Here is a 72,089-nt window from a genome sequence, read left to right as displayed (position 1 = left end):
TGAAACTGTTGACCGGAAGCCCAGAAGTCCCTTTACCATTCACTGAGGCATGCAGTCCATATATTAACATAAGAACATATTCTAAAAGGCCAATGCTCATCATTATCTTCCCCTACTCATGGTGAAGTGGTCTAAGAGATTGCTTTCATATATGCCTCTTGGTTCTTCTGAATGACACTAAGGTCATACAGCATAAGGGCAGCAAGGGGAAAAAGCAGGAGTTACACCTGACATGCGAGTGATATCTCTGTCAAAAGCATCAATACTCTATTAAAGAAGTGAGATCATATGGCATTATTATTATCAGTCATGCCGAAGGCTCATTAAAGCCGGGAATGCAAACAACAATTCAATTCCATCTTTGAATTAGCAATCCTAATGATTTCCTGTTGCACACATTTGTCTGCTACCTAATGCAGGGATGAAAACCACAGATAAAACATTTAGGGAACTTTTGTTTGTTTTGGGAAAGGCCAGGACAGCTGTATTCCCTCAGCACCTGCCAAGACAATATCCTCCTTGATTCCTTGTTGACTGCTTAACTAAAAGTAGCGAAATGAATGCCTTGAACCTATCGACTGCACAAGGAACAGGTCATTCTAGATATTTGGGTATCACAACAGATGATATGAATATTTACTTTCTCTGTTAAAAGAACAAGAACACCCACACTGTTCAGAGGCTAGTTTACTGATGTTAATATAGCCTAACGTTCTCCATTTATTCTTGCTGGTACGGTCTAGCCAGGGGCAGCACAATCACCTCCCCACTATGCTGTGCTACAGAACAGGCACAGTACAGCGCAGGCAAGATTGTGCCAGCCCCCTCAGCCATTCACTTCTAAAGGGGACAGCCTCTGTATACCTGTGCCCATTCCCTGGGCCATCCAGTTCTGGAGGTGAGAGGGTCTGTGTTCCTGCATCTAACCCTTGAGTCATCCAGTCTGAAAGATGATGGGCTCTACATTCCTGTGCCCATCCCCTGACCCACATAATAATTAGGAAGCCCATAATCAAATCCCGTGGGGAGCTTGCAGGGCCTGTAGGGACTTTGTACCCATGGAGCAGCAAAACAACGTTTTGGTTGGGGAGGGGACAAACAAACCAAGCTCCCCCCACCCACTCCCAGCTCCCCGGTTGGTGATGCCATGCGGAGCAAAACGTTGGTAAAGCCATGGCTCCAGCGGCCCACCCATTCCGCTGTCTGTGCTTGCGACCGCATTTTCAAAAGGAAACTCCCTATGGAAAATGTGAGGATGGTTGGCACTACGGGTAACTTCAGGACTTGCAGACTTGCAGCAGGTGCCAAGTCGACATTGTAAACCTTGCCTGTGGATGTCAGTTTGAAATCACTGCTTGTCTGACAGCTCCCATCCTTTGGCAGCATGAGTACTTTGACCCGCAGAAGGTGAGTATGGGGGGGTGGGGGGTGACAATTATCCGCTCCAGATTTTACCCAGGTAGCTGCTAAATTACCATGTAAAAACTTTTGAAAACTGTCCTCTAAAATCTGAGACAGATGCATTTTTTAAAATAATGTTCACAAAGGCCGCAGCTGCTTTGTTCTTTTGCAGCATACCAATGACATCTTGATGGCTCATTGTCAGATTAGTGACAGTGGAATACACTGCTTTGTGCCTCTGTAACCTCACTGATTGTATAATAAATCTCTCCCTGAATGTGTGTGTGTATGTGTGCATGTTAACAGGGAGCGGTGATGAGCTGCATTTGTTTCCCCAAACATCTCGTTGACCTTGATGCACTCGCTTGACTCCCTGACTGGATGATGCACTTGTCACCTCGGAAAGCAAGACACATGGCGGGGCAGTCGACAAGAGTGATGCCAGATTTTCAGGGCTGTTGAGAATTGCAATTGATGAACATATGGATTCATTGCCTTTGAAGTGTTTACCTCCAGTCCAGACTAGGCCTAGCAAAAATGAATGAAAGCTCAACAAGCCAACCCTTTTGGCCATTTGTGGCCTTTACCCAGTACAGGTCTACTCTGAGCAAAAAGGAACCGCCCGAATGACGTTCTCTGTATATAACATTGCAATGCTCAGTGAAATGGTAGCCTCTGTTGGTCAGAGAGCATCACACCTATTAACTGGGTAGGGGAGGTTTCTTTGAGTTCACCGAGTAGAAGCAGGAGTTGGCACCTCTGATCCTTAAGGGCCTCAAACAGGTCTGAAGAATACTCATTAAATATTTATCTTTGCGGACATTTGGCCTAACAGCCAGGTTAACTTGCATATTTTGACTTAACCTGCTTACAACCCTCCAAGTACTGCGTTGCCCACTTCCTGGATCCCCTTTCTCAGTGTTGTTGATTGAACTCCATACTCAGGCCTGGCATTTCAAGTTCCATCCCACCTGATAAGTGTGGCCCTTGTAGCTTTCCCACCAAAACCAGAATGAAGTGGAAGGCACAATGGAAAGCTATAACAGCAGCATGACGGCGATGCGAATCACACTACCTCCTAGGGGTAGGTCTGCTAATTGTCTAGGTCATTCCCTTTGAGACTGAATATAAACCAGGGATTGTCATACGCTATTGTTGGCCTGCACTGGAGAGGGGTGACGTTTCTTAGGGAGAGAGTAGAAAATTGCTCCTTGTTTTTGATTGAAGAGGAGCACTGACTGCTTTGGGTTTGAAAGGGGCACAGGAGGGGATACCTAAGCCCCTTTGCCGTTCGTCCCCAGAGGTGGAGGAAACAGCAGGCTGGTGGAGAGCAACAGGAACACTCTGGGAAAATGCAAACGTTAGTTCAGGCAACTTAATTTTGAATTAATCTTAACATCCTGTAACATGTTCCGCCGTGGAAAGGTCATTCCCAGTCAGCCCCTTCCTGTCACCCAGTTAATGCGATCCCTTCCTCGGCGCTGATGGTTGTAAGACTTTCTGTGGCTTGTTGCAGCTGGTTGTAGATAGAAAGACCCAACAAGCTGACAGACTGAGCGTCCTGAACCTTCACCCCCCCTGCCACAGAACATGGTTTAGTTAATTGGATGGTCTGCACCCCAGGACCCGACTGTAAATTAGCCTGTGTGTACTGTAGCTCAGGGCCTTACATCTCGGGATCAAAACACTTTTGCATAAAAAGAACATGGGGAAACGCTGGTGATGGATCTGAAGACAATTAATGAAATGCAGCTCAGCATGAGGGAGTGGGAGGAAGACAGAGCAGGTGTGGTGGAGTTTAAAATTTAAGTAAATTAATGCCTTAGTGCGTCTGGTGCTTCTTAGATTCATATCAGGCATGTTCCCAGCCATAGCTAGCATTTCCAGGAGCCTTTTTTGCTTTATTTGAGGTGGGGTATTCCTGATAGAAAAGGAAGCTCTGGAAAGAGGGGATCATGAAGCTGGAAGGGAATGGACGAAGGAGTAATATAAGACAGCATGTGTTTCCGGTGGATGGAGCAGCAGCCTCCATGTGCGAGGGGGGGGTGGGTGTGATTTGGGAGAGGCACAGTGGTGGGAACATCAGGGTTAAGGTGGAGATTACAGCGTCTGTGGTACTGCAGTAGGAAGGGACAATGGGCAGACCAGATGGGTCTGGAGGTCTCTGTGTTTCTATTTATATCGATACATGGGTCCCATCCTGTAGCTGTGAGGTTGGAATATGTCTAATGGCATTTTGGTGCAGTTGGTGCAACTCAGGTATGGGGAGAGTCATCATTACTCCTAACCACTCCTTCAACAATGCCTTCTGTGTATCACCCTTCCCATTCACTCCGTCTCCTTGGGGCCAGGCGCTGCTCTCTCATCTGTCAGAACTATGTTAATCATGTCTGTGCATTTCCTGTAGGTACTGTATATATTGTCAATGTTATTTATAGTAACAGCATATATACTATGAAAGCCAACTTATATCTAGTCTTTCCCTGAAAGCAGCGAGGAAGCCAGCCCCCTAATCCCTCTTCAGTCACTGATTGGTTGGGGATATTGGCAGACTTCATACAGAAAGGCACTGTTTCTCATGGGTCTCACTGGCACCCCTCTGCTAGGGGCACAGCCCCCGCTGCTCTGACTCGACCCCGGCCCATTGCACCGCTGCTGCCACTCTTAACTCTCCCAGAACCATGCCCCAGCAGCCCCATCTCCTGCCGTGGCCTGTTTTCCTGTCGCTTTTCCATCTCGCTTGCCCACGAAAGTGCCTCGATATGGGTTCTGTTGCTGCTGTCTCTCACCAGTGCAGGTAGCCTCTCATGACACAGCAGTTAACACCAGTGCCACCCCCCTCCCTTTTGTATCCTCCCAAATTACAACAACCGATAACTCACCCCCATGGCACAATCTGCTGCTGCCGCAGGACATGGGAAACCCAGCACAGCTGAGACAAGCCAAAGGGACCTCCCTATGATGTACTGTGCTCCAGCAGAACAACACTGATGTTTTTTACATTCTCCAATTCCCATAAAACAGACCCACGACTGCATTTTCTTGCCCGTGTAAACCAGCACATGGCTCTACACATTCACGTTCTCTCTCACCCATTAACACAAACAGGGCTGTATCTAGGGATGGGCAAGGGGGGCAGCTGCCCAGGCTGCAAAGCCTGTTGGAGGTGGAAAAGTTGATGAAATACAAGTGTGAACCAGCAGAGAATGAAAACCCAGAATAATAATTGCTCTCCTCCTACCATCCTCCTGAGTGAGGGGGAAGGAGGTGGGCCTGGATTTGCCAATAGACCTGTACCCACAATGGCAAATATCCAGGGCTGGTGGGCCAGCTGAAGATCTGCTGCCTCTCAACTGAGCTGGATCTCACTCCGCAGAGAACAGCCTTCTGCTTCCTGCTCCAGCTCCTCCCCTTCCTTCCCGGGCACTGTGCAGGGAACAGGAGGCAGGAGTAGAGGGCACCGCTTCACTCCCTAATCCCGCCCCCTCCGCTCCTGTTCTGATCTGGGGATGAGAGGTCGATCATAGGAATGGGGAGAGGATGGGGGGCTGAAAGGGGCGTGTTTGCAAGGGAAGAGAGGTGGATCAGCTGGAGAACGAAACATGTTGACAGCTAAAACACCATCATTCAAGCCCCATTTTGTTGTAAATTAGTTGCGTATATCTGTTTTAATATTTTGTAAATTATGTGTGTGTGAGGGAAAGAGAATGCAGCTGTGCATGTGCGACTTTTATTGAGAGCTACCCGTCATTTAAAACTCTGTGTGTGACAGAGACACTGTGACTCTGTGTGTCTGTGTATGTGACAGAGTGAGCTTCCCACAACCCAAAGCTACTTCTCTTTGCAAAGGGCATAATTATTATGACTCTCCACAGGAGATCCCTTCTCTATCCCTTAGTTCCCTCATGTATTCTACCATCAACCATCTTGTGCTAGAAAATCCTGACATTTCTGACTGTTAGTAAAAAAAAAAAAAAAAGTCAGTTTATTTATTACTAATCAATATTATTTATTAGTTCATAATAATAATTATAGGAAGTAATCATACATGTTGCTGTATCACCATATTTTCTATTCTCATATTTGCTATAATGCTTTGGGTTTTTTTGGGGGGGGGAGAGTCTGGGGAAGGGCATTGTTTTCTAGAAAAACTTGCATGGCTTTGCTTTTGTGGAAACTTAAGATTACAAAACCCGTTCAACTCATCCGTTTTCCAATGACTGCAGCTTTCCCTTTAAGGAACAACAGGTGGGTTTTTCTTTTGTTTTTTTTTACTCTCACTCTTGTCAATGGCAGGGACAATGGGAGCGTGATCATCTTTCATGGATTTTTACAGCCATGGCCCTGCTCGGCCCAATTGTACAACTGTCCAAGAAGCTGCTCCACTATTATGCATGATGCACTGCACTTGTAGACATCTCAGTGTAACAGCCTTCCTTGCACAAGCTTCCCTGGCTTTGGTGCTACCCTTCCTAGGGTAGAATGCTCTGCTAAAAGCTGCGGCACTCTGTGTGAGTGGGGGGATGGGGGAAGATCTCGGTACTGGAATAGCAGGAGGTGCTATTGGGTAGGAGTGAGATGCATTTTGCGGAGCTGTGTGTATGTGGGGTGGGGGTGTCTGAGTACTGGAATAGCAGAGGATGCTGCAGGGCAGGAGTAAGATACGTTTGCAGAGCCTGTGTATGTGGGGGGTGGCCACTTGCAGAGGGTTCAGCCAGACAGGAATGAGGTACTTCCCTGTGGTGCTCTGTGTGTGTGAGGTGGGGGAAGATCCCAGTGCTGGAACAGCAGGAGGTACTATAGGGTAGGAGTGAGATGCATTTTGCAGAGCTGTGTGTGTGTGTGTGTGTGGATGGGGGTATCTGAGTACTGGAACAGCAGAGGATGCAGCAGGGCAGGAATGAGGTATGTTTGTGTGTGGGGGGTGGGGGAAGATCTCGGTACTGGAACGGCAGGAGATGCTGTGGGGTAGGAGTGAGATTCATTGGCAGAGATGTATGGGGGATGCCTTTACTTCCTGCCAGCTCTGTATCACCCCTTGGGCCTGTCTGTCTCTCACACTACCAAATGTTCCTCTGGGGAATAAACGATAAAGCATGCTGGCAGGGTCCATATTTCTTCCTTCTCCTGCCGTACTCAACACCAGGACACCTTCCCTCAGAGCATGCCGACAGTCAGCACGGTACCGGGCTTTATCTAGGGAGCAGCGTCCCCGCTGCTCTTCCTGCCGAGTGGGGGGAGATGCTTTCCATACGGCGATGAAGAGGAGGACGAGGGCTAAGTGCCGAAGGGAGCAGGCTGGGAGAGGGCTGCTGTGCAGAGCAAGGAAGCAGGGACCTTGACAGGTGCGAGAATGTCTCCAGACTAGCCAGGCTCTTTATTGGCACTGAAAGCGCTTACGTTTAAACAATTTGTTAGTCCGGGCGTGATTTGCGGCAGCACTGTGAAATAGGGTTGGTATTGATTCCTGGCCTTTTCTGTGACATATAGAGGTAATATTTTATAGCATGTCAGAGTAACGACAGGGAGCTCTCCGTCAACGGCAGATATTAAAAATGATCAGCTCTCATGATGAAGGAGATTAAATATGAAAGGTTGATGGGTGTATAAAAGCAAAATGGTGCTAATAAAATGCATCCCCAGTTTTGGTTCTCAGAGTCTGGCGGGGGAGTTATTAGAGTCAATTGTGCTGATCAGTGACACGCCACTGAGGCTTAAGGAACCAGAAAAATGTGAATGATATATATATATACAGTAGATATATATGTGTGTCTGCAAAGCTGGTGACAGTGACTTGGAGAGAGACTAAAGGGTTTCGGTGGTAGGGCCACACTCAGAGAGCAGCGGCGGAGGATGGCTAGGCTGTCCTATAAAGCAATGTTTCTATAACGCAGAACGCCGAGCCGGTCGGGCCCAGGTGCCACTCTGATTCAGCTCCCTGGGCATAAAAACCCCACTTCTCTGCATAATTCCTTCAGATTGCACCAGCAGGGAGCTCCGGCATCTCTCCGGGCTGTGTCAGAGTGGCGGCACTCTGGGAGCTGTTCTTTGATGGGACCTGGTGGTAGCACGCGGAGAGCAGCCAGGTGTAGAGGACCTAGAACGCAGCTGGGATCAATGGCAGCAGGTATGCAATGCAATGGTTTAAAAAAAAAAAAACAAAAACCACCTTTGAATTAGTGCAGTCACTTTAGGTCATTGTTATTTGCTAGTTTTAAAAATTAAATATGAAAACTCGCTTTTCTTGCCCCTTCCTGCTCTCATTTTCCCTTCTGGTTGTTTTTCATTTCTCCCTACTCTGTAGGAGGAGTAGGAGATTATTGCCCTGGCCCTCCCCAGATGGGAACTCACGCCAACTGGCTAAGAACAGTGACCCCCCCACAGCAGCCCCTTTCTGCTTCTCCCAGACCCCCTTCACTATGCAGCTTCCCCTTCCCACCAATGATTCTCTATCTTGTGAATTATCTGGCTAAATCCTGACTTTCGGATATTTCAGCTTCTTATTCAGCTAAATTGCAGCCGGATAGCTTGTTTGTCTAAAATGTAGCCAAATAATGTAGGGGAGTTCTGGGGGCATTCTGGGATGGAGGTAAGATATCGGGCTAACTCCAAGATTCAGAGGTAGCTGGATAACTTAATCCAGATAACGCTGACTGTGCTGAAGGACAGTCCCAGAGTCAGCTGGATAACTTTAAGATAGTCAAGTTATATTCAGTGTTGCAGCTGTGCCAAAATCCAGCTAACTTTACAGGTCGGCCAGTGGCTGAATGTTACCCCCATCTGACTACTAACCTATCCTTTTTTAGCGGATGGACCCTCACTATCACTCAAATTGCCACCATGGCTCTTAAACCTCCTATCACTGGGACGCTCCTAGTGCACTCTATGGGGAAAACTTAGCCAGTCCTACAAATACTCCCTCAGAAATTTATTTTATTTTATTTATTTATTTAAGATTTTTATATACCGGCATTCATGATACAATCACATCATGCTGGTTTTCATTTAAACAGGGGTGCACAATAAACAACAATAAATTGACCTAGTAGTGTTTGCCAAATTGCCGAATACATGGTTGATTTGTGGCTTCTCTTCCAATGGTGCTGTGAAGGAGGAAGCAGAGCAGGTGAGATGACTGACAGGGAGGGCAGGATTATGTCTGGTAATGGCCGAGGAAACGCATGTCCCTTTCTACTGAATCCTTTTATATTGATCCTTTTAATTTGGAATGCCCGATGTCTTTGGCTAGTTCTGAATGTCCCTTTCTGCTCTTGTCCCCCTCCATAGAGGTGTTGCCTTGATCTTCCTGGGACTTGAAAGCGTGTCTAACCTGCCTGTCTGGGTTTATGTATTCAGCTGAACTGTAGAATCTGTGTCCTGCCCTGGAAGTGCAGTCCATTGTGTCAGCGAGGCAACTGGTACAAGAGCAAAGCGCACGGCGTGTACAGAGCTCCTGTGATCGTGCCTCAGATCCCTAGCCCAACAGTTCTTCCCTCTCCTCCTTCCTCTGCCTCTCCGCCGCCTCCTCCTCTCTTTCCTGGCTTTCTCTTTCCCTCGTCTCTTGCTGTCTGCATCCCTCTCCATTTCTCTCTCCTTCACTTCTCTCAAGAGCACAAGCATTGCAAGGTGATTCAAAATATTAATATAGGGAAAACCTCTCCGAGTGTTGATTTCTATATCTCTATTCCCCCCCCCCCCCCGCCCTCTGCGTCCAACTCTCCTTATCCTCTGCTGGGTGCAGGGCTCCCCCAAACCACTCCTGCTTCTGGGGCTTTTCCATTTTGCTGGTAACAACAAAGGGGAAGAGACGAATGCCCCATTGCTAAGAGTGATACAGCCTGGATCCAGTGAGAATGAAAATGGAGAAGAAAAATGCTTGTCAAGAAAGGAAAATTAACTGAAGGGAATAAAACGTCCCCACCACGTAGCCCCAAATCTCTGCGCATACAGTGCCTTTAGGTGCAGGCTCTGGTTCACTCTTTCTGCCTTCCCCTTCCCACCATTCACCCTCTGCCTGTGTGCTCCCCCATTTTGCTCATTCCTGCAGAGCCAACAGCATGAGTCTCAGGGACTCAGTGTATGGCCAGCGCTGCCAGTTCCCATGTGAAACAGGAAACATGCTTGTGGATTCAGGAAGGAGACTGCAGGGATTAAGCACATAGTGCACATGAGTCTCCTTGGCCCTCCCCACTGAGACCACCCCATGAGTCTGACATTCATACCAGGGAACTTTTGAGTTCTTGCTGTGAGCATGGAGGGATCCTTGAGAGCTTGAACCCCTGTGCCGCGACTCGACCTGCACATTCCTGGGGCTGGCCATGGTCCATGCCACTGGCAGGCAAACGCATCCGAGTACAAGCTGGCTGAAATAGCAATACTCCTGGCTTGGAATCAGGAACAAGCTTCGCTTGGAAACAAGAAGAGTACTGACTTGGGAATAGGAAAACTCGGACGTCCAACATGCTCCAGGAACTGAGAGCCCATGCTTTTAAGTAGCCCTCCGGCTACTTAAAAGCCCTTTCAGTCTGCCGCTTGGAAGCAGTTTGAGTGTGAGATCAGACGGAGGCTGAGGACGCTGAAGATGACTCTGGGGACATGGACAAAATGCTGAAAACATGGACATGATGAAGGCTCATGACTTGGAACAAGATGAAAGCTCTGAGAGAGTCCAGTGCCGCTGTGTGTCATACACAACCCCAGGGTTGGCCGTGGACCGTGCCAATAGAAGCTCAGGCACAGGACTCAAAGACTTGGAACAAGACAGAAGCTGGAACAAGAACTCCGAAGACCAGGGACAGGACTTAAGGAGCTCAGAACTCAGACTTTAAAACCAAGGAAGGACTTCCAAGACTTCAACCGGCAACAGCAACTCTGACGACTCAAGACAGGATGAAGGCTTGGAACCAGGAACAAGGCAAGATCTTGGATACAGGAAGAAGACGAAGAGACCACAGGAACCAGGAGATCAGGACTATGAGACAGGAAACATGGAGGACCTTGAAAGCGCTAGTAGACCTTTACAAAGGCAATGAATGTTTAATGTTTAATGTTAATTTATTTATATACCGTCAATCTGTAATACAATCTTGGCGGTTTACAATAAAATCAAAGTTTTACAAATACATAAAAATCTATTTATACATAAAATTCAAAATCATATAATCATGCGGTACAAATAAAACCTCTATTCTAAAGTTCCAGAAACCTTCGATCTGTTTTCAGTTCGTTGATGTATTTTTTTTTTTATTTGTGACGGAAAATGCAGTGCTAAATAACCAGATTTTCAAGCCTTTTTTTTTAAAAGCTTGGTATTTGGTTCCATTCTCAACTCTACTGGCAATAGTGTTCCATAACCTTGTGCCTGCCACTGAGATGGATCTGTCCCTTACTTCACTCAAATGTGCACCCAGAACAGACGGAATCTGCAAAAGACCTTTGTTAGCTGAGCTTAGTGACCTATTAGGTGAGTACAAATGTAATGATGCATTCAACCATTTTACGTTATTATTATATGAGTTATGTATATTTGTCAGTGTTTTATATTGAGCTCTGAATACCAGTAAATGAATGTGTATGAATAAATATAGTTAATGTGCAGAACACATGGTGCCCAGGGCTCGAGGTACTGAAATACTTTCTCTTCCAGCGATTCTCCTACACAAAGTGCAAAGGTTAAGTTAGACTGCAGCACTGCTATTCTACAGTGGTAACAAAAGAACACCAGTTTCCTTGTTGCTCAGCACCTAAGGCGACTGGGTTTGGCAGTGGCCTGACTGTTGAAAGGAATAACTGAAAACATTAATGAAGCATAAAAATCTGTTTTGTTTTATATTAAAAACAAAAAAAAAACCCAGCAGCACACAATGAAGAACTGCTGAAGAGCCCTTTTATAAGGCTTTAGGAAGGACATCATCAGAAGGTGTCGCAAGGCTTTTCCTGCCACAGACCCTTTAAATTCTAAGCAGAGGCGCCCATGCACACCTCGGGAGGCAGCACACCACGACCCATGAATGTCGTCGGCCTTTCAGGCCCTACAAGAAGCAAGGCGGCCCAGCAGAGTTGGCGACGCCCAGGCAGCGAAGAAGAGATGGCAGCAGTGGCGGCTCACAGCCGCACGGCAGACTGAGAATGCCAGGATGGAGATGAACGGGGGGGGGGACCCAGGAGGGCAGGGGCAGGCTCTGGGCGTTTATTTCTCTCTGCGCGCCTCTCAGCATTGCTCCGGACGCAGCTGCAGCCACGGAACATTAAGTCGTTCATTGTTTACAGCGCTGCTGAGGTCCACGGGCCAAGCCTTGAGTGATATTTGGAGCTTTTTCAGATCAAAAGATAAAATTAGAGCGACTGAGGCACCCCCCCTCCCCTCCCCACCCCGTTTATGAGCGATGGTTCGATATGTAGAAGGCCAACGGTGCAAACAGGAGCGAGACTGCAGTAATAATGAGGTGAGACTTGCTGCAAGCTTAAATAATTGGATCTTCTGCTTCCCCCTCATTCAATTGCTGCCTCATGTGGGCAGCTCCCCTGCCCGGCATCCGTCTCTTTACGATTGGTTTTTCGGCTCCTACAACATGCCGCTTGCAGAGTTCCTGGTTATACATTATGCAGTGGACATTCTATACACAGCTCTCTGTCATTGTAATGCCTCACCTTGGTTCTACCTCTGTTGAACCCTATTGTAATTCTTCTCAGTGCACAGTACTTCATTATAACAGCGCCTCGTGATAGCCACTGAAATCAATAAGGCCAAGCTGCCAAGGTTTAATATACAGGAATAGGTGCTTACTGCTTTCGGTTAAAAACATGTATTAATTGATTTTTTTTTTCTACAAATGTACATATAGATGAGTCCCGTAAACATTTTATGTGTGGAGATGTGACTGGGAGAGATATGATGCATGTGTAAAATATTTTTTTTGGGTCTGGGAAATCAGCTGTCATTGCTGCAGATTTGATGGTTTTATTAAGGACGCTGCTGGATCTAGATTTTAATGTGTGTATTGCCAGGTCATTTATTACTAGGCTAAGGAAGCTCTGAAGTACCTCCTGGAGCCTTACAGGTGGTTTTGATTTGTAACACAGCCACATTTCCAAGAGACGTGGAGCGGGGGACAGTTAAAGAAAAGCACGTTATGAAAGCAGCTCAGAAACGGATATATTGAAGGCAGGGATTTCCACTGCCCGTGTTTAATCATTCATGAAGTCCCTGCTTCCTCCTGCCTTACACTAACAATCGCAAGCAGCTTGGGCAGTTCCAAGACCCTGTGGTTATACTGATTTAATAACGACACCAGCCGGGTCCCAGCAGGACCGGAGGATGCGCCGTGCACATGATATGGGGAGGCGATGGAGGAGCTCCAGACCAAGGACCCTTAAATTGCACGGATATAAGCCATGTTTGGAAGTTTCAGCATTTCTGCCTAGCAGGGAGCAGCCTCTGTGCTGGAGCTCAGAAAAAGAATTGCAGCCATCCTCTGTCCTAAGGTGGATAATTGCTGCAATATATTTAATCACTGTGCGCTCACTCAGGCTCACACACAGATACAAAACATGCTGTACCCATGAAGTTACATGTTAATGGCTACAGTATCTTGTCTCCGATGTTCGAAACTAGCAAGTAACAAGATTATAATCTATGGATGCTCACGACTGCGGTTACTTAATGTAACCTGAAATTATGTTAATTCAGAGATTAATTCTGATTTACAGAAAGACGCCTTCATTGCACCTGAATGACTGCTTAGTTCTGCCAAGGCAATTCCTTGATCATACCAGAGATTTTCTTCCATTGAAATAAATCTGCACTACCAAATTAAGGCCTTCACTGTAGCAGTGGTCTATAGGCCTTTTCTGCTGGTGTCTTGGCCCTGTGCCCATCTAGTGATTTTGAAATGCAGATGTGCACCTAGGATTGTGCAGTATCCCCCTCGAGCTGTATCTCCCTCTGGTGCCCACTTGTAAAAAAAAAAACAAACCCCAAACCTAGAATCCATCACAGCCTGGCTACCAGTGGCCCTCTACTTACTTTATTTATTTATTTAGTGGTTTTTATATGCCGATAACCGTTTGCACATCCTATCGGTTTACAAGGAACTTGATTTTGCATAAAGGATCATCCTGTAAGAAGATTTGTTGGTGTATATATTACCTTGTAGTATTTTTGGCATTGCTTTTGTCCCTTTCATGCCATTCCCTTTTCACAAAAGGCCAACATGTACACTGGAATTTAGTTCTCTCTGCACCCGAGTGCCTTCTCTTGGATGTCTCCCCAGAACAAAAGTTCTGTTTCACTCCAAGGCCTTTGAGAAACCTGGTCATGTGTGCCAGGTGGCAGAGAAATATCCTCCGTAGATTAGCTCTGTCTTTGGACGCGCTGAGCATCCGGGGAAAAGAGATGGCCTTGGTTGATCCATGGGAAGTGATCACTTGGGCTTTTCTTGATCTGCATTAATTCTGTTTGGAGTCAGCTGCATAAGCCAAGCGCTAAGTGGATGCTTCTTTCAAAGGCTGGTTTATATTTGAGCATAATGCCAGAGTTTTCTGGTCTTTGAGGAAATGTTCCCAGTTATCCTTTGCTGATTGACACACTGTTTGGATATGCAGGGTATTTAGTGGGGCTGGCCTCATAAGCATGGAAGTTAACCATTTCCCTATGTGACGGGGGCTTTGCCTGTCATTAATTTAATTTTACCCCCAGTATTTTGCAGCGATAGCCTGTGGGAGGGAGTTTTTGATGTTCGGGCTTCCTCCCTTTGCTGTAATCCCAACATTTTGCGGGAGGCTTGTGCGGGATATAAATATCCCCATGAGCATGCTCAGTTTTCAGAGGGAAGGAGAGACCCACAGAGGGTTAGGGGGCTGGAAAGAGGATGAACATCCCCACTGGATCTCCCGCTAGGAGGGAAGGCGATGCAGGAGATAAGAAGAGCGAGATTCCTCCCTGGATCTCAAGCAAGTGTTCTGGAGATACAGCAGAAGGGGAACAAGATTTTGGTAAGATTGATCTGTCCCGAGGGAAGGGCACCCCTCCCCCCCTCCCCCACCAGTATCCCAAAAGACTGCGTCAAAGATCTTTCTGCCCAAGCAACCAAGACTGCAAGGGTGAAGAGAAGTTTTGAGACTATTGAGAACTCAAGAGACTTGAGGATTGTTGAGAGTTTGCATTACAGTTGGAGTTTTGAAGTTTTTGAAACCCAGTTTAATATTTTTGTGATTGGGGAATTTTGTGCATCTGGCTTGTTTATGCTGGAGCCGCACGCTAGTTATCCTGCCTTGACTGGTGAAGATATAATTTTCACGGATGAAGGTGCACGAGGAGGTAGGAGAGAAGTGAGAGAATCCAGACACTACTGCTTTTCTCATCTTGATCTTTTTTATGCTGTTTTTGATTTTCTCAGTCTTGGCTTGGATACTTCTATTTAAGTTACAATAAACAATTTATTTTGAACATCAACCAAGGATTCTGGTTATTTTGGCTGTGCCAGGTGAATGGTTTGTATCCTGCTTTTTTCCCCTATTTTGTTGATTCTGACTTCCTTGCTCCTATTCTGGACAGTTTGGCACCTTCTGGAAATTGTATAGCTAAAGTGAGATTGACTCTGCCAGGGCCCTTGCCATTAGTTTCTCTCCCCCCCCCCCCATCCCAATCCGGACTCGGCCTGGACCCGTGGCATTCCTGGATGGTGTTCACAGCACAAGACAGGGGCCTGCTACATAAAAATGGCACCCAACATGGAGGCTGCTTAAACGAGGACATTTAGACAGTGATTTTGCCTATTTTGAGACATTGTCACCATTTTTAAAAACTTTGGGGACATTGGAACATTTTTCACCATTGAAGATAATGGAGCCAAGATGGCTGCCACCTTTGTCCGAACGGGATGGGCCGAAGCAGAGAACCCTTGTGCTGTTCCCCCCCAAGGAGGTGGTTCCCTGGGGATCCAGAGGGGGAGGAGTTGAAGCCCCCCTTGTGAAGACTGAGGATGCCAGCCAGCCTAAGACAGGGAGGTCCCTGTGTCTAACAGAGAAGATGATGGACTTCCCCCCTCAAGAGGGGCACCCCTCAGATACAGCCCTCTCCCCACATCATGACCTATAAAACCTATGATGTCCCCTGGACTCTGAAACTAATTTTGATCTGGGTCTTCCTCTTTGTTATTTTGATGCAACATTTATTTATTTATTTATTTATTTGTTTTTCTATATCTATGTTCAGCTAGTGTTATCACACCGGTTTACATAGTAACGAAGGAATCCATTAACAGAGCTTTGAAGCAGGGCTGGATTCAAAGAAAGGCAGAAAGGCAACACTCAGAATGCTCCCTGAGATTTCATGTCCCTCCTCTCTAGTAAGAGGGCTTCAGGCCACTTTTATAATAATAATGTGCTCTGTTTGTGAAAAATAGTAAAAGGGGAGATTCAGAGGTAGGAAGAAGGGCTGGGAATTCTCTGCAGACGAATATGGAATGTGAGGGGATTTCTAAATTCGGAGATACCTGTTACTCCTACAACGGACTTCCTTGCGCTTACAAGACAGCCTGCTGGTTTGCCCTTACGGATTAAAAAGAAAGAGGCGTGTACCTAAGATAGAAAAGAAGCCTGCCACAAACCGTTTTCAAGCACCCTCTGCAATCAGGTTTAGACACTAAGGGCTTGCAAGTATTGTGCTTTCTGCTTGCACTGCTGTCTGCCTCAGGACAAAGGGAAAAATCAGCAGACACAGGGTTAATGGGCAGATGCTGATGATGCAGTTCTGTTCCACAGACTACGTCTGACCCCAGCTGACTTTGTGAGCCAATGAGGTTGGCCCTTCCTGTTTTCTTTGCCTTAGCCCCTAGAGCTGCCTGAGTTATGGAGAGTTTGCCCCCACATTTTTTCAGAGCTGAGGAGACTGTTGGAGCATTGCCATCGCCATCTGGTGTCTCTGAGAGAAAGAGAGAATCAACCCCTGTCATCACTGGAAGGAGCTTGGGTGATCAAGGGATTTGGAAAGTGAATCTCAGCAATTCCAGGGAGGAGCAGGACAGCGTGGCAAGGAAGGCTGAGGGGAGGAAAAGTTCTCTGCTGGAGCTATTCCAGGTGCAAGACTGTTTGGGGACACAGCAGGTATCTGCGCTACCAAAGGCTGGACAGATTCTTACTTTTCAACAATAACTGTGAGTAGATTGTTTTTTTCCTACTGGACAATGGCGTATTGCAAATTAGGTAGAGAGGAGAGACATTTCTCAAACAGAGGACACCTGGTCAGGATCAATTTGCAAAAGCTTTTGATCTCTGGGGAAAGTGTTTTGCTTTTGGAATGGATTGTCTATTGAGTTTGGGGTAAATAATCACCAGGGAGCGTTAGCTGCACGCTGTATCTGGGGAAAATATTGTTAGCTCCGGGGCTTTTGTTTAAAAAGGACAACTTTTATCTTAGAAAAGAGCTCTTAAGTGGGCCGTAGGTGTCCCCCCATTCCCTCTTTCCCTGTGCTCTGATTGGAACTGTGGACTGAGCAAGAGATAAAACTCCTCCTTTCCTGTGTATTTCCTTATTTTTCTGTGCAGTAGCGTATGCTGATTATTTCTAAGGCGCCCGATTATTGAAATTGTTACTTTTTGCATGCGCACATTTTGTTTGAATTACCAATGCCTTCTTGCCAGTTTTTTTTCAAGTGTGATTTTTTTTCTCCTCCTATGCTTCATAAGTAAACTTGTTCAGAAAACTTTGTCTTTTTGGATTTGCTGCATGGAATTCCTTGAGGAGGGTCCTTGGCACAGTGTTGGGGCTGCCTAGAGATGTCATTTCACCCCCCCCATTTGTGATTGTGCACTATCACACTCTTTCCCCACTTTTGTTAGTGGGATTTGAGTATTATAGTTTCTTCTAGAATTACCTCCCTCCCTTGGGGCCTAGTAATCTAAATCCTTCAGGGGGAGTTGGATCACAGGAATATAGGTCAATGTTTTATCTAATGAGGGATTCTTATGCCAAACAAGGGAGACCTGGCAGACCTTCAGTAACAATTTGCAGTTGTGCAATGCATCTACAATATTTTCACTGTCATGTAATACAAAACTGCTAGTTATGCTTTAACCATAATGATATAAAACAAGTCACATAAGCAAATAAAAACAACTTGGTTATAAAAAAAAAATGCTAAAAATAAACTCCATTAAAGCTGCAGTGATGGGTTAAAATCATGTTTATTCATGCTGTTGTGCCACAGAATTGGAGCAAACACATCCTGAACTTTGTAGTTTGTTTTCTCTAAGCCGTAACTGAATATTCACAAGATTGATTTCAACAAGCAGTCTGAGCAGATCAGTTTAATTCCAGAGAGAGGATTATGGTCCTGCCTGTAATTTTGTTGGAATGCATTTTATCTTTTGTATTTGTATTATATTTATTGAAGTTTTTATAGTATTCAGCTTTCGTATTGATTTTTTTTTTCTATGCATTTTATGAATGTGTTTGTTGTAAGCTACCTAGAGCCTTGTTTTCAAGGATAGGCAATATATAAATTTAAAACAGATAAACAAGGAGTGATTTTTTACAGATAGTCGTGCTGTGTGGCTGATACCTGGGATAAAATGTTTAAAGCAGCTGATAAAGGGCCATCTTACCACCAGCACACAAGTATTAAGCCTTTTCCACCTCTTTTGGTTTCCTATGTAATCATTGGTCCTGCATAACACTTTTCAAAAAAAAAAAATTTTAATGCACATAAAAATATAATGAAAGACTTCCCTTAATCGTTCCAGTCCACCGCGCATCGATGCTGTTGGTAATTGAGTGCCCATCAATGCTGTTTACAGGAGCTGTGAGAGGAGATTTGGGAACATAAACAATGCACAGGATCTAGAAGCTCTGCTCTTCCCTCCCCCCCCTGCTCCAGGGTATCCTGGATAGTAACTTGAAAGAAACCATATGGGAAAATGTTAACATCAAATGCTGTGTTTTGAGATATGGGCCTTTGGGACTGTTCTCCGGGTCTGTCTGTGCAGGGGTTTCATAAGAAATGTAATCTATAAAGAAATAAGCTAAAGCTAAACGATATTTAGAGAATTCATCAGAAGTCCTAGCAAGGCCAAGGCGCGTCTGTAAAAGTTTGGATCTTACTAGTACCAATTTTGACTGAGCTAACTTATGTTTATGGATCCTGAGCAAGCCACGAAAATTCCAGGGGCTGCATTATGGAGAATGTCTATTGGATTTTTCGCTTCTATTAAAGGTCACAGGAAAATAAAAGTCTAAAAAGAATTCAATTACCTTGGCGTGTAATTTCTGTTTACAGTGCCTTTATTGTGTACGTAATTGAATCGGAGAAAAGTAATCCAGTTGTCTGAGAAATGGGCCGAGGTTTGACAGAAAGCCCTGAGAGAGCCCATCGGCTGTAAAGCGAAAAGGTGAGGCTCAAGGAACTCTGCCGCTGACTTGCACCTGCGTCCAGGGCTGGATTCAAGGAAGGGCCCCAAAAAAAAAAGTCAGATACGTTTGTATCTGCAAAGTCTGTGCCTCGCAGTACTTAAGAGCCAAGCAGGAGGGCTGGCAGAGCGGCTCAGGTGGCAAGTGGTGTGCCCTGCCTTGTGGAAGGTCGCCGTTTGATCCCCCGAATGAGGTCCTCTGCTCCCTGGGTTGGGTGGGGACTGCTGCACAGATCCTGGGGGTGGAGATAGAGCCGAGGGTGGGGAGTTAGTCCCTGGCCTTGATTTTTAGCACTAGGGCATCTACATCTGTGCAAAGACATTGCAGATGTAAATATTCAACTGAAAACTTAGGACCCTACCATTCGGGTGAAACTCCTTCTAAATGGAGGTGCTTAAGACTTAGACTCCTGACTGAAGTGCTGTTGATCGTTTTTGCTTTATTGAATGTTGCTCAGGGTCCCACAGCGAGCCGCAGAGGTGGAACTCGGAACACGTCCTGAGGTTCCACCGCTTTGCTCTTCACTGGTGGTTAGAACAGGGGTGGATCCTGCATTCTGAACTGGGGGCCTGGGACCAGCCCCAGCCTCAGGAAAGAGGGCTTTTCTGCGGCAGAGGGTAGAAAGATTTTTCTGCATCGGGTCAGAGTTCAAGGGTGAGGCTGTGCGGTGCTGGATTCGGGCCTCAGATTGAGGGGCTGCTAAATTCCCCTCCCCCCTCCCCCCAAAAAAAAGTGTGGGTTTTTTTTTTTTTTTTTTAATTTGGTAATGCTATGGGGCCTCTTAAACTTGACATAGCCTAGGGCCCTCAGCTTGTCATCATCTCGTCCTGTTGCCCCTCTCTGTAAACAATTCACTCGCCATGAAGCAGGTCTGCCCGGTCGCTCTTTGCTGCCTTTGCGGCACTCTGTTTCATTGGCTCTTATTACTAATCTGGTCCGCCACAAACATAACAGAGGACCTCTCTTTCCTCCAGCCCTCTGTTCAAAAATCAATGCCATGGAAATAGAAAATGTAATCAGGTTTTTTTTTTTTTTAAGATGTCCATATTAACCACTGTTATGAAATCACACATTAGGGGGATTAGACTGGGTCGCACAAGTGTTCCCTTGAAAGCAATTTTGAAAGATGTTCTGTAATTAACCCAGTCTGACTTGACCTCCTTTCCACCCCTTGGATATGGATTTAAATCTAACATTGCCTTAATTGAATTTCTGGAGTGCACAGGAGGCTACGGGTGCATTGCTAACACAAGCCATGATGGGGGTACGTGGCACATTTCTGCAGTTTTTAATTAATTGGAAAATATGTTGTGATGTGAATCAGCATCTAAGACAAACTACATTCAATAACTCTATGTAATCTCTGACCTGTATGAAAGAACAACAAAATTATTCCAAAATTCTTAATAACAGCTAGGATGGAAAATTGCTGTTCTTCCATTACTTACTAAAATGTTGTTTAATATTGCTGTACTATTGCCATAGTATTACTACATGGAATTACACCGCCCTAGAAATGTCAAATCCAGAGTGTTCCTATTGCAATACCACACTATGGTGTGCCAGACCTAGAGCATTGCTATAGAAATACCACACTACAGTGTGCGAAACCCAGAGTGTCGCTATAGAAATACCACACTCTAGTGTGCCAAACCCAGAGCACTACCAGAAGAATATTGCACAATAATGCATCAAATGCATGCCATGATTTTGGTTCCCGCTGCATTTTGCTGTATTAGACATTCCTCTGCAGTCTCCCTCCTTTGTACCGTGTGCATTATTTATTTTTTAATTTATCACCTGCTTTCCCCTGAAGCTCAAAGTGGGATACAATAATGAAGAACCAAAAGATACAATCTGTTGCGCTCGGGGGTGGACCCTTGTCCTGGGGCAGAGGTGGAACGCCTCCTGAAAGGGAACAGGAGGTAGCTGCCCCCAGGGGGCGGAGCACTGGAGGAGACAGAGGCTGGGAAGAGCTTCACCACTGGAAGCCTGAGGTCCCCCAGGAGGAGCCCGTAGGGACCTGGGCCGCTTGGACTTAGGTGGGCCTCGAAGGGTCTCCTAAGAGAGTGAAAGTCCGGCGTGCCCACGGAGACAGGGGGAACGTGATCGGGGTAACAGGTGGTTGCTAGCTGGGTCAGAGAGGACAAGAACAGAGCAAGAATCTGGAGACGAGGTCAGGCAGGCAAAGGTCAATGTCCAGAGGTCAGTCCGAGGAATGGTCAGTGAGGCAGAGGTCAGGTATCGGAGGTCAGATGAGGTCAAAGGCAGGCTGAGGTCTTGAGGCAGGCGGCAGGCAGGTCAGGAACAGGCTATGGTCAGTACCAGACCTGGATAGACAGACAGACAAACACAGGAACTAGGATGCAGGAACGAGTCAGGAACAGAACTGGAACAGAAGGATCCTGGAACGAGTCTAGGACAAGCAGGAACAAGTACAAGCGCGGAGGCAATCTCAGAACAAACCGACCCGATTGCCAAGGCAAGGAAGCAGAGACAGGAGCTTCCTTATAACAGGGAATCAGTCAGGGTGCGCCGCGGAGCTAGGACCCGCCCTTGCCCCTACATGAGTCCGGGGAGTCCGCGCGCATAGGGGCATGGCCGAGGATGCCGAACCTCGGCAAGAGGCCCGGTGCGCAGTAGAAGGCCCGGCGACTGCCGCCACGGGACGCCGGGGCCTGGCAGGACTGGCAACTACTGCGAGAGAGGTCGTCCCGGGACCTGCTGTGGGATCATGAAGGTGAGCAGGCCCGCGGGCGGGACGCGGAACACAATCAGTGTCAAAGAACAATAAAATACCTCTATTCTCAACCTCGGTGATGGTGAACTCCAGTCCTCGGGTGCCACAAACACAGGCCGGGTTTTCAGGCTAGCCGCAATGAATATGCATGAGAGAGATTTGCGTGCACTGCCTCCATTGTATGAAAATCTATTTCATGGATATCCTGAAAACCTGGCCTGTTTTGTGGCACCCGAGGACTGGAGTTCGCCATCACTGTCCTAGAACTTCCCCCTTTGCAATGGAAAATTCTACCACCAGCTCCCTTTATTTCCTCTACAGAACTCCTCCCTAGAAGCAATGGAGAGCTGCCCTGTATCCCTGGCTTCCTGCAGGCACAACATGGCAGAATTGCTTTACTTAGAAAATCGGAATTCTCAGAGCAGATTAGAGGAAGAGGCTGAGCCACATTCAAAGAGTGGACTGGGCCGTGCTCTCTCATATGGAAGCACTGGCATCAGATGATGCTAAGCAGAAGCCTCACAAGGGGTTTGGGTGCCTACTTTGATGCAAATCTGGGGGAGTTGCATAAATATTTTCATAAAACAGGAAGGGCTGCCATGCCTGAAGTTTATATGTTGATGAGTTTCTGGTTAAACCTAATGAAGTATTAAGTCCTTATTGATATTGGAGTAATTTTGTAATGGGTTTATTCCTAGGAAAAGTAGCCAATCATTTCTATTGCTCTTTGCAAGCAATTGTAATGCTGCGATTGATTTCGATTCAAAGTTGAGGCAATGAACCTGATTGCTAATTACTGAAGTGGACAACATGATTTTTGGTAAAAACACAATAAAGCCTGAACGTAAACCATTCTTTAAACTAAATGAAACAGGTTTTGAAGCAATGTTGACTCTGCATATTTCCTTGTGTCTCATCAGCACATCACAGAATGCAGTTCAGCTCCAAAGTTTTGCAAAAAACATTTTTCTAAATGAACCAAGAAGAATCTAGACTTGTTTACACCCGACTGTACCCATTGGGTTTTTCCTTAACATGGGGAAAAAATAAGGCTCCAGGTTCAGATGGCCCCACTAACATTGGCCATCGTAAACATTGAGGAGGACCACATGGTTTTGCATTGGAAACCTAGAAGTTTTCTGCTATTTCTCATCTCAGAAGGGATATCTTCATATTTTTAGTTATGAGCTTGGCTTATGGAGTTCCAAAAGCCATACTGGTCATTGCAAAAACTTTGTTTATTTATATAAGTGAGCTTTCAAGATCACAGATGCCCCTTCTTCAGATTATCAAAAGGCAGGGATATAGATGAGACTTCAAAAGCTCCTGCACAACGTTGGTCTAATATAGTCATACACTTTTCTATGTTGGTCCAATAAAGGGTATTGCAGCCCACAAAGAGCCCCAAATTTCCGTAATGAATTCATATCCTGATACTAACTACTATAGCATAGCAACTGTTAGCTAATAAAAATCTTTATCAAGGCCTTCTCGTTTTGTATCTTCCATACTGTGACTCTCCTCGGTCTCCATTGCTTTCCCCATCTTGCTCTTTCCACTCTATCTGGCCCAAGCAAGCTTGAGACATCCTGGTAATTCTCTTTCCTGCGGGGTAGGAAATGGGAGACCCGGTTGAGGCACAGATTTTATTGAATTTTAACAAAGAGCTTGCTTTGGTTTCCAGATGCCTAATTAGGTTTTCAGAGCTCTAAATTTGATCCAGCACAAATAGCTTGCAGAAGCCAAAACATGAAAAGGGGAGAGAGAATAAAAGAGAGCCTTTTTTTTTTCCCTTGCAAATCTCTCTTAATGGCTGAAGCAGGCCGAGAGGAAGTGTCTCATTGTCTGCCTCTGTCATTCTTTACCTTGACGAGCACTTAAAATGTCAAGACCCCTTTCAGCAGGCTGCGTGCAGGCAATCAAACCTTCTCATCCCTCAGTGCCGTTGGCTTGCCACATTTCATTCCTGATGACTTATTATGGTGAGGTATTAAAAATAGAGTGAGGGAGAGTGGCGATCCGATCTCTCGGGGTAATTTGGTGATGCTTGTGGCTGTCACAACACTTGTTGTCAGGAAGCGGCAGAGGCGAAGAGAAGTTTCAAAGTGGTGGATTTTCTCTACATGGGACCAGCTTAAAACTGGTAGAGAAAAAATGGATTTTAGCTAGAATATTTGCTCATAAGATGTATAATATCTCTCTGTATTTTATTTTTCAGCAAACATGCTAGCTAAAGCTCCTATACATGTACAATTCATTTCATGAAATGCATATTCATAGAGATGTCATCTATATATGTTTGTGTATGAGTGTGTGTGTGTGTATATACACATATATACACACATTAGATAATGCTGTTTTAGAATGGTTTGCTACACAAACACCATGAGAAATGTGGTGACTCGTGCTGCACTAGAATAATCCAGTATTTTGTTTTACAGCACAGACACAGAGAAATTCATGCATTAGTGTCTCACCTGCTTCATTGTAATTTAACACAAAAAAAAGTTTACAAGCAATTCTCTTCTCAGTAGCATATAACCAGGAGAAAAATGTAGTAAAGCCAAAACTATTGTGTACTCAGGCTCCCAGGAGGAAATCCATAACGGGACCATTAAAAACGGCAGTAGGCTGAGTGGAAAACAGTTGTATTACTTCAGAACCTTAGCCATTAAGTGAACTAGACAGTTACCAGAGCGCCATACCTTGGGGCGGGGGGAAAAATCACCAGTGAGAGCCTCTGGTGGAGCCCATCACACTTGAGGCCGTAGAGGAAAGAGAAAGGCCTGGCGGAGCCGCTGGTGGAGCCCATCCTGCCAGCAGCCAAAGAAGATTGGAAAATGCGCAGTGGGGCTGCCAGCAGAGCCCATCCTGCCGGTGGCCAAAAACAAGAGGGAGCGCCCCAGTGTGAGAGAGAGGAAGTGTATGTGAGAGAGCGGGTGCATGAGAGAATGTGTGTGTTTGAGAATATGGGTTTATGAGAGAGAGAAGAGAAAGTTTGTGTACTCCCCTTCTTCTTCTATCCACTAATCAACAACAAACTCAGGGAGACTGGAAATAAAAAATTCCAAGATATGGAGAGTAGGTAATTTCTTTTAATCCTTATTAGTGTTAATTATGGGGTATTATTTATTGTTTCTGCTGTTTTGAAATATTTTATTGATGTTTGTTTGCACATTTTTTTTAATTATGAATTTTTAATTATTGGCTATTCTATTTATCAACTGTTTTGAAAATTTCTTTTTATTAGTATGGTTTTACTGTTAGATGTTTTATATTTCTTAATTTTGTTTGATGTTTTCTGAGGAATGGTAATGCTTCTGTTTTCCCCTCATTGTACTGCATACAGAGTCTGGCTTGTTGCAGATTCCAGTTCGGATTTTGTCTGCACACTTCTATTTATACTTTGTTCTTTTTATTCTGTATTTGGTAGGGGTTTGTCTGTGTTCAGCACATGTGACCAAGGTGAGGTATTTGCTAGAATATAATTTCCTTGTGGGAATTTATAGCAGCCTGACTTCATCTATTTTCCTAATAGGATGTTGCAACCGTCGCTGCCCGACGTCTCCACTCCGCCCTCCTTACCTCTTTGGTGACTCCGTCCTGGGTTGATGGAAGTTTGGCTGCCGCGGCGTCATCTTGGCGACCTCCGGCGTTCCCGGAGCGGCTAGACACTGCCTTTCGCCATGTTCTCCTGAGGCCTAAGGGTGCACGCGCGGCGTGGCCCCGACTCAAGTACCAGCAGTGGCGCAAACCTCAGGGGCGTCCCCCTGAGATGATGTCATCATCTTCGGATATTTAAAGGTCTTTCATTTCGCTAACTAATCAAGTTAGCAAAGGGGTTCATACCTAGCTGCCTCCAGGTATCACTGCGGATGGGATTCGCTCTCCGCATACCTTGCTACTCTGCCTCCTCGGACTTTACCAGGGCTACCCGCTACACGGGGGCCTCGCTCTCTCTCTTGCTTTTCAGGTCTCAGTCTGGAACCGGTACTCGCTCCTCGAGGGCCCACGTTCCCGGACCTGCTACTGAATATAACTTCTGCCAGGAAGTCACCGCTGCCTACAACACCAGTGAGTTACCATCGCTCTCTCAGAGCTTTCCCTGGAACCAGGTACTCGCTCCTCGAGGGCCTACTTCATTCCAGCTCTTGGGCTATTCTAAGAGACTACAGTGTGAGTGTTACCATCAAGGTTCTGTTCCTGAAGGCTGCATACCCTCCTTACTCACTATCTCAGTTTCTCTACAGCTCAGCCTTCCTGGGATCACTGTTCCAGTGCCTGAGGGACTACAGCCCAGCCGGACTATTCCAGCTCACTACTGCCACCTCTGGTGGTTCTCAAAAACTGTTTAATATAAGAACATAAGAACATGCCATACTGAGTCAGACCAAGGGTCCATCTAGCCCAGCATCCTGTCTCCAACAGTGGCCAATCCAGGCCACAAGAACCTGGCAAGGTCCCAAAAACTAAGTCTATTCCATGTTACCGTTGCTAGTAATAGCGGTGGTTATTATCTAAGTCAACTTAATAGCAGGTAATGGACTTCTCCTCCAAGAACTTATCCAATCCTTTTTTAAACACAGCTATACTAACTGCACTAACCACATCTTCTGGCAACAAATTCCAGAGTTTAATTGTGCGTTGAGTGAAAAAGAACTTTCTCCGATTAGTTTTAAATGTGCCACGAGACGCAATCACATAGCGTGCCAAATGTTAACTGGTGTGCAATGTGAATAGATACCAGGAAATGCAATATTTTTTAAATTTCCCTAGCCGCATCTATATGTTTATCACAAGAGGCTAACACGCCATACATATTTTTTATTTACCACGATGATGCATCTAGGGGTAAGTTGTACCTGAGACAATAGAGGGTAAAGCGAATTGCCCAAGGTCACAAGGAATGCACCGGTCAGGCTCAGAGTTGGGAGACAGTGTGTGTCTGTCTCCCAACTCTGAGCCTGACCGGTGGTCCCTCTCGGGATCTTCCCCCGAGGGCGTGGTCATCTGCCACCGGCCCAAGGATCCACCCACAACCATCACAAATAATAACCTAGGAGTAGTATTGGTATTTTAGGGCCTGGTGTAATATTTTCAGTGTTGCCTTTTCATAGGTAGGGTTGTTACTGTTTGAGTGCTGGCAGTTAGTGCTGGCAGGTATATTATATTGTAATTCAGTTTACTGCTGGCTTTCAGGGGGCCAAGCCCGCACCCAACATGCATAACAGGCCTAATACCATATGGGTTCCAAATGTCTTTGCTTTTTTGCAGGGCTTTTTTTGTTGACACCACAGCAGTGCATGTAAATATAATACACATGTACGTGATATTTTGTTACCTCAGAAGACTGTACTTTTAATATCCCTTTTCATGTAAAATGTGTTGTTATAAATGCATAATTTGTAATTTTGGTGTGGGGAGGGCACAGGGCTGTAAGGTTCACTTAAGGCACCTAATATCCTTTCACTAGCCCTGCTTGTAACATTCAGAAATAGAAAAAAAAACAGAGTAATAAATGCAAGCTACCTTGTTTTGTCTGTGTTACTAAGTTACTATATTCAAATGTATAACTGGGAGAAAAAGAAAGGGAGGGAGCTGCCAAGACATCAGGAGAGATGGAAGAAAGAAGAGAGTGATTTGTAGGGGGGAGGGTGCATATAATGGATTAGTACTAAGGGTATTTGAGGGATGGGGTGATTATGAGAATGGGGAAAGAAAGAGAATGTGTTAAGGAAGTTCAAGAAGAAAAGAAAAGTGTATTGAAGGGAGACTACAAGGGGAAGACGTGAAAACATATGAAAGGAAGAAGTTAAGTTGTGAAAAAAAAGAGGGATGAGTTTCATAAACCCAGGGAGGGATGGCACAGCCTAAGCAGAACAGAAAGGTATTGATCTGTAAGAAAGAAAAAGAAAAAAAAAACAAAACAGGACAGAACAAGTGACCTTACACTCTATAATGAGAGGAGCTGTGGAGCTAAGTCCACACCACTGAACATTCATCCGGAGGATTCTTCTGGCTAGCTCTGCTCTTATGAGAAGTGTAAATTTGAACACGGAGGCTGCTTCTGGCTAATCAGGGGTGTCGGTTCACACTTTCAGAGCGAACTGTGAGGCTGAGCTCCTTGGGCTGCCTCGGGAGATGCTGGACTTGGCAGAAAGGCCCTTTAACATGTTGTGGATTGAAGAGGTGGTTTGGTCGATCTCTTCTGCAGAAAACATTCTTAAAGCAGAGAACGGAGATCCTGGAGCACATCAGTATGTGGACTAGGGGTGTGCAGAGGCAAAATTTCTGTTTCAGTTCGTTTATTCATTTCATAGGTCACCTGCATTTGTTTCATTAGTTTCAAACAAAAAAAAAAAGTTTTGTTTCTTTGCTTCATTCATTTTTTTCATTGCCTGTTGAAGTCAACATGGTAAGCATCGCAGCCTATTATGAGCTTCAAAATTTGGGGTTTTGTAATCAATTCTAATGAAAGTTGTGGGCAGACAACATTAGAAGGGGGAAGAGAACGCCAAGGCACCACGACTGTGCCAACGTGGCACCAAACATGGCTTGAATAGCCTAAGGCACCATAGAGGGTGCAAAGGGGTACATGCAGTGGCAGAATTTCTCCAAGGCACCATCAGAGAAACGAAGTAGCAGCAAGAGGGTCAAGAACATGCCAAGGCTTCAAACGAGGGCAACGATAGCAGTGGCATGACACCCCCCCAAAGGCAGCATAAGAAGGGCAAAGTGGGACCAAGAGTGGATGGACATCCTAAGGCACTATGAAGGGGGAACAAAGCAGCAAAGGTGGCAGAAATAGAACCAGGACCTAAGCAGCACTAAGAGTGGCCCGAAGACTCCAAGACCCCCATGAGAAGTGCAAAGCAGCCCCGCACAGTGACAGTGACGCCTCAAGGTGAACGATCTGGGTAAGAATGCAAGGCAGAGTGACAGAAAGGCTCCTAAGATATAAGGTCTGCATATGGCAGCAAGAATAGCAAGATTATTGAATTTGCTCGAGATTTGGGAGTCATAATTGATTATAATTTAACAATGAAAACGCACATCAACAATATGATCAAGGCAGGTTCTAATAAACGACGGCGGCTAAAATGTTTAAAATCTCTACTGGCCCAAGAGGATTTTCATACTACTACTGTTATTTAGCATTTCTATGGCGCTTCACGACATACGCAGCGCTGCGCAAACATACAAAAAGACAGTCCCTGCTCAGTAGAGCTTACAATCTAATTAGACAAACATACAGGACAAGAGACTTGGGGTATTTCATAAAGCAAGACAGTGTTTGAAAAGAAAGAAAAGAAAGTCAGTTAACAAGACTAAAAGCAGACAATCAGGCATTAGATTTAAAAGCGGTTTCAAAAAGGTTCTTTAGATGGGATTTAAACCTGGCAAGAGAGGGAGCATGACAACATTACAAATGTTACAATAGTCAAGATTAGAGAATATTAATTTTCTCTTATTAGGACTTCCACCTTCTACCTTGAGATCCTTGCAGATGCTGCAGAATGCCATGGCAAGAGAGCTTAAGGGAAACACAGAATTGATGGCAGAAAAGGACCAAAATGTTCCATCCACGAATGAGGTGATCAAATTTGCGGATGGCACGAAATTATGTAGGGTAGTTAAATTTCAAGTGGATTGTGATGAATTGCAGGAGTATCTTGCAAGACTGGAAGATTGGGCTTACAAATGGCAGGTGAAATTTAGTGTGGACAAGTGCAAAGTGATGCATATAGGGAAAATAACCCTTTCTTCTCTTACAGGATCAGCTGTGCTTCTGGTACTCGCTCCTCAAGGGCCTATGCAGCTCAGTGGTATCCTGCATCACGGACTGCTGGTCCCACCTTTACGAACTACCAGGAGGATTCCTGCACTACTCTTCAGTGAGTGCCTCTATGATCCAGCTCTCCATTTCCATTCACCAGGTTCCGGTTATCCCGCTCTGCGAAGCACTACCAACCTTATACATCTGGGTGAGACTTTCCATCTGAGGCTGTCTGAACGTATTGGCACCTTGCTGGACTTCAGTGCCATCTCTTCCTGCATTATTACCAGCAGTACAATAACGTTTCCATCTCCAGTGTCTGCTCTCTGTCTAATCTATTGCTGTGGTTCTTCATGGGGCCCCTTCCCGTGGGAGGAGTCATCTCCACAGCGACTAAGAATCCACACTATGTCTCAAACCCATCATACACATAGTGGCAGCAAGGCAGAATGGCATCAAAACCCCCAAGATGGTACATCAAGGTATGGAAGCAGGACCTCCAAGGTTTAGAGTGTGAAGACTCACAAACTGCACAACGGAATCTACATTTCCAAGGTGTACTGTGCAGGGAATTAAAAACAGCACAGAAATGTCAAAACCCCCAAAGTGTACAGTGTAGGGATTTACAAGCAGCACATAGGTGTCAAAACCCCCAAAGCATGAAATTAATTCTATCACAAACAGCACAAAGGTAAATAAACCCTCAAGGCATGGAGAACGGGAATTGCAAACAGCATAAAAGTATCTAAACCACCAAGGCATAAGGAGCAGGGCATCACAAAGAGCACAAAAGCTTACATAGACCTTGACAGCAAGACAGAAAACAATAAAAGAGTTGGGGTGGGAGGAGAAAATTGTATTTTTTTAAAAATCTTTTTTCACATTTCTTTTCTGGAGACAAAACATCTCAATATAACCAACAAACAAGCAGGGTAGGAGAACTAAGCTGAGATCCAAATAGCAAACATACAGGCACCAAAATTCCAATGCAAGGGCTGGTCATCAAGGGCAATCATTTCTCTGATGCCCCTTATTACCACATTAGATACTGCCTACCTCTTTTCCCAGGACAATGCTATGAAATACCATCCCAATTTCTCTATATTTGCCACTTTGGATGCATTCTGGGGACTGCTGACCTGCCACCTGACTATTGGAAGGGGCCGTAGGATCAGCTTGGGGAAGAGTCTTCCCTTTTCAACTCCTTTCCTCTGGCATTTACTATGAGTTGCAGAAGGAGAACCCCTAGGCTAGTAGTCAACATCATCAGTATCATCCCTCTCCCTCATCACCTCACAAGAGACTAAGATGCTACTGACTGAACATCCCAAATTCCCTTTGGCTACTATCTCTTCACTACCAGGTTGCTGCTGGATTTGGTTATTGCACTTTTCCTTTCTTTGCCCATGCGCCTGGTCTACAACTGCCAATCTTGGATGACTCTGACAGCTTTTCCTTTTGCTCCAAAATGAGAGGAACAGGTGGCAGTGGCACATGGTCTCCAAATTTCAATTTCTTCTTCCTTGTGTTATCTTCCATTTCTGTTGCTAAAAATGTTTCTCTTTAATTTGGGGGCAGGACTACCTTTTTTTTTTTTTTTTTTTTAAATCACTGCTATTATGCTGGGCTGCATCTGCACCAATTCCTCTACCCCTGCCAATTCTGTCAAAATGCCCTCCTTACCCTTTTCCTGACATGATGCAATTTGTTGGAGTGCATTGCCTACTGGGGGTTTGGATATTCCAAATGAATTTATTTATTGATACTGTAACTGTACTTCCACTCACAATACCACTAACTACATGGAGAACTGTCTGACACATATACAGTGAATGTGTGCTGTGTTGTATCCACTAGTGCTGACTGACTCTGCACATAAAAAAAAACTGTTGTTAACTAACAGAACCAAAAAGACTGGCAGCCTGCAAACATAAATGAATGATTAAAAATATTTTTCATTTCATTCCTGGTACCACCCTCATTTGTTTGAAGGGACCACGAATGAAACAAATATGGACTCATTTGTTGTGTTTTACCCATTTGTTTCAAACAAATGTGCATTGCTAATGTGGACCGGCCAACACACGGGTAAAGCTAGCGCGTCCAAAACGCGCGTCCAACCCCCCCCCCGAACCTAATAGCGCCCGCAACATGCAAATGCATGTTGATGGCCCTATTAGGTATTCCCGTGCGATACAGAAAGTTAAAATGTGCAGCCAAGCCGCACATTTTACTTTCAGAAATTAGCGCCTACCCAAAGGTAGGCGCTAATTTCTCCGGGCACCGGGAAAGTGCACAGAAAAGCAATAAAAACTGCTTTTCTGTGCACCCTCCGACTTAATATCATGACGATATTAAGTCGGAGGTCCCGAAACTTAAAAAAAGTAAAAAAAATTGAAAAAAAAATGGAAATAGGCCCACGCCTCGCAGGTCTAAAACCGGACGCTCAAATTTGCCGGCGTCCGGTTTCCGAACCTGTGGCTGTCAGCGGGCTCGAGAAGCGACGCTGGCAAAATTGAGCGTCGCCTGTCAAACCCGCTGATAGCCGCCACTCCTGTCAAAAAAGAAGCGCTAGGGACGCGCTAGTTTCCTAGCGCCTCTTTTTTCCGCCGGCCCTAATTTTAATAAATTAAAATACTGTATCACGCGCACAGGAGAGTGGCCTGTGCGCGTGGACCGCGGTTTTACTGTATCGGCCCGACAGAAAGGCTGATATCTATGATGCACATTACAAAAAATACATTTCTCCTTGAGGCTTTGTTCACAAGTGGAAACAAAGGCCAGAGGAGAAGTGTAAAGGTAGAACACTACTTTTGCTTTCCTCAGTAAATCAACCAAATATTCCCCCTCCAAAACCTGTACAGTAGAGTTATTTTCATACAGTGCTTCATATAAGCAATAAAGGTGGCACTAAAAACTAGGATGTGATATTCATTTGCTGCCAGACCAACTTTTATACTATCCCCAACAATATAAATTGTTTAATGCACTATGTTTAAATCCTTTGACATTTGTGTTGAATGTGAATAAACGTTTATTCCGTGTAGAAAATTCCCCTGTGTCTTAAAACCTGTTAATTGATGTCTTAAGAGGCTACTTGAACAATGCAGCTTTTTCTAAAGGTGATGCTGGAGAACTGATCACTGCCGTTAATCATAACCATGTTCAACTACTGGGAACAATTACAGTAATTGGCAAAACTTTCTTTTTAGTTGTATTAGCTACCTTTTTTGCCATGGTGCAATATGCAGGAAGTGACATAAGATGAGTTAATATTAGCAGATCTTATTTCTATATATTACAATAAAAAATATATATATATAAATATTTTTTTTTACATGTATTTTTCAAATAGCTGTTTGCTGTTATTGCCACATATTAGTTCAATAGAACATGGTCTGGGCTTTGGGGACGTGGTATAAAGAGGAATGTGACTTTAAAAGAGACAACTATGGCTAAAGTTTACTGACTATGATACAGAGGTAGTCCCTGCTCTCTTTTGATTACTCCTGGGCTTGAGACTGGATAACACCTTGACTAATCACCTCTTTGTCATTCCATATAGGGCCAACTTCTTGTCAGCTGTACTTTTCCACTTTCTTTTCCAGTACCCCAGCAGTGAATATTTTGAAGAAATATAGACTTTGCAGGAAGTCAAACAGGAACATAGAACTTTGATAGCAGATATGAACTGTCAGTATACACAATTAAATTATTTTTTGGGGGGAAACATTTCTAATTTTTTAATTCCTCCAACTTAATATGATATGAAGTCTTTCTGGGCTCCTCCAAAATTAACTGCTCGCGGCAGGCATTTAATTGTGGCAAGTAAAAATGTGTGCATTGGGCGCACCTTTTTATTTTTGGCATTGGAGGAATAGATAATAGCCTCATCAATGTGCACATTTACAATAATGAGCGCTATTACCTACGCGCGTGATTTGATGCTTGTTGTGGACTCTGTGTGTGATGTGAAAATAACATGCAGTGCGAGAATGGTATTATGTGCTGCAGTAAATGCCCATGTGATGCGTATCAGGTGCTATTTTCATAGCAAAATGATGACTAATCTAGATCTAAGTTTATGCCTCGGGCAATAGAGGTCACAGGGTGCAGCAGTGGGATTTGAACGTTGGTCTCATTGCTTCAAAGCTCACTGCTCTAACCAGTAGACTATTCCTCCAGTCCTGCAAAGCGGGGGAAAGGAGCTACTTAGGCAAATAAGTTGGAAATTAGTTGGCTAAGTGTGTGCAACTCGTGTACCCATGTATTTGTATTTCCAGTTTTACAAGGAAACGCATGCAGACTTTTATCACATCAATTTGACCTCCCCGCCCCCCCCCCCCCCCCCAATGTAAGTTGCCTTTTACACATGTAAATCAGGGCGTTTTATAATAGTCGCACAGCAATGAAATAACCAGTTTGCCCATTTAGTCTACCAGTTTGCCCAGTCTGTCTGCAAACCGTGAAGACCCTCCTGCCTCTTCAGCCTGAAGGCCCCCACCCCCCCATTGCACCTGACCCTCCTTCCATCTTTTTTTTTTTTTTTTTTTTTTTTTACTTTAACAATGTTTATGATCACTTACACCAGATCTTGAGTAGAAGTAAATATACCCAAGTAAAAGACTTAAGCGCACCACTTTGGCAGGTTTAAAAATAGCAACTTGTGCGCACAAATGTTGGCCCTGGCCTGCCCCTTTCTTATATGTGGAGACCTATTGGTTCTCCATTAGATTAAAGGTTTTATTCCCACTGCTCCTGAGGGGTTCTTACAACTGGCGGATTACTTATAAGTACTTTCCTCACTTGCTGAAGACCAGCAAGAATAATCCTTATGTCTATGGGACAACAGCCATTATATTTTGCATGGGCAACATAATACTGCTTTCTTTAAAAAGAGCACTAATTGGTTCCTGTTTTAGCTGCCTCGGGCTGGTTTGCTTTGGCTGTCACCGTCAGGGTGCCCTTCTGATGTCATCACTGACAAAGATGACCGCATTCAGCCCACATCTGACCCGACGGAAATGGATTGTTACATCATTTCCGACTGGTGCTAGAGCAGAGCAGAGCAGAACTTGAATTTCTAAGCACAAAAGATCCCAAGTAATATTTATTTAAAGATTGCCCAAATTAACATTGGGGTTTTTTTTTTCTTTTTTTTACAAATAAGATGGTAGTTGAGCTCACATCTGTATGAAAATATTAAAGGAAAAAAAAAAGAAATAACCAACGTGTCTCCAAGCTGTGCTGTTGCTTTTGTTTTATAGCACACTGCATAACAGCAGCCTGGAGAGACAGCCCAGGCAAGCGACGTAAAACTGATTTATGAAAGCGAGATACATGAAAACAAGGGGGGAAAAATGAGCACCACTGCCTGGTGTTCCTGCTTTAAATAAAACAAGTGTTGATTTAAACAAGCGCTAGACTAGTTCACCAAAGCCACTGGCAGCCAAGAGAGCGAAGAGAAGGCAGGGAAACTCGGCTCTTTATTACGTGTGTTATTGCTACTGACAGCTATGTATTACACAGACAGAATGGGATTCATGGTTTGATATTCCAGACACTTGATCTAAAAGCCCCATTAAGTTAAAACTGATGGAGTTGCTTTTCTCTTTCTCCTCCCCCCCCCCCCCCCCCACCCCCGTTACTGATTTGCACGTGAAAAGGTTGGGGGCAAGGTGCAGTCTGACTTTGATTTCTAGCTGTCAGCCTGTTGGTGTCAATTCTTTGCACTTGGTTTAAGAGAAGAAACAGAAAATGCAGAAGTTGGACTGAAAGTGCAAACGCGTGCGTGTGTATGTGTGTAGATAGAGATAGGTATAGATATATAGAGACAGACAGTGTCTGATGAATGTGAGTTTTGGGGGTGGACTGCAAGACAAAATAAATACATAAACTGGGCTTTGGTACTTCCTGGACTGGGGTAGAAGAGAGAAAAGGCAGGACACATTTTATGTGGAATCGGCCATGGTACCTTGCATGCACGTTTTTATCCTGTCTGTTTAAATGTTACAGCTCGGTATTGTATTGTATTGATGTTTCTTCTAATGCTGTGCATATCTGTTGTAACCTGCTGAGATCTGTGGACTGGCAGGCTGTACGTTACGTAAAAATATACATCCACACCTTATTGGTTGAAGGGTAGTCTCTGAGGTGATTGGCTGGCCTGTTCTCTGCTGCCTGACAGTGTGGGCACTGTCCAGTAAAGTCATCAGGGCAAGGGCCTTGGGTGCTCATGCACAGAAAGCCCCTGATGCCCCCGCCCCCCCCCCCCCCCAAATTGCTGTGCTCCAGGCAATTGCCTAAGTCTTCCTAATGGAAGGGCTGGCCCAGTTGTCATGTAGTTCTGAAGACTTGGGGGCATTTGCGCTTGTCAGCTTTGTTGAACGGCAGGGTCGCCTTTAGGGTAGGGCGAGCAGAGCTGTCGTATGGGGTACTGGGCAACGAAGGGTACCACTGGCTGGGTCAGCACCGACATTGTTCCCGGGTGGTGCCCTCGCCCAGGAATGAATGACTGAAGAGGGTTCTTAAGCCACGTAGACCCAGCCCTGGCCTCCCTTATCCGTGCAGGGCCCGTAATCTCCTGTGTGTGACATCTTACCAGTGCTTGATAGAAGTTAGAAGGAAAACGCAAAAGCTTCCAGATTTCCCAGCCCGTCGCTTCGAAATTCATTGCGAGAGTCCAAGGTGAAAATTGAGGTTTCCTCCTATTTTGTAAAGTACCCCCCAAATCCTATCTAGCACCACCTCTGCAGCTTCATGAAATCTTTCATGAGGGGATCCAAACATCGACTTTTACCTCCCATTGCAACAGCCATGAATAGGTAAATCTTTTCTTCTCTCAAGGCTTAAAATATGCCAGTGAAATGTTGCTTTTACGCTACAATTACTTTTTTGTACAATTACTCACTTGGCTTGCTCTTTTGTTTGTTTTTTTTTCTAGGCAGGGCGTCCCAAATGTGTTCTGGCAACCCTACAGTCTGTCAGGTTGTCAGAATCCATAGTGAGCACTCATGAGAGAGCTTTTTTTTTTTTTTTTTTTTTTTGCAAGTTCTAGGTCTCCAGTGTATGTAAATCTCTCTCATGCATATTCGTGTTGGATATCCTGAAAACCCAACTGGTTGTGGGGGTCACAGAGATAAGTCTGGGACTCGGCATCCAGTTCCCTGTGGTGTGATTTCCATTTCTTCCACATCTGTGTGACAGAGAGATGCCGGAGACATCCTCCTCTAGGGCTAAAGATTTTGTCACTCCAATTACAGGAGCTATGGGAATCTATATTGACATTTCAAAGGAGAATGAAAATTCCATGTAATTTGTATGTTTGACTGATGAAAAATTCTGTTGCAAGCAAAGAAAAGCATGAAGAGCTGCTCATGTTTTTTTATTAGTGACTCTGCGATGCAGAAGATATTTTTAATTGCATAAAATCTGACAGTGTCAGGGTGAAAGGCTTGGATAATTTATACCTGCTGCCATTTTTTTTTTTCAGCCGTCCAAGGAACGAGGCAAAGAAAACACATCAAATGATCATCTAGCTCAAAAGAGAAGCTTGCCTCCATGTTTAACCCTTGGGGGCCTGTACAATAAACTTTACTGTGCATGATAAGGGCCTCTCGCGCATGCTTAAAGTAGTGTGCGATTCAGGAAGGCCTTCCTGAGCACATTAAGTGATCCTAGAAGGCATTTGCACTGGCACACAAGAGTTTGCAAGCCTGCGCTTGCAAATGAATGAAGATCATATGCAAATGTGGAGTTTGTGATCTCAAACTAAGCAGCATGGCATGCTCACTCTCTACTCTACTTAGTGAGAGGTCACTAAATACTTGACTCTACTTAATACCTGCTAGGACTTGGTGTTAACTTGCTACTTATTGAGGGAAAAGCTGAATAGTGTGAGCAGGATAAACTGAGCACGCTCTGTTTGTTTTGTCCTCTTGGCTCCTCCTGCTGGCTTCCGAAGGGGTATCCAAGGAAGCCAGCCACATGGGATTTGTTTATCAGTACAGAAGGCAGAAGTGGGAAACATACAACGGTCCAGGAAAGGAGATCAAAGGAAAGTGGAAGTTCCAGAGGAGCAAAAAACGGAGATGACTATATGTTCAGAACCCTCTGTCAGTAAGGATCTTGCTGCTTCACTCATTAAGTGGCTTCTTAATGAACCCGTTAGATATTTTAGCTAGTCCTCGCCAATTTTTTGTTTTTGCACAAGTTGTATTGCATAGGCCCCATTAGAGGTATTTAGAGGTGTGCTTTATAGGCCTGGAAGTGTACAAAATACTTTAACTAAGATTTGCTTTTTGTCACCTAATTTTTCGTAAATCCCTCTTTCATTTTTTCCTTCCCTGTGGAGTCTCAGTCCTAGAAACAGAAGCTCAGAATATGATGGCAAAGACCCCAAGGCCATGGTGCTCTGCCCACTTTCTCTTCCTGCTGGAATACCACAGAATCTACTTCATCTTTGAATCCTCCACCATTAAGGATCGTCTGTTCTTGTCCCCAGGCTTTCTTGAATTCTATTCCTGCTCCCTCCATGCAGAGAGTTCAGCATGCGACAACCCAGCCTTTTAGTGAAGAAATCTTTTCTCATGTTATCCCTGAGTCTGTCTCATTCCTTGATCCTATCTTCTAGAGCTCTGTCTCCACCGGACAAATATTTAACTGTTGTGCATTATATTTATACCTTTTGAGATATTTGAATGTCTCTGTCCTATTCCCCCTTCTCCTCCTCTCCAGGATAGACATACAGTGTTTTATATATCTATAGTTGTGTGTGTGTGTGTGTGTATCTATATGTGTTTGGGAAGAAAGAAAGAGAGAGAAATCATAAGCAATAATCAATCCCTGGATTGCATTTCTCCCATCCCTCCTCCTCCTCCTCTCTCCCTCCCCCTCCTTCTCCGATGTATTTTCTCCTTTTCTACTTAGGAATCGTGACTTCAGCTCTGTCACCCACTGGCTCACTGAACTGTTAATGATCATATACCAGCAATGACTGCGATGAGCGTTCCATCATAAAATGTTACATAGCTATAGATAAATTGGATTAAAAGTCAAATAGGATATATATTTAATCTGTGTATATATATATAGAGAGAGAGAGAGAGAGATCTGTGGGTTACAGTGCAGTGAATTGTCATTGTAATGCTTTATACTAGATCTGTTCACAGTTTGCCCCTCTGACTGCATTCCCTTTGGTCTACAGCACTATAGTTGGCGTCTACAATCGCACAAGAGCGTTCCTTAACTGGGATGCCATCCTTACCTGGTATTATTTAGAATTCTCCGGTCTAAATGGTAAATCTGTTTTCTGAGAACCGGTTCAAATGCCCAGGAATCCTTTTTTTTTTATTTTTCATCTGCCTTCCAGATGAATGGATCAGCATAGCCCTAACTGAGTATGACAGCAGATAAAGACTGCATGGCTTATCTGGTCTGCCCAGTCTCCTGGCCTGGGGTAGCATCAAGGACTCTACTTGGTCTCTACCTCTACTTCCCCGCCATCTCAGATTCTCTGTCCTTATTCTGAGCGTAATTGGATTCTGCTTTGGCCAAACGTGCAGTTGGGTCCCGTAATTCATCATATTTTAGCTGCATTGAAATAAGTTGGATTGGATCAGGGCTTTAGACAAATTCACCGTACAAAGAAATTCGCCACGTAATATTATGTGGTACAGGAGCCACCCCACATCCCAGGTAAGGCCACAATTAAAGTCTGGGCTAGTCCACCCACCACCCTCTTCTTTCAGCAATCTTTTATTTTACCGAGTACGCCTCTTTAACTTTGTGCCTCCACTCCCTCCGATCCACGAGCTTTACCTCCTTGGTCCTGGTAGGAACCGGCGAGTGTCCCTGTTTCTAAGCCCCTACCTAGGGCTCTGGCTTTGGAGCGGTTTTTGCAGGCGAGGATCTGGCGGTCTTTGAGCAGTGGGTGGCAGCGTGTGTGGTGCTGGGACTAGGAGGCCTGATGGGTGGCTGATTTAATTAAAAAAAAAAAAGTGCATCATGTTGCTAGCCGTGTGCATGCAGCCTGCCGAGAATAGGGCAGGAGGAGAGGCAGGAAAGTGGCATTGCATTGTGTATCAGGTGTCCACCATAACCCCTCGTACCTCTATCTATACTTGACCCTCTGCCTGACCTGGCATTTATTCCTCAGGACACTGAACCCCTCATTTTCACATGGCTGGCAACATTGATAGGGCAGGACAATCTGCCACAACAATCTATCTCAAGTTAAAACATCTACAGTTCCCTGAACAATTCTCTGCATGCTGTTGCTTCTTTTCACTCAGCTAATGGCCAATCACTCTCGGATCTACAGGTTGGGCCGCGCCAAGGATTCCTCCTCCAGCACTTGTATGTCGGTGTTTTTTTCTCCCTGTCAATTTATGGCATCCAAGCACCTGTTACCTGCTGTGATCCCCCCTGCACCAGCCATAGTGCATGTGTCTCTTGATCTTCAGACTCACACACAAGGCAGGTCCCCATGAATTGGTGGTGCTATGAAATTCACTGTCGACTATTGGTTGGCTAGTTAGTTTTTGTAAATTCTGTCTTCCTTTAATCATGCTGTGGTTGTTGACAGTTTCACAGTGAGCTGACCTGCCGCATGACCCATCCTGCTTTGAAGCAGATTGCTGGATACTCTTGTGCCACAGCGTTATGTAGATGTCCCTGTGGATGAGGACAGAGAAGTGCCAGCTTGCCAGATTGTCTTTGCAGAAGGCATCTTACCTGTTCCAGACCGGTACATATAATACATCTTTGTGGAGTATTCTGGACTGCCTCCAGCATTAGTGGCTCCTAAGGATGTGCATTGTTTCAAATTAGGAAAACTAAATGAATAGGGCAAAATTGTTTCTTTCGAAGGGCCCCAAAATGAATTGAGGAGCCCCCCCCCCCCCAAATTAAAAGAATCCTATTAATTTAATTTGTTTGAAACTAAAAAAGTTACCAGTCGGCCTGGAGTCTCACCTAGGGAATAGGCTGAGGTCCAAAGCAGAGGCTGCGGGCTATGCCTGAGCATGAGGCTGGTGTCTCACCTAAGCATAGGCCGCAGCTTGACGCAGGAGCCACGGCCTATGCCCAAGCGTGAGTCTGGGGTCTCGGCCTATGCCTGGGCCTACTAAATTTCCCGACCCCCCCCAAATACCTGATCCATCTGGGATCCAGTGCCGCAGCCAGGTCCAGGCTCGATGCCAAGGCCCAGCTCAGAGGCCATGTCCTGACGCCTTGAACTCTGCCTAGACCAAAGTCTGGGGAATAGTCTGGAGGCCGGGGCCAACACCTGCACCTCGGCCCAGGCCTAGGAACTGGCCCAGAGCCAGGTCCTGATGCCTAGGCCAGAGCCTGGATGCAGGCCCAGGCCCAACATTGTGGCCTGGTCTGGGGGATAGGTCCCAACGCCTGGGCCTCTGGTCCAGAGGCTGAGTCCCAAGGTCTGAGCCTAGGCCAAGAGGCCAGGTCTGGCACCAGGGCCCAACCCCTGGCCTCATTCTAGGTGAGAGCTTGGGCCCAGGCCCAACACCGAGGCCTAGCTTAATGCTGGGGCCTGGTCTGTAGGTCCTGATGCCTGGGTCTCAGTCTAGGCCTAGGGTCAGGTCCAGGCCCGGAGGTCAAACCCCAGGCCGCGGAGTCTTCTGCCTTCTTTCTTCTAGCTTCTTCTTGAAATTATGCCGTTCACTGATGATGCACTGGAGTAAAATTGCCTAGCCGCACTAGAAGCTAGACCAGGGGTGCAGACTAACCATACCTGATTCACCTTATGGAAAAAGGATTAACCACAAAATGGCGCCACTGCTGCACAAACAGTGATGTTGCCACAGTGAGGATCTTGGCCCCAGCATTTTTCCAAGCAGGAGGGATGGGTGGTGGGGACAGAAGGCCATGGGAGGTCCCGTTTCTGTTTCCTTTTCATTAATGTTTGATTCTTTTTTTTTTTTTTAAACAAAAACAATTTTAACAGTAAACAAAACAAAATTCATGGGGAAATTTCCCCTCCCCCAAAAATTAAACAAAATAACAAAACATTTTTACCCCTGCACACCCCTAGTAGCTCCTTCAAGTCATTTTTCTCTTTCAAAAGCTCTTGCCTCAGTTAATGACCGGTGGATAGTTCCTCTTCCAGTGTTCAACCTCATTGTGGCGACATCATAGCTTGCGCAGCATTGGTGCTATTTTCTGGCTAATCCTCTTTCCATAAGGTGAATCAGGCATGGTTAGTATGTACCCCTTTCTAGTCTCTAGTGCGGGTAGACAAGTTTTAGAGGAACTCACTAAAAGCGGCTCTGTAATATTTTTGGACTCGCCGCCAGTTTTTCATCATGCATGTCTATTCGCTCTGTGCTTGTTGATTCAGCTTTAACTTCTTCCAGCAGATCCAGTGGTCCTTGCAGCCTCACTCTATATTACTTTTGTTGTTTGTTGGCCAAAGTGGTTCTGGCATCCAGCACCATGTTCTCACCTTTCCACCCCTAACGGTGCAGTAGCACTTCCATAAGTACCATATTGATGTGACCAGGTATCTCAAGATGCCAGTCTTGGGTATGACTGTTGCCCATATTCATCCCTATGGGCAGTTGAAGATATGGTTAATCGGTTCTCTTGTTCTGGTACCTTGGGGCAGATGGTGAAGTCCTTAGGGTTCCTGGAGAAGCAACACAGGAACATGGCAGCTGAATCTCCATAGCTCAGGCCTTCCACCATGCATTCCGGTCTCTCTGCGGGGGTTATCTAGCTTGGATGTCTTCCCACAGCCTCCTGCGGCTCTTGCAACCTTGCATTCAAGGATGGTCTCTGGACCCATTATCTTTTTTATGTTTAAATCTTTTTTATTGCTATCATTTTAAACACAATAACATACAATCTCTGCAATGGTGAGTTCTTATCCTCCACTAGGGCTATCAGAAACAAAATTGCATATCCATCAAAATAGGAATTCGATTCATGCACCTTACATAGTCTACGCATGCTCTCCTGACATGGACCTACCTAACGTCTGTTTCCATCACAGTCGCCATAGTACAGGTAGTTCTGCATGAGTTTTGCTTCAGCCCCTTAAGTGCCATGTGTTATTCATCTAAGCTTAAGAAATGTGCTTGGTGAATCCCTTGTTGGGTCAGGTAATTTAAGGTTACTGTATTCCCCTTCAATTGTTACTGCATGCAGCACATCCTGTATAATAAACCCCGTGGGTTTCTGGATGGGGCTTAACAGGCTTGAGGCAATATACAGCCTGTATTACCATTACTGAATAGAGGCAATCGCAAATGTTGGTGCCAATCTACAATATTCTCCTCTGGTTTTGGAGGGTCTGTGCTATCTCTGTAGCAATATGCCGTACGTTTTCAGCAAGCAATATTATTGCTTTTAACAAGTTGAACAAGGGCCTCAAAGTAGAAAGCAGGTTAGGTAGAGAACCCTATGCAGGTGTTCCTGCTACTACATTGCATGGGTGAGTGAGAGCGAAGACGAGTTGCTTGTCGAGTCTTTAGCTTCGACAGCCAGGACTGAGCGAGTCCTGCTCTTGCTACAGACCAGGATGTCATCACACTGCAGAGATCTTCAACCTGGTAAACAAGAATTAAATTTCAGGATCGTCGGTGGGGCGAGTCTTCAACGGCCCTTGTCCCCAATGGTGGAATGTTGCACCAGCATGATACTGTTGAGCCTTTACGAACTGTGACTCAGGCGAGGGTGTGGTCACCCTATAGGGATTTGAGAATGTCCAATGGCTGATAATTGGTTATGAAACTGACCTATGCTGCGGCCATATCCATCCATTACATTTCTTCGTTTTTGAATAATGGTGACACATAGAGCTTAATTCACAGCTCCAGTAACAGAAACTTGGGAAGAGGTGCGTGTGTGTGTGTGGTGGTAGTGGGGGGGGGGGGGGGGGGGGGAGGGGAGTTGGCAACTCTATAGAAGCAAGAGAGAGGAGGTGAGTGAGTACACACCTGACACGGTTGTGTGTGATTGGCACTGAATTGATTTAAATGCCTGCTAATTGAAGTGTAATGGATAGCAGGATAAGGAATAGAATTCAATCTTCTTTCCTCCCCTTCTCCCTCCTGTGCTCAGCAGTCTCGTGCACTCTTTATTTCAGGTTGCCAATTGATTTCACAGGACGCTTCATGCGTCTGTCACCAGACACCTTCGAGAGCTGCTTTTTTTTTTCACTGCATTTTTACCTTTTCTCTTCTTTTATTATGAAGAATCTTCATCCTCTCTGGACACTACAACAACCCCTTCATTCTGTGCTGGAGGAATTTGTTAAACAACCCTGTAGAAGCCAGATCTCTACAGCAACTTCCTTCATTTGTACCTGGAGAAACATCAGTAAGACTTTTAACTTTAATTTGTCACTTTCTAATTGCTCATTAAACTATAGATACTTACTGCATTATTTAATGGAATCAATGGTGTAATTTAGCTGCGGGTATATTACATGTACATGAACTGGCAGTGAATTCCTTTCCTATATCTTCTACTAAATTCAAAGAATTATATCTCGTAATTTCAAAATTACTGTAACAAGATACTTAAATACCCCAATTCCTTTTATTTATCCTTTAATCTCTTAAATGTATCTATAAAATATGTGCGTGTGTAAATATATAAAAAAATATATATATATATATAAAATATAGTATAGGAAATATTGGCTTTAACTAATTAACAATATTTGGGTACTCAATGAATTGTTACTCCCTTATATATTTGTATAACATCACTAATATCTCAACCAATTTGTTACAATTGGATAAATTATTTGGTTAACTCATCCCCACCTCAGAATGCTCCCAACATATCCCTTTCTTGTTCAACTAAATCTTAGCCAGATAATGACTTATCCAGCTAACTTATAGCTGGATAAAGAAGGGGGATATTCAAACCTTGCCATTTAGTTGAGTAACTTGTGAGTTATCCAGGCTTTGAATATTGAACCCCGACATGCTTTTCTAACCTTGCATTTGTGTCTGAATAGTTTATTTGGTTCTTTTGGTAATTTTATGCATGGGGAATTTTAGGTATCAATATAGAGGAAAGAGAGGAAGAAGACAGATTGGGAGAAGAAAGGGAGGGAGGTCTGTGTATGGGGAGAGGGAGGGAGGATAGAAGATGGGGAGAAGGCAGGAAGGTGGGAAAAGGGATGATGGGAAAAGGAGGGGAAGAAGGCTCTGGGATGTTGGCAAGGGGATTCGGGCAGAAGGAAATTCTGGGTTCTTGAATGGGGATATGGAACAAGAAGAAGGAGGTTCTGGCATATGAGGAGAAGGAGGTGTCCAGCCCTGGCCTTATTCCCTCCTCCCTTCTTATTCTTATCCCAGAAACACACACACCTCTTTCACTCCCCCCAGCCCTTTATTCAGACCCTCTCTTTATTCAGCCCCCAAGCTCCTCCATTCAAAGCCCCTCCCACCTATTGCCTTTTGGGAGTCTTCACCTCCCCCCTGAGTGGGTTTGGGCAGGATTATCCTGGATACTATCTGTTGGTTCTAATGTATGTAAAGATATACGTAAAGAGCATTTATATCTGTAAAATCCAGTTTTAAGTGTGGACATCCTTTTGCATATTGCTCCCCGAGTATTTTTCTGCCCAAAGGTTTGTATTTCAATCTGTGCTTGTTGTCATTTACAGTACAGGATTCCTCTCTGTACTACACACTCTCATTTCTGCATGGAACAAATTAGGTATTTTGCTTTCATTAATGGCGCATTGATGAATCTTTAATAATTTTACAAGGAAGTGCAGAGGCAAGAATTACTTTGTGCCTCTTATCTGCCCAAGGGTGTCAGCTACAGGCTCTTATCAAAGTCTAATTATACAAACGTAGATTCGGACTAATTGGCCCTCCAGAGTGAAGTAATGTCCAATCTAGGCAATATGGGGGCAAGGTGGGAAGCAGGTCTGGAGCTGAGCAGTGTAAGGGCCTAGCAAGAATTAAGCTTGCAACGGTTAAACTTGTGTGATCATGGAGGAGAAAAAAGGGGGAGCAGGCTGTGATGGCTTCTGTTTCTGATCATTTTGATTAGACAGCAGTTATGGCTACAGCTGTAAGCTGGGGTAGATATTTGCTGCCAGTTGAAACCTACAGTCTGTACAGGATCTTCCAGAATGCATACAGTGCTTTCAGCTGTATTCTTTCCTCCTTCGTATTATAGTCCTCCACTTTTTTTTTAATCCCTCCTTATTTCATACCCCGAGCACCACCACCTCTCTAGATGGAATCACTGGTGGAGGGCTAAGGAGTACAGATCCTCCAAGCATACCCTCGGTGCCACTTGTTGGCCAGCAGCGACCACCACTGTAAGAGCCAATCTCTCCTTCTTCCTTCTCCTCCCGCCCCCCAGCCCCACTACCTCTGCAGGGCATCGGGCCCGGTGTGTGGGATATCCTATACAATTTAGTTAGTATTCTTCTAAAGCACACATTCTGGAATTACCAAAAAAGGTTAAGGATAAACGCTGCAGAGTACAGGGTAGCATATTGGGTTGCGCCATTAACTAACCCTTGCAACCACCGCTGGTCGTCTTTCATCCCAGTGCTAATTGCAACACAAGAGAAAACCTCTGCTTCCTGAGGTCGGGAGCAGCACAGAGGTGTGAAGCAAGTGAACTACGTACACTGGAGAGTTAACCAAAGCATGCACCCCCCAAGCTTTAATAAAGATGTGCACAGGCTCCCCAGGACATAAAGTAAATGGTTTCTCTAAAGCTTGTTAGCTCTCTTAATTAATAATAATTTTTTTTTTTTAAAAAGTCAAGAATCAGGGTATGAAAGAAGTTGAGAAAAGGGCCCAGTTCATTGAGGACATTTTCCATATTGGACCTAGGGAGGGTAATTTTTCAAAAGGACCTCGGTGAGAAAAGTGGTGGTTTACTCACAGAAATGGGTCTTTAGAAAGCTGGGTGACTGACACATGTGTAAAATTACGCGTACGCGCAGGGCAGGCACACACCTTTTCCGCGCATGAGGGGAGGCATTCCAGCGGGTGGAGCTTGGGCTGGCCTGGGATTCGCGCATCCATTGGCATTTATAAAACAAAAAAAGAAAAAGCAAGCGCATACATTCTTTTGGCAGAAGGCTCGCGCCAAATAGCTAATGATCTTGTGTGTGTGTGTGTGGGGGGGGGGGGGTGTGCAGTTGTGCCAGGATAATTTCTAATGCAGGCGCCTAAGTCCGCTTTGAAAATCGGTGTAACTTTTATGCCCCTGTTTGCAGGATGTTACAAATTGACCTCCAAAAGGAGGCCTCCTTAACCGCAAAGCTCGTGGGTGCTTTATGCCTGCAGACCGGGAAGGATCATTTTGCAGGGGGGGGTGGGGGGACTAAGCCATGTAATTTCCCCTTTGAAAATTGCCTGCCATGGACTTTGCGCCTGCTCTTTCTGCAGGCAGGCGCCGGCTGGAGAATGACGCGCCTAGGTTCGAAAGTCAAACCTATACACTCTGTTTCCCTACTGCCCCCCCTCCCCCCCCCCCCCCCCCCCGCCAGGATGGACTTCCTCTCGATTCGGCCAACAAAGGCGATTTGCAGTCAAGCCAGGTGGCTTTGAAATTTGTCCCCAGCATGGGAGGCTTAGGCTTAGCTTTGCATGACTCGAGCGCTAAGTGTTTCTTTCTCTTATGTGCTGATTAGCATTTCAGCCAAGCCATGCTTAGCGCCCTCTCCCCTTCAGTTATTTAAAAAAGGCAGATGCCCAACTGTATATTATCTATTGTTCTAGGTGGCTATCGCATTTAATCATTCAGAAAAAGCACATCCAACAGTACTTAGAAAATAAAAGAAAAACATTTATGAAAACTAAAAAGCCTTCAATTTTTCTCCTTTTCCACCTTGGCTTCTGATTTCATAATTATTCTGGAAATGCTTCCTTAAAAACAATATTTTCAATTTTTCTCTGAAAGCTTTTTCATCGGCTTCCGTCTTAACTTCTGTGCAAAACCCAGGGGCAAGTAACGGAAAATGCACACCTGCAGGTTTTTTTCCAAGCTACGTTTCCTGGATGACGGAGCCTTAAGCGGTCGCTTATCTTATGACCGGAGGGACCGTGGACGGAGCACAGTCCTCCCATAGCTCCCACCTACTCTGGGGTGAGAAGGGTAATAACTGTCTAAACTCACTGCATGATTGTACATTTCATCTCTGATTTTAATGTTAGCCCGTTATGGATCGCATCACTTCTTCTGTGGAGAGGGAAGGGAAAAAAATACCCTATATATACATGTAATTCAGATGGTGCTTAGTAACTCCAGCTGTCTGATCCATAGCTTAGCACATGAATAATAAAACATGTGTCACCCTGATCAGAGGCAAGGAATGATTTCTGTGTGATTAAGACACATCTTATATCACCACCTAGGCTAGCACTCTGTCTGTTAACTAGCGTCCTTTGACAGTACTTGCTTTGGATGCTGAGCACTGGTGAGGCACTAGATTTTAACGAATCTGTGCGGTCCTAGTTTTTTCCTCTTGCTGTTTTGCACTGATATGTACAAGGTTAATAACCTTTCCCTACCGTCTTGGATATGACTTCTACAGACTTGAGGAATGGATTGGAACAACCACGGCCCACTGCATTCAAAATTACTAGGTGTAAACCCAAATGAATGCTGAGTGAGGTTCTGAAGAAAACAATTCTAAGGAAAACCAAACTCCTAGCAATCTCAGAAGCAGTGGGTGCATTCCATTTCTAGAACTGGTTTGATTATCCCGCTGCAGCTCTGGTCTCGAGGCCCCATGAGTGAGAGAGGTCACAGGTCAAACAGCATGATCCCTAAGATGCTAGGAAGTGTCGAGAAGATCCAGATAGGATGGAGTAAGCCATGTGGAAGGAAAAAAAAAGAAATAATAATAATAAAAAAAAAACCAAACCCAACTGAAAGCAACTATAAAACACTGTTCAAGGCTGTATCTCCAAATTTAGAAGAATGCCACAGAGCCCAGAATTCACAGACTTCTTTATAGATGGATCCCACTTCAGAATAAGTACGTTCTTGCACTAAAGATCAGGGACCATTAGCTCACATCTCATAGGCTTCCGAACAGCAAACCTGTTGTTGTGAACAGGACTAGAACCTGCCCAATTAATCACAGGAGCGATCTTGTTTTACAACAAACCTTTGTGACAAACTTCGGTTGTGGCCAATTGAAGCTGAATCCCCTGAAGTGAGAAAGCTTTTGTCTGCAAGTTCCTCTAGGTCCAGGTGCTCAGACTCAAATGTCTCTATAGCACCCAATGTATAGAGACAGAGAGCCCCAAGGGTAAAGCATGTTTCAAAATACTATTTCCTCTTTCCAGCTCATTCCCATTAACTTAAACATTTTTTTTTGTCAGAAAGGAAGCCATGAATCTATCATTCCTATTACTATCCTAAATGCATGTTTGCATGTTAATAGTGGCTATGTAAAAAATAATCTTCCTAAATTATAACCACAATGACATTTTTTTTTTTAATCCCTGTGCTGGTGTTTTTTTTGTCTCCAGGCACAAATAGCTGAGAATAAGAAGACAGCTCTGATGCTGGGAGCCAGTCAACTGTCCAAGCAAGAATTCATCATTTTGTATTTCAGATTCTGCTGCTCATCCTGTACGTTACTGAGATAGGGATGTGCATTCATTTAGAATAAATGGTAATTCAAACTGAAAAAGGCAATTTTCAATTCAGTTTGTTCCAAAAGAAACCAATGGATGGTGGCTCAAAAAAAAAAAAACCCAAACAAATTTTCATTTCTATTTGGTTTTGGATACATTAAAATCTGTGGGGCAAGCAAAACTGCAGGGTTTCCTTTTTTTCTACTGAAGCTAGACAAAGTGGAGCTGGGATTGGAAGGGACCAAGAACAGAACCAAGCAAGGTGAAGTACTTTTTCAAACAGCCATTCCCAGCTGACAGCTGCATGGATTGACAATGACTTCCTCGTCCTTTTAACCTGAAACAGGAATACCACTTGGTGCCTTCATACTGGATCAGCTGGTGCAGTGATGCCCCCGCTGCTTTCTGTCTCTCACAGAGCTGCAGTCCAACCTTTATGCTGTGGTTACACAATGGTAGGTTCCATATTAGGAGCTACCACACAAGAAAGAGACCTAGGCGTCATAGTGGATACTACATTGAAATTGTCTGCTCGGTGTGCTGTGGCGGTCAAAAAAAGCAAACAATTTTAGGAATTATTAGGAAGGGAATGGCAAATAAAATGGAGGATGTCATAATGACTGTATCGCTCCTTGGTGAGGCTGCACCTTGAATACTGTGTGCAGTTCTGGTTGTCACATCTCGAAAAAGATATCGTTGCACTGAAGAAAGTTCAGAGAAGGGTGACCAAAATGATAAAGGGCATGGAATGGTTGCCCTATGAGGAAAGGCTAAAGAGATTAGGGCTCTTCTACTTGGAGAAGAGACAAGTGAGGGGGGGGGGGGTATAACAGAAGTCAACAAATTATGAAAGGACTTGAATTGGGTAAATGTGAAATGGTTATTTACTCTTTCAGATAATACAAGGACTAGGGGGTACTCCATGAAGTTAGCAAGTAGCACATTTAAAACAAATTGGAGAAAATTATTTTTCTCTCAATGCACAATTAATCTCTGGAATTCATTACCAGAGGATGTAGTTAAGGCAGCTAATGTAGCTTCTTTTAAAAAGGGTTTGAATAAGTTCCTGGAGGAGAAATCCATAAACTGCTATTAATCAATAGGCAATAGCCACTGCTCGTTCCCAGCATTAGTAGCATGGGATCTGTTTAATGATTGGATATTTGCCAGGTACTTGTGACCTGGCTTGGCCACTGTTAGAAACAGGATGCTGGGCTTGATGGACCCTCCATCTGACCCAGTTTGGCAACTTCTTATGTTCTTATGTTCTCTAGTGACAATACCTCATTCTGCTCCTGCATCTCACTATCATTCCTTCAGGACTACGCTGCCATAATCCTTGGCCCCCAGCACCTTTTTTTTACTGCTAGGTATAGCAAGCGTGCAAGGCAACAGATCTACTCATGGACCCTATCTTCCAGTGCCTTTTTCATGTTAGCACTAAAGTCTGTAATGAATAAAAAAAAGAACAACAATCCTGTCTCTCCAGTCTAGCTGCCAGCTCATCATCGTCTTCCTTATTGCTGCTAAGATATGGACCAAATTATGACTGAAAAAAATAGCTCAAAGTACTTTTAGCATCACTTAGGTGTTATCATGAAAATCATCACAATCTCAAGAGGCGATATCATTAAATCATTCGAATGCTATGCTTATTTGAAAAAAGAAATTTGTGGGACCATATCACTGTATCACTTTGATCAATGTTAAATGTGCTAATAAGGCCCTCTTTAATTTTTATATATTTTGCTGTGACAAAAAACTGTGTGAATTCAAAATCATGATTTCAATCAAAAAAAAATCTTGGTCACTTAGCTGTGTGAGTGATTAGGATGGAGTAAGGTGGTTGAAAAAGTGCTGACACATGATTGGTCCTGCTCCATCCCCAACCAGCTCTGCTCTATCTGGTTTTATTTCTCCCATAGACTTTAAAGGGATTGAACCAAATGAGATTAAAAGGATTCAGATTTTTAGGGGACTGTGCCCATTCGGTTTGGGTGATCCAAACCAAACCGAAAATTGACTCATTCAGATCAAATTTAATATTCAGATCATCCAAATGCATATCTCTAAAATATATATATATATATATATATATATATATCGCTCAGTTTCTTCTGTAAATAGATACACGGAGTGACAAACTATGTTCATTTGCAGTCCCTTAGATGAACTGCAAGAAACAAAATCTTGCCACACCAGCATACATAGATATGTGAATGCAGTCTCCCCTGAGAAGGAAGTGCACAGTATGTACGTGATGTTCACACCTCAGCTTGGGTTAATACATCCCCCTTTCTGCTTCTGGATAGCATTAGGGGTTCAGCAGAAAGACTGAAAGGATAGTTTGATCTTGAGAGTCAGAGATCAGCTAACGGACATGAGAGATGAAACATCACACTGCAGCCCATTAAAGCTGCTGGCACACAAGGTTTCTCAAAGCCAAGGAACAATTGATTTTGGTGCAGAACATACATTAGAGCTCTCCGAATCAAAACTATGAGAGGCTGAAACATTAATGAAGGTGAACTGGCAGCCTGTATAGAAGGAATTCTAGAAATTATTCATTTGAATTGTGACTGCAAAATCTGGTCAGCATTGCCTGCAATTGAAGACCATTCCTAACCTACCATCATTAGTAGAGACAGATGAGTTTCAGATTTTTAACTGATGTGACTCCTGGTCGGTTCCCTTTCTGGCTCTTCCAGTTTTTCTTATTCACTCAATGAATCTTTATTTAGCCATGGTTTCTTTTCCTTGCTTGTTTATCATTCTCAAATGCTTTGGAAAAAGAGTTTATTTGGACATAAAAAAAAAACCCATTGTGTACATTGATCGAAATCCAGCCAAGATCATTAAGTTCTCCCAAATCAGTGCCATTCAGGGGGCAATTCTGAGTAGCCCTTGTAGCTGCAAAGTTTGTGGGGACTTTTTTTTTTTTTTTTTTGCATGCTCATTCTCAAAGGTACACTACCCAGATAATGTCCCTCTGACGATTAGCTAGAGAAACGTGTATGTGCTAAAATGATTGCATACTTTCTGCTTGCTATTTGTCTGGGTGGACAAGGGGGGTACTTGAGGAAAGGTTGTTCTTAAACGACCTGCACAGGCTAAAGTCTTGCAAGTGTTTTACATTTGCAGACTTTAGCCAAAATATTCAATGCAGACTTGCGTGCCTAAATCCACTTATTGTGGTGGTAATTTTCAGAATGTTTTACATACATAAACCCTGGTTTAATGAGGGTAATTTAATAACAGACCACCTAGGGCTGTGAAGTCCAAGCGTAGAAAGCACAACGCAGACTGCAGTCCAGATTTTCAGAGCGGTCCTACCTGCGCGGAAGTCTGCTTTGAAGATCAACGGGTGTAGGCGGAAGCCCTGCATGGCGTATGTGCACACACTCCTGCCTGCTTGGGAGCAGTGTAAAGGTGCACGCATGCATTTCTGCACATTGGGCTGAATTTTCAAAAGAGTGTGGTGCATAAAAATGAGCATATATGCATCTGGGAAACTGATAAGCATGGGGGTAACGTGCACGGCACAGCAGATATTACCATCGGTTTCCTGGGCAGTCTGGATGGACCATTTGGTCCTTTTCTGCTATCATTTCTATGTTTCTATGTTTTGTATGTTTATAAGAAGCCTGTACTCGCATATTCCATGTTTTATAAAAGTCAAACTTACGTACATATGTTAACTTTCACATGCACACAAACATATATACATATATTACCAGGGAGTGGCCAACAGTTGCACATATAAGTTGCTATTTTAAAAGACACATGTGCACATTTGGCAATGTACTCGCATAACTTTACACCTGATAATTATCTGGCTTAATTAATATTAGGCTTGTTTATTATGTATTGTTGGCTGGGTGGGAGGTCTGGGTAAACTAGAGGGAGTTCAGACTGAATAACCAGGAGGGTTTCGATAGCCCAGAGAAAGACTTGGCGAACTGGTGGAGTAATTGGTAAACTGGTTAATTTCAATATTACGCACACGTTGTAAAATATGCTGATTTATGAGCGCAAATCAGGTTTTAAGCGAGTAAGTCCTGCTTTATTTTCATGTGAAACCCAGTTTTACTCATGTAAATGCTTTTTAAAAATCGGGCCCTATGCGTGTTAAATGGTCTTCCCGCCCCTACTAACGTCTTTTTCAAGTACGTGTGAAATTGTTTCCATGCCTGCTTTGACGCATACAACACCCGGGGTAATTTTCAAAAAGCCCATTTCCGCCTGTAAAAGGCTTTTGAAAATGATCCCTACAAAGTTACACCTGTCCTGCACATGTGTGTCAGCACTGGATGCGTGCACGCCCACAAATTTTCAATCTGGATTTATGCACACAAGTCTGCTTTGAAAATTCAAGCTAAAGGATCCAGGGGAAAAAAAGAAAAGTACCCACAGACTTTATGCTATGCTGGCTGTATGAAAATGACACCTTGAAAATTCACAGGTTTGTGCAGAACCAGTGCCAACACAAACCCAGAGTAACACCTGCTCCTAAGCAAATGTAACTTTGTGCCTGTATATTTACACATTCTTTTGAAAATCGAAAGTATGCGAGTAAATCATCTCCCCCACCCCCAACTCAACCCCTGGGATACCTCTTTGTGGTGTGCATAAAAGGATGTGTAAAATCACTTTTGGACAGACTTTTACTTGCACAACCTCCCCCGCCCCCCGGATAACTTTTAAAAGGTCATTTATGTTCTATAACCAGGTTTTATATGCAGAAATGGCTTTCAAAATTACCCCTTTAAATATCCCAAGGGCGCATGCTCTTTTCCTCGCCTGACCTAAGCACACTAGCAACGTCTCATTTTAACTCAACTAAAAGCACATGCGCTCTGGAAGCCCATGTGTGCTTTTAGCTGGGTAGAGGACGGCAATTTGCAGACAGGCCAGCTTACCTATATATATATATATATATATATATATATATATATATATATATATATATATATATCACTTTTTATTCAGGTAAAAAAAATGTCAAGAATTGTCCTCTACATATCCATCCAGTGACTTTAGTGAAAGGAGCCAGTGGCTTCTATCTAGGGCTTACAACTGACCAAGGTCACACCAAAGAGGCTGATCCATTCCTAGTGTTGCCCCATTGAATGCATGGAGACTTAGAAATTGGAACTACAGCTCTGTGACTACAGTGGGGGTGAAACCAAGACTGTCTCAGCCTCTTTGGGTTGACCTGGATCAGTTGACACTCCCAACTAATTCTTATTTCATAGTAGAGGGGCACCAACAATCTCGTTGACTACTGAATTAAAAAACAACTTTTATCAAAATGCAAAAACAAAGTCTTTCTAAATTATAACCCATATTACTGTATTTTGTTTGCTGTATTTTGCTATGGTTATGCATTCTTCTGTGGACACTTGGAAGTCACTGGCTGCATTCTCTCAGATCTTTGGGCTTCTTTCTTTTGGAATCAAGATAGTTCCTTCAGATTCAACTCTGTGCTTTCAAAGGTTCATCCAAGGGTCTATAAACATACTCAACTGGTCAAGCTACAAGCTCTGTCTTTGGTACAGGCAATTAGCAATCTTGTCGTCAATGATGTCACCCTCAGAGTAACACATTTATGATTGGTTAAATCATCCTGCCAAAGGTGCAGTAAGGAGTGTCAATCTACTTCTTCAAAGTCATCAGAAGAAGGTGACTTCTGATTGGCTGGTCAGATCTCCTACTTGTTTTATTCTGTGTTTGGCTGGTAATGTTGAAAACAAAGTCATTAGGAAAGAACCTAGTGACAGGATAATGGTCTCCTGGCTTCTTCTTGGCATTTATATTACAGCGGGAGGCCATTATCCTGTCACAACATTCGATTCCCTTGACATCTAGAAGACAATATTCTTCCTCTGTCATGCGGCAAAGTATGTGGTGGATATTAAAGCAAAGTAGCTAGGTAAATGTACATTGTAACCATTTGTGCCACGTTACTCATCCTATGTTATGTGATGGTAGATTACTGTCTCATGAGACAAAGGCAATGCATTGAAAAATTATGGAAAATGCAAACACTTGTCAAAAGTCGTTAGCAACTGAAGCGTCCTGGTGTATTGATGCCGTTAAAAGCAGTAACATGAACACTCTAGGGCATCTTCCTTGAACATGCTGTGATTTATGGAATATTGCTTGGTGATGAATCAAAGCAGAACCAGTCACCGAGTGACACAGACAGTAACAGACACCTCAGCGTCTCCTGCCACCGGTGCTACCCAAGCAGTGGTTGTTGGAAGTACTGCAGAGGAAATCAAAAGTGTAAGGGTCAGATGAGCTTTAAAATCAAGAACCTCTAGAAACAGGACACATAATTGCATTCTGCGATATGATCCAAAGCCATGCATCTAATTACAGAAGTGGGGGAATGGATTTTTTTGGGTTGTGATCACTATTCAAAATAATAAGAAACTGGGATAATAGAGTAACATAGTAAATGATGACAATAAAGACCAACTGGACCATCCATTCTGCCCAATTGCCTTTCTCTTTGGTTCTCCTTCACTTTGGGTAAATGAATATATAAATTCCCATACTTTAATTTTCACCAGCTCCCCTTGTGTCTGTTATCCAAACTCTCAGCCCTGCTCCTATCACTGCCCTCCTCTATCTGTCTCAAGCATGTTTTTATTCTGTTGCAGTGTTGGCTTCTGCCACTTCTCTTGGTAGGCTAGTCCAGATTTTGTAGACTTTGGTTCATACAAGACCCCTACTTAATCCAACTCCAGGTCCCCCTTTCCACCATATTTTATAGTAAAGCATACTGCCACCAAACCTAGTGAGGCTTTTGTCTAAAACATCAAGCGGCCTCATGTTTATTGGTGTTAGGGTTATAATCATGGCTGCTCCATATGGGTTACTATAACTTTCTTGGAGACCAGTTGACAAAAGCGCATCTCCTGTAATCGGCACCCAGCTTGCTTACCAGTCTTCTGTGTGGAAGAATGTCGAAAGCCTTACTGAAATTCAGAGAGGCAACATCTACTGTAGCCCTCTAATCTACCACTTATGTCACCTCCTTAAAGAACTCAATCAGGTTTCTCTGATAGGATCTTCCCTTTGTCAAGCCATTTTTGCTGATGTCCTATATAATCTATAAGGATATGCTTTCATTAAAATGAAATTAGAAATTTTAATGAAATCCCCCATTTTGTTTTATTCCATTTTTTAAATGAAACAAAAGAAAATCACATGCAATGTTGTTCATTTTCCAATATTTATTTATTTATTTATTTAAAGATGCCCCCAGCCTCATTTGGGGACCCTCTTATCCCATGAATTCTTTAAAGTCCCTTTAAATGTTGTTGGGACAGGAGCAGTGTCCTGGCGCCCCTGCTCCTTCGCTGATGCTCTTTTAAAAGGTCACGGACAGACTGAGTCTAGCAGGTACCGTTTGTGCAGGACTTAGTAATAAAGGTGTTAGGCTCAGTCTGCTGACGTCATTTATGTAAGTAATTAAATTATTATTCATAAGATAGGTGGCAGCAGTGGGAGCATGAGTGACGGGGGGGGGGGGGGATTGCCGCCCCCCCCCCATGGGGTTTAAATGGATTTTAAAGCCTTCTTGAGGAAAGAGAATCTGGGGGCATCAGAAGGGGGCTTCTTTTATCTTTTATTACAACCAGGAGTATCAGGACGTGGCGCTAGGCACATCTGCAATTTATTTACCAGTCTGGGGGAGGGGAAGCAAAGAGCACATTTTTTTTTTGGGGGGGGGGGGGTATTTTTACATGGATACTCATTGGGAGAGTGAAGGAGTTGGGGGACATTATTTTTCTTTGTATGGGGGTTTGGGGGGAGAGTTTACCAGTAGGGATGTGGATTTTATTTTATTTTATTTTTTCTTTTTCTTTGTGGTTTATTTCATAAGAAACAAAATAAAACAACTCAAATCAAAACAAAAAGGAAGTGGCTTGGACCAGAGCCTGCCCCCCCCCCCTTCCCCCTCCTCGTTGACACAATCTAGTGCCCGTACCCCCAAAATTAATAAGTTGAAGGTCCTCTGGGCCTTTCCCTCTCCCACCCCCGGAGTTGCTGTCCGAATGGGGCAGGAATGGCCCCCGGGGGCTCCTGTCTCCGACAGGTACTTTTCGCAACCTTGGGGCCACTTTGTTGCCTCGGGTACAGCTTGGATTGTAAGTCCTCTTGGGCAGGGAAATAACTGCAGCCCCCGAACTGTAACTTGCCTTGGGCTCGGATTTGGGAAAAGGCGAGTAATTTAAATCCAAAGCGCAATCCTGCGCTGCCAGCTTTGGTGTTTAAAAACGTCCTCTGTGGACTCCGGGTGCCAGGGCCAGCGGTCAGTGGGTATGGATGGAGAGGATCACAGGAGAATGCCCAGGGGTGGGTGGAGGGTTGTTCACTTTTAAAATATCGCTGGCACAGATTTATTTTCCATTTTCAAGATGAAAGGAAAAGGAACCCCCTGCCAAAGTGTTGTTGATTGTTTGGGTTTGGGGGGGGGGGTTTTCCTTTGTTTTATTTCTAACAAAACACGTAATTTTTTTCATTGTGTGTTTAATTTTCTTTTTTAAACAAATGCACATCCCTACAAGAAAAAAAAATTCCCCTGACAGTGCTCATAAACCCCAAAACGTTGTGCACCCCGGCAGTGGCTGAAGCCTTGTGGGATGGCCCCTTTACTTCCATTCAGTGCTGGGAATACTCTTCTCTCCAAGAACCCTTTGCTTGGAAAATGAACTTTCACTGCGTAAATAAATTCAGAATTTAGTTTTGAAGGGCTCAAGTGTGGGTTGGGGTCTCCCCTCTCTGCCACCCTGTCCCTCTCCTTCGTCTCCCGCATTCTCTGCTCCTCATCTCCCATACCTCCCCCTGTTGCAGCCGCCTGCTCTCCTCCCTCTGTAACCTCCAGTGCATCCTGTTAACTCAGCCCTTTCAATAGTGTGTACGCTAAAAAGTTAATACCTGGTTTGAGGCAGGTTATTGATTTGTAAATTGTATTTGTTTAATTTGATGTAAGCCGCTTCGGGCAGTGCATTTTGGATTGAATAGGCGGGATACAAGTTGAAAATGAAATGAAAAAAGGTGTTAAAAAAAATAAGGCATTATTAGGCGCACGCTAAATAGTGAGTGAAAAGATCATGCAATGTTATTTTACGTGCATCCGCTAACACCTAATTTACATATCTAGTTTTTTTTTTGGTGTGTGTTTGTTTGGTTCACACCTTTTCATTGATAGCTCAAGCAGCATTTCTTTCAAGTACAAGTAGATATTACCCTGATCCCCGAGGGATTACAATCAAAGGGGGGGGGGGGGGGGGGGGAGGGGTGTTAGAAGTGCACCACAGAGTAAACAGCATGTGCACTGCGATTAAATGGCCTAAGTTCAGCAGTAAAGCGCGGTATTTCAGTACTGCGCGTTATCCTCCCCTCGTTACCGCAGGTATGGTAATGAGCTAATTTCATGTAATTAAATAATGCCACTGCCTGGAAAACAGCAAGCCGTATTATTTTTTGAAACTTAGCTACAACTCTGGCACATCTCCCCCCCCCCGCTCCTGGGTCCAGCCTGAAGGAACTCTCCCTGCCTAGAGTGGCCAAACCCCTGGGGGGAGGGGTATCCCTTGCCACACCTTGTTACCTTCTCTTCCTGCTGCCCCATGAGGCAGCCAAAATATATTAGAAAGAGAAAAAAAAAGTAGAAGCTTAAATTCAGGGCTCCTGGGCACCGACCTCCCCCACCTTCCCAAATCCCTCTCCTTTTTGAACCCCCCCCCCCCCCCCCCCCCCAATCTCCTGAGCTTATTCATTTTTTTTTATTTTTTTTTTTACTTTGGCTACCTCAAGGGGCAGCAAGGAGTGTGACAAGTGGTCTCAAGTGACCCCCCCCCTGGGGTTTTACCACTCTTGAGGGGTGGGGGTTTGATTTGGGCTGATCGGCCCCCTTTAAGAAGCTGGCAGCCCCCACAGCCATGAGCCACCATGGCGCAGTGTTTGGGGGGGGGGGGGCTCTGCTGAGCTGCTGGGGATAGTACCATCGGGTTTATCAAGTTGCGGTATCGAGTACCGTAGTTTAGTGAACCCTTGCCACATTCACAACTTAGTAAATGACCTTTAAGGTTGTACCTCTAATAATGGGGGGGAAAGTGACTTGCTTGCCCATGGTCACGTGAGTAGGATTTGTGCCCTGGCTTCCCTGACTCTCAGCCTGCTGCTCTAATCACTGGACTACTCCTCCACCCCACGCTTTCCTTTACAGGAAGCTACAGGCTAAATGTCTGCTAAGATTGCTTTAACATGCACACTGGGGCCTTTTCTGAATAGTAGCCTTTTTCAAAACGATTTACACATGTAAATATAACTACTATTGTAGCAATTTTAAAAAGCCATTTACCCACTTAAAGTGTACTTAGGTGGGTAAATCCTATGGACAATTTCAATGGCATATCTGGTAGCAATTTTCAAAGCCCCCTTCTCTGTGTATTTACGTGTGCAACACGCATTTTCAAACGTGTAAATGCTTTGGAAAATCAGGCCCTAAGCTTTATAGTACATCCGCTCCAAAATGTTTGCTCTTCCAAGTTCTGACTCCCCGGTGCCATTTTACATTCTTTAGAAGCCTTGAGATAAAAGTCAGGGATTGACTTGACTTTGTAGGCACTGCCTGCTCATGAAATTGGCTCAAAGAAATTAAGAATAAGGAAGGAAGAACAGTAAGCCCTAATGACCTGCATACCTGCTCATTAATTTCACAGTCAGGTTTTGTTTTTTTTTTTCCTTAACCTGTCAATTTCTACAGCTCTGCCTTAACAAGAGAACCGCTGAGTGCCAGATGAAAAGAAGGGTTCTTCAGGAGATTAAAGAAGACTTATTAAGATTAGTCACTGGGGAGTGTCTTTGTTGTTGTTATCTAAATGGTTGGTAGTAGTTGGAAATGTTATTCCCTTCTATTGTGCTGGGACAGAACAGGGAGCAGAGACTTAGACCTGTGCAGATGTGCAGTTTCTCAAAAGCTGTGATCACTCTTCTGTGGAATGGTGCTGATGATGGTAATTACACAGAGGATAAATTGATAGGGAATTACCGTGAGGGAGGGAGTAATTACCGTTAGGACACCTATTATTGGCTGTTGTGTTACTGAGTCTTTTACGGTAACTTCTTTGAGAATCCAGTCACATTTCATGGGCATGGGGAGGGAATACTGAAAAATTGGTTTTACACACTATAAGAACAAGAGAATTGCCATCCTGGGTCAGACCGAGGGTCCATCAAGCCCAGCATCCTGTTTCCAAGAGTGTCCAATCCGGGTCACAATTACCTATCAAGATCCCAAACAGTAAAATAGATCCAGTGACGCTATTGCACAGTGATAAGTAGTGGCTATTCCCTCCGTCTGCTTGGTCAATAACAGATTGTGTAATTTTCCTCCAGGAACTTGTCCGAATCTTTTTAAACCTAGCTACGCTAATTGCTTTAACTACATCCTCCAGCAATGAATTCTAGAGCTTAATTGTGCATTGAGTGAGAGAGAATTTTCTCTGATTTGTTTTGAATGTGCTACTTATTAACTTCACTTACCCTTTCTAGTCTGGTCATGATTTTATATAGCCTTTCCTCATAGGGGAACCATTCCATTCCCTTTATCATTTTTATTACCCTTCTCTGTACCTTTTTTAATGCAACTATATCTTTTTTGAGATGCGGCGACTAAAACTGCACCCAGTACTCCAGGTGCGACCTCACCATGGAGCATTACAGAGGCATTGCATTATGACATTTGCTGTTCTATTCTCCATTGCCTAACATTCTGCTTGCTTTTTTTGACCACCGTTGCACACTGAACAGATGGACCTGATTCACCAATGTTTTCTTTTTTTATGCCATAGACACAGATTGGAGAAAAACCTTAGTGAATCAGGCCATCTATCTATCTATCTTTATATACAGAAAGGTCCAATTTCATTATAAGTTCCTCTGGATCTATCCCCAATTTGATCTGACTTTCTCATCAGGTCCACTGGAACTTGTCCATGCTAGAACAGGTGCTCGGTTAAGCGAATAAAAGCTGAACTTTTGAAACAGCAAAGTATTCATAAAGACATTTAAAAAAAAAAAAACCCAAAAAAACCTCTTGAAAGCTAAAGTCTGATTTATGATTTCACAGGTCAGCAGTCTCTATTCTTTATGTGATGTCTGCTCAGCTAGTTGCATCCAATTAAGTGACCTGTGGGCTCCTATTGATTTTTGCTGCTGTAGTTCTCTCATTAAGATTTTTTTTTTTTAATAGTGTCGTCTAGGCTAATATGAAATCGGTTATGAAAGACGGGACCTCAGGAGTGGTGGAGGGCTGTGAGAGATGGAGAGACATGACTGGAGATGATTTGTGAGCTGCATGTATGAAGTATTGTCGTAAGGACAGGAGGCAAGAGTGTTACCAGCAAAACGGTCTTTAATTATCTCCCAGAAGTGACTGCACTGTATCTGTTTTGGTTTATCGACTTTCTCTAGCTTTTCAGCTTATTGAGGGTGTTTGTCCCTTCCGCACCTGATATTATGACTTTAGTCCAGTCAAAGCAGCAATAGTCATCCGACAGGGACCATGCAATCATAGGCCTTAAATCTGCCCACTAGATGTCACCCTTGCATGATGACTATGACTGCCTCCCCTTTAAGGGATTATGAATGCTGGCTCAGGTTAATGTCGACCCGGGATTGAACTCTGGTCCCTCCTCATGACAGTGCATGGTTGCTAGGCCCGAGCGCATGGAGCCTGTGCCCCGAATGTTTTCTGCTCCCACTTCTCCCTCTTCCGATACCTGCAGTTCAGTCAGCTAACTGCGTGCCCCCGATGGTCTGCACATCTAACTCTACCGCTCCCCCAGCTGCCGCTGCCACTCTTCTCCCTTTGGCATGGTTGGGTGATCAGCTACTTGGAACCACACAGCACTTGTAAAAGCAGAACACCTAACGGTTCGAACAGCTGATCAGTGACTGTGCAGGAGGAGGAGGAACAGAGCCAATGAATTTTTAACAAATTCAGAGACAGAGGTGCAAATCATCAGGGTACATGGGGTGAAGTAAGGGGAAAAAAGAGGCACAAGCTCGGGAGGATGAAGAGGAGTGGAGACTCATAAATTGTGGAAAAGTGGGGAGCTGGGGATTGATGGAAGAGTGCAGACCTGCTGACTGAATGGCACTTGGCTTGGGTGGGATTTGGAGGCAGAGCGAGGACTCATATTGGGTGGTATTTAAGATGTGGATGCAGGGTCTCAGGGATTGGGATGGGGAGTGTGGGGAGATTAAGGACTCTGGGATAGTGAAAGTAGGGACTTTTGGAGACTGAGAAGGAATTGGGGGAACAGTGGAGGTTTGGCAATTTGATGGGAAGCATGAGTAAACATGTATCAGATGGGCTGGGAGGTATAAGTAACGATTTAAAAAGGGGCTATGGGTGTGAGATAGGTGTAAGAGAAGGGGGCTGGTGGGTTGATAGGTGGTGTGTAGGGGGCTGAAGGAAGGGGTAAGAGGAAATGGAAAGTAGATAAGGGCTGGGGAAAAGTAAATAGAGGATGGAACTGGGGTACTGGGAATGGTGGAAGGATAGGGATAAGAGGCTGGGGAAGGAGTGATAGAGGAGAAATGGAAAGGTTGAAGAGGGGGTGAAAAGAGCAGACAGGCTAGGAAGGTGGTGAGAGAAGGAAATTTAAAACTGGTAGGTGAGAGGTGAAAAGACAGATCTTGAGAACTGGCAAGGTAGGAGGGATGAAATCTAGCTATTAATGAATAGTGAAGAATAATAAAAGAGAAAAACAAAGAAAAGAGATAGGAAAGGACCAGTTTCAAAAACAGATATTGCGGAAGAAGTGAAGACAACAGGAGAGAAAAGAAACCAAAAATGGAAAGGAGACCCTAAAAAAGAAGGTATGAAAAAAACCGTACAAGTAAAAGAGTGACTGGGAAAGAGACACTGAGACGCTGTGTCCATTTCAAAATGGTAGAAGTGATGTGACTCGTTATTATTGATATTACTGCATGCCCCTGAAGAAGCTATACAGCGAAACAAGGGCCGTGTTGGGTTTGTTGAAATAGAATGTGAAGAGTCTCTCACTAGTGCAAATTTGAGGACATTTTTATAAAAAATCAAAAAACAAAAAAATATATTTTCATTAAACAAGTTTACTTAGGGAATAGCCACTGCTATTAATTGCATCAGTAGCATGGGATCTTCTTAGTGTCTGGGTAATTGCCAGGTTCTTGTGGCCTGGTTTGGCCTCTGTTAGAAACAGGATGCTGGGCTTGATGGACCCTTGGTCTGACCCAGCATGGCAAGTTCTTATGTTCTTAAAAATAATTTTTAAAGGTAGATGATGTGTAGACCGGTTGGTCACTTTCCAAGTGTCACAACGTCAGGCTTGCTGACACCTTTTAGGCTATTCTAAAAAATACTATACTAAAAAATAATTTTGGTTTCCACTAATTTTTTGATGATTATATTTTGTGTGGTTTACCACTGACTCTTTTCTGATTAAGTTGTGGTAATTGAAGCCTCCCATTATTACTGCACTATCAGTTTGGTTAGCTTCTCTAATTTTTCTTAGCATTTCACTGTCCGTCTCACCATCTTGGCCAGGTGGACGATAGTATACTCCTATCACTATACTCTTCCCCAACACACAAGAGATTTCTACCAATAAAGATTTGATTGTGCATTTAGTGTCATGGAGGATCTTTATCCTGTTGGTCTGTATGCCATCCCTGACATATCGTGCTACCTTGCCACCAAGATGCTCCTCTCTGTCATTGCAATATAATTTGTACCCTGATATAGCACTATCCCATCGGTTATCCTCTTTCCATCATATTTCTGAGATGCCAGTTAAGTCTGTGTCATCATTCACTGCTATATACTCTAATTCTCCCATCTTACTTGTTAGACTTCTGGCATTAGCATACAAACATTTCAAAGTGTGTTTTTTGTTTGTATTAACATTCTGCTTTTCAGGTGACAGAGATAAACTGGAATCTTTTAGTATTTAATTATAGGCACTTGGACTATTTTTCTTGGTATTGGAACCTCTCTGTTGGGATGCCCTAACTCCAATGCTTCGGAGGAAGGTATCCTTCGAGGATACCTTCCTCCGAACCATGCGCTGCTGAGCGACTGTCGGCTTTCCCCCCTGCAGAAAATATGAAGTGAAGCAAAGTTAGGGAGCCCCCTCCCCTAGGGGCTCCTTATTGGACCAGCATTAGGTATGTCTCAAATAAGTATTTGGTTTATCTTTTTAGCTGGGTTCTTGTTATATGTCTGTTATTTTTATTGTTTTAATTATGAGTATGTATGTCACATTGTAAATCACTTAGAGCCTTGGCAGTTAAGCGATGAATAAGACCAAACAAATATTAAATACTAAATAGAAGAACTCTATACAAGGAGCTCTAGCCTGACACCTTTGCAGGTCCAGCAGTCCATTCAGAGTTTGCTCTGTGATATGCTGTTGCCTGGCTGGGTTCCTGTGTTTCCTGGTTCTTGGCTACACTCCTGCCTCCTGCTCTGGACTTGGTCCTCCGCTACATTCCTACTTCCTGGTTCAGTCCTGGTCTTTGGGTCCTTCTTGCTTCGACCAGGCAGCCACTTGTACCCATGAGCTCAACCTGCAGGGAAAGGCAGCTACTTCAGGCAGAAGACAACAGCTCTGGACTACCTGACCTCCCCAAGGTCAGAATATGTTAAAAAAAAAACCAAAGGCAACTTGAACATCCATAAGCATGGCACAGTGCAACCTTCTGACCAGTTTAGGAGGAAGCCTTGTTGTCAGGCCAGAGCTGTTGGTGTTGCCCAGCAAATTCTCTTTTCTTCTCTGTCTCTTATGGCTCTGTCCCACTGTTGAATCACTGGTCTGGCAGGGACCAGGCCTGGTTAACTGCAATATTTAAACACTTTTGCAGCCCTGGCTCTCCTTCCTCAAGCTCTGCTCTAGCCCCTTCCCGCTCTTCTGCCTACTTCTGCTGCGGGTTGCTCCAGCTCACATCTTTTCCTATTGCTAGCCTGTTTGGCTACACATCAGACTGACTTCCTGTTACTGACTCTGGCTTGGAACTGACTTTTCTACTTGCTGTGCCTCTGCTGTGGCCTCAGGTACTGTTCTTTGCTTGTTACCTAACCTGTGCCTTCACCAGTACTGGACAGTCACACAGCTAACAAGCTCTACTCCAGGTGAAGTAAAGAAGGGCGTTGTGTTCTATAAAATCCGTCTGTATCTCCTTCTCTAGTCATTTAGGGTGACATTTTTAGTAATGTGCCTAATTGCAAAGTTCTGTGTGTAATTTCAGACATGCACATGGTAACTTAATTTTGAAATCCAAGATACGCACATAAATTGAGTATGAATATGGATTCCAGTATGTGGATAAATCTGGGTATAGCTCTGTCAGCTGCAAAACAGCATGCAGTTTTATGTAAATTGCATACCGCTTTATTTATTTATGCATAAAACTTCTTTACAGCCTCTCTGGACCTTGACAGGTGGTGGTTTACAATTGCGCCAATCAATGCCACATTGCTAAGTCTTGAAAAGTCAAGTTATATCTCTGTAAGTCCATAATATGCCCTACTTCCCCCACGCACCAGAATACATCTTCTTTTTTTTTTCATCTGGCCAGATGTATGCATGCTATGAATTCACACACATATATTTAGGTGGCTGAAAGAATCAGCAGCGTGTGCATGTAATTCCTTATTTTGCAAACGCGCCCCCTACTAAGCTTTTGAAAATGTTGCGCCTTACTTTTGCTGAGTGTAATTTTATAATATTGCATGCAGGGGTCTTTGGTGGCAGCCTTAAGGTAGATTTTAAGAGCCATGCGCGGGCGCAGATGTATGCGCATGTTATAAAATCCACTACCCGCGCACACGATGCTATATCGATGTGTGCACGTGAATGCCTTCACGCGCACGTAGGTGGGGGGAATTTTAGTAGATGCGTGCGACGATGCATTACGGCCTATTTCCCTTTTCCCTCCCAGTTTGCCTCAGTAAAGGAGTGGGCTTCCTAAACCCCCCCCTACTTATCCTACCTCGCTGTTACCCTATTAGACCCAATGCCCAAAACCCTGCTGGTTACCCTCATTTTTTTTTTTATTTTACTACTTACCCACAGTCCATAGCAGCAGCAAATCACGCGGTTGTGGAATCCCGGCACGCGCTTGTGCGCCCCCATTGACTTAGTGGCGCTGTCCCGGCCTGCCCATGCCCCACCCATGAGCCGCCCCGGCTCACACCTTTTTTGCAAAAACCTTTCAGCGAACCGATGCGTATAAATTCATTTTGAAAAATGATGTGGAAGAATGCACAAAACTCACCTGTATAAAGCCACACCTGCTCTTTGCAACACAGAACTTGTGCATGGGAATTTACACTCGTACTCTTTAAAATAAAAAAAAAGATATGTGCAGAAATCCAAACTCCATGCCCTCCCCATGAACTCCTTTATTTGCATGTGTAAAAATATATGTAAAATTGGGTTACAGCACATACTTTTATGTGCACAAACCCTGGGCAATTTGTATAACAAGCCATTTACATGCATAAACCCATGTTTTGTGCATGTAAATGTCAGGGCGAATTTTCAAAGCCAAGGATCTAAAACCCCCACAGCCTGTCCTGCCCTGCAGTGTGATTCCATTTTATCTTGTATATCCTGTCACATCCTTCTGCGTAACCAAGACCCATTCTTCAGGGGTCTGTTCCTTATTCTGGCCTCTGTTTTCCCTCTCCACGTGGCCGCAGTGTGCCTTGCGAGCTGATGCGCTGTTGCAGTGAGGAGCAGCACGGCAATGGCCCTTTGGTAAGATGAGCTTGCAGCAGAAAAATATTAATGAGGTTGACTTCTTTGAAGGCCTTTTGGATCAGGCAATGTAAAATATTTATTTTGTGCTGATTAGGTGTAATTACTACTAAAAGTAGGTGGGGGCTGAATGGCAACATCTGCAGGAAAGGGTGTTTAGTAAATGATTATCATGTATCCAAGGAAACGAATTACCCAATCAGAAGGATGCTGTGGGCATTTTCCTCTTCATACCTGAAAGTTTTTCTTAAAGCAACCCGTCGATAACTAAACTTGGAAACATGACTGCAGAAAACGACCCGTGCAGCTTATGTTCTCTGTCCATCCATAACAACCCTTGTTCCAGGTCCTCCTTTCTATTGGAAGAGGCCTCTCTCCTGTGCATTAATACCTTGGAGGTATTTAAGTGTCTCTGTCATAAATACCTCCAAGGTATTAATGCTCTCACCGTTGCTGAAGTGTTATGTTAAAAGAAACAGTGTATTCCTACGTCCATTTTTTTTTTTTTTATCCACTGTGCTTTACATGTTGTCTTCTGACTTTTTACAGTCTCTGCTGAACTCAACTGATGAAAACAAAACAGTACAGCAAAGGTTTCCTTCCTACAAATGTTGGTTTCCAGAGTAATGCCCTAGCCTGCTCAGCCCATCTCCCATCCCAGAGCCCTTCCTCAGGAAATTAGAAGACTACCTACATTAATTTGACTCCAACCACAGGAGCACTGGCTTTCGTGTTTTGTGGCCCGGATTTATTGTAAAGAGACCATCTTCAATGCATCTGTGCTGCATTGGGAGAGTCGTGGCACAATTTTTCACAAATAAACTCTGTATTTAGTATTCCCTATTTAAAAAAAAAAAAAAAAAAAAAAAAAAAGTGGATGATACAGTCTCACCATATAAATACCCGAATCAGCTTGTAGTCTAATTGAACCAAACAATTCTCCACTACATGATTTCATCAGTATTACAGAGTTGGGACACTGCATCATATTAACAAAGCATATATCTACATAATCAAATCATTTTCCCAATTTTTTAAATTAGTCCTTTCTTTGTTTTGGGTTTTCCTTTTAATTAATCTTCTGCAAACTTTCCACATTTAAGAATGTGATAATTCATATATAATGAAAAAGCATCTCTTGGTGGTACTGTGCACTGCCATGCTGAAAAGCTCTGCTTCGGTCCCCAAATTGGGTCTTCCGTGCCCTAGCTGGGGCTTGGGGTGCTATAGAAGCAAACTTCTGAGGGAGAAGTGAGCCATGGTCCTTGTTTGAGGGTGATGCCTGGTGGTCAGTGCTTAAGGGTGACACCTGGTGGCCAGATTCAGAGCCCATGATTGCAAGGTTCTGGAAGGAGCCCTACTGCATGGCCTGCAACCTAACACAGACACTGCAGTGACCAGACTAGGTATACTGGGAGGAGAGGAAAAGTCCCCAGGTATCTGTGAATGAAGACTCTCGATGCCAGATCCCAGCCGTGGTTCAGACTGAGCTGGAGTTATAAAGGAACGAGAGGAAATTGTTGCCTTAATAAAAATCACCTTCTGGTACACAAACTCTTTTCAAGTACTGGCACCAGCCTGTGAAGCTCTGTTCCAAAGGAGCTTCAGGTGCTAAGAGCGTACCTAAGGTCTAGAATGTTGTGCGAAGTCTAGAGATTTTACCCTAGCCTTCAATTAATCTGTTAGCATCTGTTTCCTGGACTCTCTTTATTTACTGAGTCTTTGCTTTTAGTATTTGCATGCAGTGCCCAGATCTATCCAAGCCATCAAAAATGTGTTTTGAGTAGGCCAAACGTGCTCCCAATGACTACCCTGGTGGGCCCTGTTGTAGCGAACATCTGCAGCAGTCTGTGGGTTAGCCAGCAGAAGCATGAGTCAGGTTTTGATTCGATATCCTCTATCACCTATAGGGGAGAAGGCAGAGAAGAGCAGTTAGATATGCCTTTTGGGATGGGCAGCAGGGTAGTTCACAGGGCAGAGTTATAGTAGTCCTCCTGCGCTTAAAACTGCAAGTCCACCTAGATATGAGGGTGACAATAAGAAGAGCTTAGTTGGTGTGTGGCGGTAATGATAAGTATATTCCTATCTAGAAACAAATCCCCTAATGATGTGGCTTTCCTGGACGTGGCCATGAATTCCTGATTGTGAGAGGATGAAGGCATTGTGAGTGGATCCTAGAAATCTGGGCACGACATCCAGGTTGATGCCCTTGGCATCGTAAACCACCTGCATGTTAAGGGAATGGAAACCCTTGCAGGTGACCTCATCTCCCCCCCGGTGTCCTCATAGGGACATGAGTGCAATCGGTAGCACCCAAGACAGAGGGGAAGCATGCTATTTGATAGAAATCAGTCATGATTTGTCGTTGATGTCTGCTCTGAGGGAAAGGGTATATAATGGTGTGTTTTCTCAGTCTGTATGGAGGTGGCAGACTGATTCCAGCTGTGATCCCCAAATGTGTCTGGAAGGTGATGGTAGCCAAAAATTCTTGATTATATACTGGCAAAGCATGGTGGTGGTTTTCAGGTCCTGCTCTAACTACTGGCATAGGTACAGTTAGTTAGCCTTGTCCTGTGCAGGACTTGCTCCTCTGATAGATCCAGAAACTGTGCCCTCATCCTGTATTCTCTCTGTAAGGGAGATCTTCTTCCTCTATCCTGTCTCCCTCCTCATCGATTGCGATGTGAGTGTAAGGTCATTAGAGTCATATTGAAAAGGGAATCATCACCAATGACTCCCACCCCTTAGAGCTCCCAGTAACACGCACTCCCACCACCTCGGTATAGCCCTGCATGTCCCAGTTTCCCCTCCAGTCTGTTCCAGTAACCACCTGTATATCCCAATTACCACCCAGTATGGCCCTATATATCCCTGGTATGCTCATTTCCACTCCCCATGTATAACCTAGTCTGTCCCAGTGACCCCCTTTTATGACCCAATCTGTCCCAGGCACACTCCCATCCCCTAGCCTGCTCCTGTGTCCACTCAACCAGAGAAGCCAGCACACCAAAGGCCGAATCAAAATTCAAAAGGAAAGTTTATACTTGTGTGTGTAAATAAGCAGTAATACATGTAAATTGCATATGTTTGTTGATTAACATGCATGTTGCTTTTAAAATAGCTCATTATCATGTACTTAGAAACTCCACCTCAACACACCCCTAATACACCACTTTTTTATATGTGAACTTTTACTCATGAACGCCCATACACACACACGTGGCCCCTTTCTAAAAATACAAATTATGCATAAAATGGGCCACATACACACACATATGCCCTTTTTTCACAGGTAAGCCTTTGAAATTTCACCTGTGTATTTTTAAATTCATTACATTTTTTTATTTTAAGATTTCATATTTTGAAACATTTCATTTTCATAAATATACTAGCACATTCTTCTGAGCTTGCACTACTGCCCATACTATACTGGTACTGAGGGTGGGGCAGTGTGTGTGTCTGTCTGTGTCTGTCTGTCTGTCTGTCCGTCTGTAAGAAAGAGAGAGAGGCATGCATGACTACTGTTTTATTCATAATTAAGTTTCCATTGCTGATATTTTGAACTGTCACTAAATTCACTAGAAGTTGGATTCAAAATTATTATTTTTTTGTGTGTGTGTTATAAAGGTCTCACCTAATCTCTTCTGCTGTTAAGGTTACTTGATGCTAACAACACATTGATGATTGCAGTGATTTGTAGAGAGGAATGATTAATGTAACCAATGAATACATCAATTATAAACTTCCAAAAAATCCCATCAATTAAGAGCTTTTTGGCTCCCAGCGCTTTGCAGTAACATGCCAGCTCTGACCCTGCACGAAGTCAGCTGTACTGTGCAGGCAGTCTGTCTTTGCAGGGATTGCGTCTTCAGAGGCAGCACTCAAGTCCAACTGCTGCCGTACGCAAGGCTATCATAAGCTCTGACTCTGCGGGGTGCCGCAAATGACTTTACAGTTATTGTTCCTTAAATTGGACACCCCCTCAGAGCCTAGATGATAGGAGATGAAACAGACTGCAGGAGGCTGCAGCCAAGTGGAACATTGCTAGCTTTTATTTCCTTTTAGAAGAAACACTCCATATATTTTCTTTTTCTCAAAATCTCTGAAAAAAAAAAAAAAAAAAGACACACAGGCACACACCTGCCCACTACCCAGAGGAGTTTGGGTATAATCACCAAGCCGATGCTTGCATGCCAAGATTTGCACGTAGCGTGCTGGCATGGAGTATCTCTGCCTGAACAAATAAGAATGCATAATTCCGTCTAGAGATATCGTATTTTCTTTCTACCAAAAATGGAGCTCATCGCCTTCCAGAAAGCATCACATAAGCTTCCAATGTTTTTTCTTTTGGATGGAAAGGGTAATTTTGTAACTACCCCATTGGTGCAAAATCTGGGGGTACGTTTTCAGCACAGCCTTTACAACCAGTTTTTAGCGTGAACGATTCCATCAAAACCACCCACAACACATTTCCACCCGCTAATGTGTAGGCATTATTTTTTTCTGGAAAAGTAAACTCGTACTTTTGAAAATGCAAAAAGTATGGGGTTGTCGACCCCCTCCCCAACCCTGCCTCCAGGAATGCCTCTTCTCACTCCAAGTGCTCTGTTCCTCCATTTTGAAATTATAATGTTGTGCTTGTGTCGAATGTTGTGTGTTGATTGTTTGATTGGCTCCTCAGAGCTGGTTGTCATTTTTGTGCCTCACTGCAATGACTTAATGACAGATTTCAGTGGGAATAATTAATTATTTATTCCTTTTTTTAAAAATATATAATCCATACATAACACAGACATAATACTTTCACAGAGCTGGTGAGGGACTGTGTAAAATGTATGGGCCATTTGAAAGAACGGATGTGGCTCTTGAAGAATTCCACTGAGGGTTTCTGTGACATTATTACACTAGAAGAGTAAAGCTGGAGTGCCTTGCAAAATGTCAAATAATTCTCTGATGGAATTACTCCTTCCAGTGCTACTTCCCATGTATTATTTTATAGAATTGAATGGTTTAAAAATGTTTTTCTGTCCATCTCCCCTTCTATTGTGGTTCTTCCATCTTGGATTCTGGTGGTGAAATGCCCCTTGTCTAAATCCAGCTTCCATGTTGAACCTTTCTCAGCTATCAAACATAGGCCTGGATTTATCAAAATGCATTAAATGTGGTATCCTAAGCTCTCAAATAAGTGTTGGCGATGTGATACAGCGGAAGGAACTTTTGTTCATATTTGGTGGTCCTGCCCAGTCATACATGATTTTGGGTACGAGTACAAGGCATGGCTTAGGAGATGGTAGGGGTGGAACCACGTTTATGCCCTGAATCTTGGCTCCTG

At 44.1% G+C, this 72,089-nt stretch overlaps 1 long non-coding RNA gene across 1 annotated transcript; it reads left to right on the top strand.

Annotated features, from left to right (window-relative positions):
- The first annotated feature begins 16,101 nt into the window (after window positions 1–16,101).
- LOC115074590 lies at window positions 16,102–49,109 on the top strand. Its single transcript, XR_003852289.1, has 4 exons — window positions 16,102–16,556; window positions 43,542–43,665; window positions 47,239–47,424; window positions 48,819–49,109. It is a non-coding gene; the product is annotated as an uncharacterized LOC115074590 (long non-coding RNA).
- Window positions 49,110–72,089: the final 22,980 nt, after the last annotated feature.

Source organism: Rhinatrema bivittatum, chromosome 12, assembly GCF_901001135.1.
Source record: "Rhinatrema bivittatum chromosome 12, aRhiBiv1.1, whole genome shotgun sequence".
Lineage (NCBI taxonomy): Eukaryota > Metazoa > Chordata > Amphibia > Gymnophiona > Rhinatrematidae > Rhinatrema > Rhinatrema bivittatum.
This window is presented reverse-complemented; position numbering and strand designations above follow the sequence as displayed.